Source organism: Ammospiza nelsoni, chromosome 1, assembly GCF_027579445.1.
Source record: "Ammospiza nelsoni isolate bAmmNel1 chromosome 1, bAmmNel1.pri, whole genome shotgun sequence".
NCBI classification, from domain to species: domain Eukaryota; kingdom Metazoa; phylum Chordata; class Aves; order Passeriformes; family Passerellidae; genus Ammospiza; species Ammospiza nelsoni.
The window spans coordinates 106789287-106853941 of record NC_080633.1 but is presented as its reverse complement, the minus strand read 5'-3'; the positions used below and the strand labels follow the sequence as shown (position 1 = coordinate 106853941).

The following is a 64655-nucleotide window of genomic DNA, read 5'->3' as shown; positions in this document are numbered from 1 at the left end:
TGACACTAAGCCACCAACTTGAAGTTGTACAATTCTTGGGTCCACACCAGTGGACTGGAACCCAAGAGGTTTACCTCGATCTGAGTTCAGAAAAACTCAGAAGCCCATTCCAGTTTTCAGCCCATTCCAGGGAGGGCTGTTTTTGCTGTTGTTGAATGGATGAGTTCCTAGGTATTACTGTTTGGGGGTACTTCCTACATGAATGTCATGTCCTCAAGCTCTTCCAGTCATGACCAATACTATATCAGCATTTATTTACATAACTGCAAGATGCACAAATCCTAGCATTGATTACTAAGTTTTCCCTTTTAAAATGAGAAGAGGCAGCATGAATCCTAAGATTTAGTCCCAGCTGAGGACAGGAAACAAGGAGACAGCTGTGGCTATCCTGGCTGTTTTGCCAGGTGGTGGATGCACAACCCAATAGGCACCAGAGATTCCCATTTGGATGCTCATACTTCAATAAACCTGAAGAAATTTCTCCCACTCTCTCAACTTCTGAGTAATGCCTTCAGGTAAGAAGCCATTGAATATTTAGCTCACAAACACTGGTTTTCGCCCCAATCTCCTCCAAACACAGAAACCTCCTTCAGCTCATGGTTTTTATCTGATTTTTTTTTTCCACTGCCAACTGTGGAAAACCTCACAAATCTCAAAGAACACAGTCCACTCCTCTTGACAGCCCAGCTGACTGCAATTACAATGTGCTACCATGCCATAAAGAGGACAAACCCAGTATGTATAAATATAACAATATTTAAAGTGATTTTTTTAGCAGAATTTCCTTACTGGCTCTGATTGGCTCCCTTTTTTTCTTCCATTCCTTCTGGGCAAAAGATACATAATATTCCAAGAGTGTCCTAAAAATGTAAGCAAGTCATAATCATAAATTTCTGCAAATAGAAATATTTAAATAAATTTTTAAAATTTATAAATTCCAATAATCTCTTTGGTATACAAAGGTTGCTTAGACTTCTGGTATTTCTTTATCCTTATTTTTGGAGGAGAAATCAGTCTGTTTCTATTCTTGTTTCTTGATTTTTACAATTGATCTCTTGCTTCTCAAGATGAACTGAAACAGTTTTTCTGGCATTAGAAGAGCTAGACAAGAGATCTACAATTTAAAAGTCAATATAAATCTTATAAAACTGGCCAACTATCAAAGGGTAACAAAGAGTAATTCTTACACTGCTTTAAGCTCAAAAGCAGCTCCTTACTGTCCTCTAGTGGAGCAGTAAATATCCTCATAGACACTGAGCTCCTTTCTTGTAACTAAACCTGTTGCCTTTGGAGAGCAATCCTTGCTCTTTCCTTTCCTCTTCATGACTTCATCAGCATCCATGACATCCCTTTTGTGTGTGAAGGGGTTCTGCTCTTCAATTTCCCCCTCTTCTATATCCCAGTTCCACTTGTTCAGTTAATAATTTATCAGACTTCTCCCTTCACCCTTTCTCAGAACACAAATAGGCTGAATAAAATTCTGCTAAAACGTAGCAGAATCCCACTGTAATGTCTTATATACCTTTAAACAAGCTGTCAGATAAATCATATTTTGACACCTTCAGAGTATCTAAAAAGCCATCAGAATGGCGGCTGTAAAAAGCGACATCTTTTCACACTGTATTTATAAAGGTCTGAAAATCTTGTTCATTACACTCCTATCAATTAGCCCAGCTCCCATGGCTCCATAAAACTCATCAGGCTGCAGCCCCACTGATGTCCTTGGGGTCTTCTTTAGGACCTCAAGGCAGAATTGTTACTTTGTTCTCCTTGACAACCACAGCTGGTTTGAGGCTCCTGTTCCATCCTATAGTGAGGAATTTAGCAGTTTTTTCTCTCACCTTCCAATCCATGGGAGCAGACTCCAATCCTGTCCTCTTGCCAACACCCACATCATTGACCTTCTCTGCCATTTCAGTTCCCAACAGCTCTGCCCACCCACCCTGCAAAGAAAGGTTCCCAGGCACTTCCATAATGAACATTGTGTAAAAATCCCATCTGTCCTTGTCATCTTACCTTTAAATGTTCCCATTATTGTTTGATCTTTCACTTTACCTTTCACTTTCACTGATCAAGTTCTCAAAATAGGATTTATAATTATTTCTTTCAGAAACTGTCTCAAACAGATGCCTTGAGAGGCTACCTAGAACAGAGGCTAGATAGTGTTAAAGGAATAAAGGAGGAAGGAATAAATAATTTATTAAATGGCCTTCAAAGGATACATCTTGGGCAGTACAAGAGCCTGGCTGTGGCTCCAGCCAAGATGGATGGCGGGTCCCAAGTTTTCACACTTTTCTAAGTTTTAGTCTAAATTTACATATTTGGGTTAATTGTCCAATTACAGCTTCAGGTTATGAAGTCCCATCCTCCCAGATTGCTCTCCTCAATTTGCTGTTTATACTTTTTGGGCCTGAAGCTGTAATGGTGCCCATGGTTCTCAGGCTGGAAAAGGATTGTTTTGTCTAACTAAGCCGTGAAGAGAACTTGCTAACACTCCACATAAAAGTTCAGTTATATGCTAATGCAGTACAGAATCTGGAAAATATGAAAGCTAAAATTTAAGGCATCAAAACAGCCTACTTCATAGCAAAATTTACATTTGACTAGTTGCAGAGTGCCTCTACTTTTCTTTTGGTGGATGTAGCTTTTACTGTGTAAAGGCTCTCCCTAGTTAAAAGCAGTCTCCTACCCTACTCTTCTTGCTAAAACTTCTTTTCTAATGGATAAATATTTATGCAGACCATCTCAGAGTTGTTCTAAACAATTTTCAAGATACCTGCAAGAATTCCACTTTTTGGCAGCACCTGTTTTTTTTTTTAATTAAAAAAAAATTCCAGGAAACCAGACTTGCTTTGGAATGGGTTGACTGCCTGTTCCAAGAAATGATTTCACAGTGTTGTAAACATTATTGTCAGCATGAATTAGTATATATGGGAAGGACTAAAGACTTTCATTGTTATTTGGCTCCATGCCTTTGGCAATCCTTAGGATACCTCCCTGTGAAGTGCTGAAGTAAGAAAACCAACTAAGTAGGTAGGATGGGGACAGTGCCTACTGTTATCCCTTCTTCTACTTTTCTGCAAGGCCTGTAACTTCAACATAAAAGGATTTTGTGGCACTCAGTGTTACAGTTAAATTGATCACATTTGTTTTAGTTTTCTTCTTGGACCTATGCTACAACTTCTCCACCAGCAGTACCTGCCACCATTCCTATATAAAAATAGCTGAATTTAAATGGTCCTATATCCACCAAGATTTTAAATATATTTTTATACCCATACATAAAGTATAAGAATAGAAATTACAGATACATTTTTATATATAAATATATATACAGATAACCCCCAGATGTATCTGTACTTTCTATAATTTTACTTCAGGCATTTCAATAGTTGCTTGCTTTATGATCTCTTTTTAAGAGTTCTCAGTGCTTGAACCCAACTCTGTAGCTTCTTTATTCCTAGGGATCTTATGGTGATTTTTGGCTTGCCTACCTATGTAGGTATTACCCTGCCTCTGTGATACTGTATGATCTTACTTTCCCAATGCAAGTATGGAAATATATCCCCTCCTACAAAAGATTAATTTAAAATATCTCTGGATAATAATTTGTAACCTAGGTGATTACTACTGCTGTCCACTAGGAGAACTCTGGGCAGAGCTGTCACCAAATTTAGAAATAATAATGCTTATCCCTACCAATAAATGAGACACATATCTGCAAAGAGATTTCAAGGAAAAAATAAAAGGAATATTGGACATTCTAATTTAAACACTGAGGAAAACATGGTGCTCTACATTTAACACCAGAATTGAAGAAAGACACTTAGACTTCCTGGTTTTCACACTCCCAAAGTATGAACAGTAGACACATTTCATATTTAATGCAGCTTTATTCCAAGTAGATACAACCATTACTGCAACAAGAGAAAAGAAATACAAGAAAATCCAGAGCAAAATAAAAGCACCCTAGAAAATTGTCATTTCTGTTCCCATTAACAGACATTACTCTTGCAAGAACAACTGATTTCAGTGACTTCAAAGCAGTTATTCACTGACACAAAGTTCAGACAGGAATTGCTGGAATTTCAGCTGCTGGCCTTAAAGAAAAAAAAAAGTAGGAGACTTCTCTGACAGGTGCAAAAATGAATACAAAATGTATTAACACAATATGAAACAAACATACATTAAATAGTTTTGTTTCCTGGTACATCAGAGTTGCAAACGAATTTTATAAAATTTACATATTCAATTAAACAATTTATCTATCATTGTGGAAAACACAGTTCTTTATTTCAAGTTTATATTAACTATAAATATCTACGGGCAGGAGAGATCCACTTCAGGCTGGCACTCCTCACTTCCCCATCCTTTATGTCTTCTGCTCTTTGCCTTTGGGAGAAAACATCACAGTGTAAGGCTGCCGCCTCTTTGGACGTTGACAGGGAGCAAGGTCCTCTTTAATGTAGCCTTAAAAAGAATAAACCTGGGGTAAGAAAGACTATACAAAAACAGGAATAACTTTAGCTTTAATGTGTCTTTAGCCTCAAAAAATGACTTGTTTTTTTTTTCATTTTGGGGAAACTGGTTCTGACTTCACATAAAAGTTTTGAGATCCCAGTGTGCAAATATCATTCATTAAAATACACAGCAGCTTTCTAGCAGGTGACTGCACAGTAATGCCATACAGACAGTTAACAGTGAAGAACAGAATGGAAACTATGAATTGTTCATCTATTCAAAACAAAACTGCATTTGTCATTTTCTTTTACCAAGGATTTTACTTAAGAGTAACAAAGTATGCAAGAACTGCTAATTCAGTTGACTAACAAAAATCACTTTTGAAAATGTAAATCCTAGTCATACAGAGGAAACTTCAGGCACATATATAAACAGTACCTCCCTCTGTTTTAAGAGCACCCAGATTTATAAAGACTGGAAAAAGCTGAACATGATCAAACACACTGTGAAAGCTCTCTGATAAGAGAAGTGGATAGAAAATTTCTATAACATACTCAACTTAGCTAACACTGACAGTGAACAGACATTTTATGCAAGTCAGTTTCAGCACCTGGCTTTTGTCAATTCCTTACTGTTGATCAGCAACAATGCCCACCAAAGTGAGAGTAGCAGATTTCTACTTCATAGTTGGAAAATTCTGTCTATGTAACTCAGTTATTTAAAAAAAACCAAAACAACACAAACAGACAGTTCAAGATACCAATAAGGAGTAGAAAATACCTATGTTGTACCCCACTACACCAGAGTGGCAAGAGCAATTGCTCATCGTGGGAACTCCCTCGTGTTTAAATTCTCTTGCTGCACTGCTATAAAATTATTTCCTTTTCCAAGGGAGGGTTGATCTAAAGTCTGATATGCTGTTGAGAACCATCAACAACTGAACAGCTCTTCCTCCAGCCAAGAAGCTAATTTTTAATGAGGCTGCAAGCAGATTCCAAATCGGTAGTAACAAGTTATATGGTCCATAAAAATCAAGGCTCCCTGTTGTGAAAGATTAAGGATGACACTGCAACACTATCACACAACACACATACACAACTCTGGCTACATTTTCCTATGCCTGACCTGACACTGTTACAAGAACAGATAAAAGCAAAGATTAATGTTTCACAGCTAATGCACAAGTAAATATATAAATGGAACTCAGAGAGTTCCTGTAGGCCTGCTCACCCCAGCACTTCACCACTTCTGAAGAATTGTACCTAGAGTACACTACAAACTCACTGTGTTTTAACATAATTTGTAGAACCTCAGTTTTACACCAGGCTCTAAGATTTTGAAAAATTATTTAGAAAGAACAAACTTCTATGTGAAGATCAGTTAAAAAAATCCCCAAAACCAAACACCACATCTTTTCATTGTCACTAGCAAGCAGGGTATATGTATGAAAAACTGTTTAACTACACCTTACCTGCAACATTTCCATTATTACCTGGTATTATGAAGCTCTAAAAACACTGACAATGGACATCAATAGTGCTGCCTGTCTCTCCTGAGTAAGTACAATCTCTTGGCCTTTCACTCTGAAAATCCAATTCTTGCTTATGGTCAAAATATAGAGTTTAAGTTCTATGAAAATCCCAATTATTTCCCAATGCCTTCTCTAAGAAAATCTCCCTATACTCCTTTCTTAGTAGTATAGGAACTGCTAACGCCAGTGGATAATTTCACTGGGAGAAATGGTAGATAATTTCAGGGGAGAGGGAAAAAAAAAAAAGGAAAAAAAAAAAGCAGCAGCAGCAGCTTTAAAAAGTACTTTTCAAGATTTTTTTGGTACAAACCTCTTTCCACACAGGTTTGGGTGGAAGGAAATCCAACCTCCCAGAAATTTTCAGGAGTATTTGGAGGAATGTAGCGAAATCTATGTCTTGAACAGGAAGCGAGTTTCTTCTCTCTCTCTTCTTCTGGAATGTCTGCATAATACTGAATGTAAGCAGGGGAAAAATGAGTTAACAAATTCATACATAATAGAAACTGCTTTACACAATTGACATTATCAATCACTGTGTTTATGAACACAGTTATCTAAAAACAATGGTGAGGACAGCTAGAGTAGAGATTTGTTATCCAAGCGACAAACACCTAGCAATTATCCTAAAAGCTCACTGAATTTACAGACTAAGTATAACACATTTATTGTGGCAAATCTGTTAACCTTCTGTCTTTTAACATACCATAACAAGGTTGAGGTATGTGTACAATTACTTATGTCAACAGTCTACTGACTGATTTTACAAAGCTAAGTAGAACAGGTGTTGAAAGAGATTGGAATTTTAAAATTTATTAAGTGTCAGCTTGCATCTAGAAATAAAATTTTAAAAGGAAAAAAACCCCACTACACACCCCATGCTGCAGAATTGTTTCCAGTATCCAAATTTACAGTAGTAACTGCAAACTTAAGTCAAAATCTTTCCTACTTACTTAGCCTCAAATTAGAAGTAAATAAAGAGTTAGTTTAAATAGCTGACTGACACTGGGACTCCAGAAATTATCTGTCAGCTGAGCATTCTCTACAGTAAATTGGCTACACTCTTTCACCCCTGTCAGCTGTACTGGGGGCTGCAGTGAGAAAAGTATATACTCCCTCCAAACCTTTTTGCTGGGTGTTTCCCTGAGTAGCATCATAGAAAGGTAGAGTATATTTTTTTCCATGCAGTTTTCTCTGTTTTAATTCTAGTTGTAATTTTAGTTGTATTTCCTAAAAATACAAATCTGGACCTTAGAGCAGATAGAGGGTCAAAATATTTTAAAAGTGAATGCACTGCTTGATTCAACTGGTAAGTCAACAGTCAGAGCCACACAAGAAACCTGACCTTTGTGAAAACAGTAAAACAATTCTACTGAAATGTCAGTCTTGCAATTCAAAAAGGCAAACTAAAGTTTATAACTCATTCAATCAGATGGAAAGTGACCTAGACTGGGGAACTCAGGAAGAGAACAGGATACCTCTATCAAAAGAGATTATTTCATGCTCTCAGCTACTGGCATGATTTCAGAAAACCTACTTGGAATTGTAAAGTATGCTCATTCAATTTTTACTGACAAAAGTTAAGAATGAGGTGTTAAGTCAACAAAATTAACCATAAGAATTCTAGAGTGTCTGTATAAGACAAATATTGCTGAGTTTTACTTAGGGATAATTAGCAGTGCTCCTTATTTTGTCCTGTAAATAGCCTGAAATTTTAGAAATTAATCTACTAAAAGTTGTTAGTGTGTTGCATTTTTTAAAATTAAACAATCATGATAAGTAAGGAATAATTACAGATCCAACAATGAAAAGTACAGTACAGTTTAGTAGGAGCAGAAAATAAGAACAATCAAAAATCAAGATAAGCATGTTTAAAAACTAAATTAGAAAGAAACTTCTTCTTTGGTTTCTTTAGGAATCTATTAGGGTTGACAGAGAATGAGAGTTATGTATGTCAGCTAAACAGCAAAAAGAACTCTCAGCTGTTTTCTGGACTGATCTCACTGTCCACAACATTTTTAATCCACACAAAACATTCAAGCTAGGCTTTTCCATGTGTGAAGATACTGCAATCTCATCCTGCCTTCCCTGTAAAAGAATTGTTTATAGAACTCTACAATTTACAGTTTCAGAAAGCGAGCAAACCCTAAAAATGTTCCTCCCATTAGTTTAGCAAAAATTTGCAGAATAATTCCTGTAATCTAAATGCATGTAAAAATGCATCTGAGTGATCCTCCTACTCACCTAAGTGTAGCTACACTTAACAACCACACTAACAAATGTTACTTTTACAAGCTACCTGTAACTTCTGCCTACAATCCTTCTCTGATAGCATCACAAGGTCATAAAAAACCAAAACAAGACTTCTTATCAAAAGTTCTACACTGTAAAGTGTATGAGATGCTTCCACAAAGCTTTAAGATAAAGCTTATAAAGAACTTTATTATCAGCCTGCTGTGGCATGTGCAGAAGTTAAATCCCAGGTCCTCTAGAGTGACAGTAACTGACCCCACTGACATGACTTGCCGTACAGGGCCAGAATCAATTTACTGATCTCTCTCCACTCCCTAAATATTCCCTTAGACTGTGGCAGCTTTTCAAACCCATATGGCTAATCAGCAAGCCAAGACTTTTCTAAAGCATCATTTATACTTTATCCAATACTCCCTTCTCTCACAGGCATTTAATTCAAAGCTAGTTTTATTATTGTGCAATGACACAGCCAAGCATTCCACACATTCCAAGACATTAATCTTGAATGGTGTAGACTTAAAAAAAAAAGCCCCCAAAAGCCAAAACCAACAACAAACCCAAACTTTCCTAGCATTTAATGTAAAAACCTACTGTTACAAAACTGGAGCTGCGAATGTTTCCAGACACTATAGTTATCACTCCAATTTGACAGAAAGTAACAAAATTGGATTTACAGAAGGAAGATCTGTAGCTTACAGAAACAGGAAATTAAAATGCTTAACACATGGCTCTGGAACCATGAAACAGACTGAAGGTTGGGGGCTGTTTTGTTTTCTTTCAAACTCTTTAAATCAAACATATTTTTTTAAATGGTATTTATAGTTGACTGTAAAAATTAGGTATTTGTATTTAGGGAGTTTTACCAATATTTTTCAGAAAATAATTTCTTTAAAAACATACTCTAATAAATTTCTTCAGCTAAGTAAATGGGACTTGACTATAAAGTGAATAGCAAGAGAATCTCTGAAGATGTTGGTTCTAAATAAATGTGGAAATTAAGTGGAAAGATTCCAGAAAATCCATCATTGTTCAGTCATTAATCCACACTTCTACTGAGTCATCATTTATGAGCTCATAACTCTACTAATGGCTAAATATGTTCTTATTACACATATAATTACGTCAATATTTTATCTCTACACCAAGTATCTGAAAGCAGCTTAGACAATAGAAAAGGAGAAAAAATTTGTGTAATGTGAAATCAAAAATTTCATACTTTTTAACAAGTATTTTAAACAAGTAACTTTAAACATTTTTGCATGCATTTGCATAAATATACACATTGTCTCCTATGATGGTGCAATTATCTGAAAAAAATAACCCAGAAAAGAAAGAAAAAATCAACCAAAATGAGATCTGTCTATAGATAGACATATAAAGGTACAATTGGATACAGAACTTTTTCCAGCACCCATAAAGTTCAGTAGAGCTTTTGATCTAAAGTTTGGAAACCTGTAATAGCTCTTTGACCAGCTAATTTATTTTTTATTAACAATAATTGTACTGGAACCATGATGTAAGAAGCTCTTCTGTCATGCAGATACACACAAAAAAATCAAACCCAAGTCTTTCCATGCTATATGTGGTTACTGCAATAAAAACAAACAAACCACCTGCAAATTTGGTTATCCAGCTTTGGTAAACATTTACTTCCCAGCTACTGTAGGTAATGATGATGATGCAACCAGATTAACAATTAAAAACAGCACTTCAGCACTTAAGATACTGTCTGGAGTTAGAAGAATGGAAGACTGACAAATTTTAAAGCACTACTTACTATTTCACATTCCTTACAAGTGTGGCCAAGTAATTTCCTTCTTTCGTCTTTTTTCCGAATAACCTCAATATGAGGAAAATCTAACACAGTATTCTTTCTGAAAAACAAAAATGTTTTCACATAATAGTACTTTTATTTCTTCCACATGACTGGAATTTTCAAACTTTTTACAACACAATGATGGACAGACAAGTTAAAAAATCATTCAGAAAATGTCTACAAAACCCAAATCATACTGCCTTTCATAGTTGAACTGGGCAATTTCTATAAACAAAACAGTTTTCAAACATAATATGAACTTTTACATAACCAGAGATATGTGTCTCATTATTATGGCTTTTCATAGTGTAAAAGTAATTCCTATATAGAAATTACTCAAATAGAGATCTTCTATAGAATATTTTTGTCCAAGACAAAGTTGTGCTTGCAATGATTTCCATGAGAGGAACATATGTCGGGGTTCAAGATCAGTAGTTTCTTTTCAACTTAACTGCTTTCAAAATAGTAAACAAGTTTTCCTCCACAAAGAAAACATGCACTGAGATAAAATATAAGCTAACTGAAGGGCTTGGTGTCATTACAAAAGGAAGACTCAGACTTCTAATTATGATTATACTGGAAGGCAACAGAAGAGGCACTTAAGAGGTGCAGTTGTTGAAAACTATTCATTTATTGCCTAGAGAGCAAGGGGTAAAAAAAACAGAGAAGGAAAAGTTTTCATTTGTACAAGCAGCCCACAGGTCCTTGGCTCATAAATTCAGGCATTACCACACCTGCAAGAAGCCACACAGATTACAAAACACTGCATTCACTAAAATTATAAAAAGCTGAAGAGGCAATCTCTTCTCTTCAGCAAATATAATAGGCATCTCAACATTTTTTTCCTTTACCCCACTTTTTATCTAAAGTCTTTTATCTAATGTAGTAGATCTACTTCTGCATCTTCTGCAACTGCTAGGCTGTTACACACAAACACGTTTATTTTATGGAGGATCAAGTTTCCTATAGGGAAGATACAAAGAGCCTTAAAATGCCCATAGAGAAAAAACTAAATTACCTCTCATCACTTTTGAAATAAGGCTCCACAAAAGCTTTCTGCTTGGCTTTATCTTGTTTATCCTCATGTTCTGTAAATAGACATGCAAAACAAAATAGAAGGTTAACAGACTGCCTGCAGAAACTTCTGTAAAATTATTAACTTTTAAGAAATATAAAAATGCAATGTACAGTCCAGTCTGAGACAACAGATTCAAATAGATACAAAAAATAATACAGAATTGATAGAACCATCAATCAAAAAGCATTACTGGAGCAGAAGGAAAGCAGCAGTGACACAAGCAAAAAAGAGAATAACATCAAAGGAAAGGCTGCTTAAAATACAATATATACTGTAAAATCTTCCACAGAACCTAGAATATTGAGAAGAAAGGAAGTCAATAACTGTAGCCAAAACCTGGTGTTTCTTTTAAGAGTCAATTTAATGTTCTGCTGCTGTGCCAACTTCCACTATACATTCCACATTTGTGTGGTGATAAATGAACTACCAAAAAAAACAAAAAAGAAATTCATATTGCCTTATGTTTTGTCCTTAAAAGTAATCAACTTTACCACAAACTGATGCAAAAAGAACTGGTGGTTAATTTGGCATATTTGTTCCTAAAGAACAGAGTCTGATTTCAAATCAACTCCTGTAGTTTAAGTAAGCTAATAAAGACAAAACCAAATTATATCCCACTCTTTAGTTTCTTGCTTGCTGCTGTTATTCCCTTATCCTGCTCTTCATCATGAAGAGTTTCTCTTTCATCACATGCAGGAGCACTGTCTTCTGGTAGGCAGGATTCATATTCTTCATGGCTTGTCCGATCAAACATATCTGTTATTTCTCCTCCTGTTATTAAAAGCACAAAGAACATCCAAATCAGTGTCTCAATGATTTTAGTCAAGAAATTGCATTTTGACTAAATGTGTATCAAAATAATTAACATTTACTTATTGCTCCAGTACCAATTAACTCAAAACCGGCTACACCTTAATTCTTGCTGCAACTTCTCTGTCAATCTTTCAAATGCGGCCAATGCTCATTTATTTTTCAGATACCTTGGATCCCATTTCTAAAATCTGATAAACTGCTAAAATCATTGTGAGGTACCTTTAACCTTAATACTGGATATGTGAAATTTTTGTTCTTGTAATTATGGACTTATCCAAGCAAAAGGAAATACTTTTTGTGGGTAGGAAATAGTCAGTGCCCTGCAGCCATGATTCACCACATACCATATGGTAAAAGTGATATAAACACATTTGGATTTATTTTAAACATACTAGTTCTACTTATATGTCATTAAAAACAAAATTAGTCTTCTCATACAAAGAATGATGTGATTACATAGAAAACTTTTGAAGCTGTTTACTGCAGGTGAGATCAGAACTGTTATATGGTTAAGTATTTCACCCTTTCACCCTTTAAGCACTGTAAAGGAATAGCTAGCTACTGGCTCTCTCAGCACAAATCCTGTCTTTTTTCTTAACCTATGTTAAAAAAAAACAACCTCAAAACCCACCACCAACTCTCTAGGAAACAGACTGACCCTGTGTAGCCTATAAATTTCATCACCAGTTTTTTACTGCAAACTATTTTCTACTATCTAGCCATACAGGAAAAAAAACTGCCCTTTTACTCTTTCCTCCTCCTCCTTCTCAAAAAACCAACCAAACAAAAAAACTCCAACAAATCCCCAAACTCCCACCATACCACAAAAAAGCAAAGTAAACTGAAGAGAAAAAAAAAAAGTCTTACGTGGACTGCCTTCCTGATTTTGCTGTTGACTTTTCATTTCTAATAGCACACTGTCACTAACATAAGTATAATCCATATCAACAACTTCCCCTCCAACTCTGGTCTGAGAACCACCCTAGGGGAAAAAGAAGCAAACATGACAATTCCACCCAGAAGCAACTGGTCAGTCAGTGTCAATGCTGTGTATCAGAAATACTTTCAAAGCAATAACTGGCTTCTTTTTGGACACTGATTTTTTTTTTCCCCTGCAGGTTACAGCCTCATTAGAATTCTTTCTCACAACCATTTGTCCACTTTCATACTGAGGTTATTCCTGCTGAGTTTATGAAGTACAACTAAACAGTGGACATGTTTTAGGATATCTGTAGCATGAACAATATCAAATGAGCCAAATTCTGAATTTTGTTACAAAGTGGGTTTGGTCTGCCCAGAACAATGTTCACAATACTGCTTTGCAGGCTTTTTCAATATCATAGAACATGCAGACTTATTATAAAAGTTCACCTTTGTATCAATCACAGTAATGTCCATTTTGTACTGTGAAAGATCAGCTCCTGGGTCTATGCTCCACTGGAAGTTTTCTAAAGGTGGTTTATCTTTCAGGTCTGTATGCACAGAATACGAGAAAAAAAGGACAAATAATTAGAATGCAAGTCTGCCAGAAGCATCTGATCTGCTGGCTGTCCTGAGTATGTGCTTTATGATGGCACTCAAGGTGATCTGGGGTCAGCCTGGGTCAGGCTGACAGGCTTGTAGCTCCCTGGATCCTCACTCCAGCCCTTCTTGCGCATGGGTGTCACATTTGCTCACCTCCAGTCAAGTAGGACCTCCCTGGTTATCCAGGACTGCTGATAAATTATGGAAAGTGGCTCACTGAGCACTTCTGCCCACTGCCTCAGTACCCTCATGTGGATCCCATCTGGCCCCACAGACTTGTGTGTGTTTAAGTGGTGCAGGAGGTCACTGACAATTTCCCCTTGGACTATGGGGGCTTCAATCTGCTCCCTATTCCAGTCTTCCAGCTCAGGGGCTGGGTACCCTGAGAATTACTACTAAGGATTTAGGCAAAAATGCACTAAGTATCTCATTCTTTTCCTCATCCTTTGTTTCCCCCAAATCCAATAAAGCTCATTCTCCTTAGCCCTACTTTGTTGTTGATGGATTTTCAGAAATACTTTTTATGGCAGTAGCCAGGTTAAGCTCTAACTAGACTTTGGCCATTCTTATTTTCATACTTTATATTTTATACTTTATATTCTTATTTTATATGTAACTTCACAACATCCTTGTAGTTCCCCCGAAGCTGCCTGCTCCCTCTTCCAAAAGTCAAACTCTTTATATCTGAGTTGTAGCCAATGCTCTCTGTTCACAGGCTGGCCTTCTTTCCCATCAGCTCACCTTGAAGCACACGGACAGCCTGCTCCTAGACCTTTAAGATTTCCTTCTTCAAGAATTCCCACACTTCTTGGACTCCTCTGCCCTTCAGGACCACCTCCCAAGAGAGGACTACCAAGTGATCTCCTAAAGAGGCCAAAACCTGCCCTCCAAAAGTTCAAGACAGCAGTTCTGCTATCTCTCACTAACTTCTCTGAGAATGGAAAACTATCATTTTGTGACTGTCCTGCTCAAGATGGCCCCCAACCATCACTTTACCTACCAGTCCTTCTCTGCTTACAAACAACAGGTCCAGGAGGTGCCTTCCCTAGCAGGGTCACTATTGAAGTTACATCAATGACAATTCAAGTGTCAGGTCTAAGCAAAGAGTACAAGTGTCTGGTCATTGCTCCAAAGATGCCTCTTGATTTAGCTTTAAGGGGAATATTTAGATTTCAAGCCACATGGCCACACCAACTATTGGCAAGTATCTTTTAAATTCATAATGCAGTATTTCTAAATAAAGTATGCAGTGTAACAGCTTGGCTGAGGAGTACAGAAGCTTTGATTCTACAATGCTAGTTCAAGAAGTTTTCCACCTGGGAGAACTTAAGAGGAAAGATACATGCTCTGGAAAGAATATATGACAGCCTGTGTTGATTATCAATGAAGATACAAATTTCCTTACCAGACCATTAGGAATAAAAAAAATGACTTATGCTTACACTTGAGTAGTTTTCAAGTATTTGATATAGACAGTTTAAACTCAAACTTCATGAGATTTTATTATTACACTGCAATAAATAACAATGCTAAACAAACAGCAAAAAAGAAGATTCCTAGCCTGTCGAATGTACACCGGAACACCAATGATATATTTATTATACAGTGGCAAAAGTATGCCAGGAAGACAGAGATTTGTACATGTTGGGGGTGATCTTGAGAAATCCCAAATAGAATGTGACTGAGTTAGAAGCAGAGCAAAGGATTAAAGTGGAAGAAAGGAAGACAGGAAAAATTCTATTCAATCTGAGCACAGGCTGAAGGGGTAGGCAGGAAGTAAAAGGAATATTTTCATCAAGTTACCTTGCTCATTTTGCTGTGCTTTACTTTTTGATAGTCTACAAGGGTTTGGCTGAAGTACAGATGCTGGTTCAGACTCTCCATGTCCTGTCCTTGTTTTCTTTCTACTGGGTACATGGCCACTGGCAACCTAACAACATATTGCAACTTTACTATTACCCAAACTCAAATAAAATACTTCAAAGGAGAAGAAAAAAGAGTCAGAAAAGCATACCTTTACATCATCAAAAAGTTCCTCTGTCTCTGCAGAACTCGGCAGTGGTGCAAATTTGAAGGGGGGAACTTCTTCTTTCGTTGGGATCTGGTTTTTCCTGTCAGGGAATGCTCTTCCCAGCACTGCCTCTTGTACACAGAATTCCTCTTGTACATCTCTGCCAAACAAACAGCTCTCATTGTTGGCATTTGGGACGGATGATGAACCTTCAGGAATGGTCTTCCCTATGTGTGAAAAAATGTCATGCAGAGTCACTTGCTTCAGTCTGTTTTTATATGTCTCCTCACTTCCTTGTTTTTTCTCTTGCCCACGAACTCCAGAGAAGGGATCAGACAGATCCAAGGGCTTATCCCCTGTATGTTCCCCATTAACCTTCTGAACATCAGACCTAAAGGGCACAGAGCTCTCCTTGCTGAATGATGTTTTCTCACAGCTAACTCCATTATCATCTTCAGCTTTCTTTCTCTTAGCACACCTGCCTTCTAGCTGCTTCTGGTATACAAGCAGGACATCGCTCTTGATCACCTCATTTTTAGCTGTGCAGGTGTTTCCAACACAGGTCACAGCCTCATTAGAATTCTTTCTCACAACCATTTGCCTATGGACAGAGGCCTGGCTGATAACAGAGTTGATTTCTGTCCCAAGATTCAGAGGTGCAACAAAAGCAACATCTTCAGATTTTGATCTACTTTTATGAGATCTGGAACTGGATGGATTGATGAAGAGGTTGGTTTTGAGATGAGGCTTCAATCCTGAATCTAAAATACAAGGAGCATGAACTGTACTTGAGTTGTTCTTCATGGTGCTAGAAGCTCCAAAAACAGGGGAAGCTACCCGAGAATCCCAGTCATCACGTGGTGGAGTGTTATGAGATGGATCTGAAATACTGAATACAATGAAACATGAGAGATTTTTCTGGTGTACAGATGGAAGGAGAGAAAGTGATATTAAAAAAATATAACGTTTCCTAGTGCTGATCTGCTTTAAAGCTGTGTGAGCTGCTAGTATTAACTGAAAATGGAAGGAAAAACAAAAATTAACCTATGCTAGGGATAGGTACTGTTGCACTTAGAGCTATAGAAGTCAAACAAAATACAGATCTCATCCTTCACTTTGGTGTATGGTGTGAAATTCTGTTCCACATTCAACTGAGAACCAAGGACAGAGTTAAGTCTGCCTAAGTATCTCTTCTATCCAAGGACTCCCTATTTCTCAGTGCAATGAAAAGGAAGAAAGTGAGAATGGTTGCAACAGAAGTCTATTTAGGTTCTTGCATACATCTTAAAACCACAGCAGATTCTCAAAGCTTCTGCAAGTGAAGGAAAAAACTGCAAGCTCCTTTCAGGTACTGTTTTTTGCCTGTCATCAACAAAACATAGATTCAAGACAACAAATAGGGCCAAAAAAAAAAATCAGTTTAGACTACAATATCTTGAGGAGAGTGGGAAGGGCAGCAGTCAATTGGCTTGACACCTAATCAGAGCAATAGGATCCTTCTTGCATTCCAGCTCTAGGCCCACTGTCCACAGGGTTATGGGCCTTAGAAGATACCTTGCAATAATGAGAAGTTAGGAAAGAAGGGACTATGTATACAAGAAGCCCAAACAAGAAGTTTGTGAATTAAGTAAAAGCCTACAGTTTTGCATTCTATCAGTTTCACTGCTTCTCATGTTATTTACTTGAAAGAAACCCCTCTGATACAAAATATTTGTTTCCATTTCTATACCTTTAAAGCAAAATGCTGCATGATTTGAAATTCTACAAAGACCCAACTTCTATAAGCCTACTTAAAACAATTATAACTATTATAATTGTGTGGAAACACACCCTAAATTGTTGTCATCATTTCTTGATTCAGAAGCTGGCAGTTTTCTTGAGTCTTCAGACTGCATGCTCTCTGAGGCCTGGCTCATAACTGTATTAGTGAGGGGAAGATTCAGTACACTCTGGGACTCCTTGCAAGTGGTGAAGGAAAACAAAGAAAAGAAGTGTGAGAAGATATTGGAATTAAAATTAGAAATATGCTCAGTTGGCACATAAATACTCTGAAGATCAATTAAAATCAAAACATTCAAAACTCTGAAAAATCATGAAAGCTAAGAGATGAAATTTGGACCAGAAGCTTTAAAGAAATCTTATGGAAACTGAAAAAATTCATTCACATGCATGGACACAAAAATATTCTTCATACTATAATTTTCAAGGTAGTTACCAACCAAAACCATCAAATAATCTCACATGAGTCACTGACCAGTCTCATGGCCAAGAAACATTTTTCAATGTCTTAGATTTGATTACTGCACAAAGGGAATTTATCAGACCCAAGGATTTAGATCACTGTACTAACAAAACTTGAAAGGAAGAACCATGTCTCTACCTTCCTCAACCCCCCCAGACAGGTCAGCACAGTAATATCTCTTCATGCTCAAGTCAGCAAAGACTAAGCAAAAGCAAACCAAAGTGAGCTTACTGGAACTCAGAATACTTTTTCAGAATTTTAATGCAAAAGAGAAAAACACTGGTTTTGTAAACAACTGGCCCAAAAAGTTGGCTATGTAAGAGATTTGGTAATACTTACAGATTCCTCTTCAACACTAAGTCCAATTGTTTCTGCAACAACTGCAGCCAAGTTAAAAGATGGCTTTGGAACAGGGTATCCTCCCACCCTTGGTTTATCTTTGTGAGTAGAAAGAAGATCACAATAAGCTACATATGCACTATAGTATCTTGCTTGACTCACAGAGATGGTACAAACACAGAAGAAAAAAGATCACAAATTAAAACTGGCATTTATGAAAATAGTTAGATCTCTGTCAGATAAAAGTCGTATCTGGAAGCTGTAAGTGGCAAAAGAATTTCTGATGAGAGCAAACTGCTGTATCAGTTTGATACAGAGAAATATGTGTCAAATTTGAATAATACTGCTCCCCAGAATTAAAAATCATTGTATAAGTTGCTTTTCACACTGCTGGTACAGGACACAAATAGTCTGATAAAAGCATGTAGAACAGAGATAATGTGTATTTATAATACAATGCTTGTCTTGCATATTTCCATTATTTTTAATTTGTTTTTACTAGGAAAACAAGAGTTTCCCCTCTTTGAGGGGTTTAACATTACTCTGTTCATTAAACTGGGGCAAGACAATAATATTGGAAAGCACAAGAACAGCAACCACCACAACCCTGACTTGCATGAATAATTCCATGCTGATTCTCAGTCATTATTTTAAAAGGTTTGCACTTTATTAGGTTTCTGTGTTAAAAAAGGTTAAAGAGATGAAACCTCAGTTTTACAATATTTTTGCCTTATTTTGAATGGAATTAGAACTAAATCTATTAATACACTTACTTGGCACAGGGGACAGTTGTGGATCACAGGTGTCTGTCACTAGTATCTCTCCTCCATGGTGAGTGCTCACTTGTGTGGAAAAGAATGGAATTTTTCCAAACTCTAGGAAATGTGGAAACATTTTCACATGGTGAAATTATCCTTTTGTGATACTTTTGTACAGATACAAACAATGACCTAGATCTTAAAAGCACTTAAATGCGAGATTTAATATTTCAGTAGATCCAGCAATGTAAGCACATCTGATAATTTGTGACAGAATAAAAAAAATATGATAAATATTATATATTAATTCTTTTTCTCACAAATATTATTTCAGCCAGTCAGGACTAAAACACTACTGACACAAAATGACACCACCATCTAGTCTGACCACATAAAAATAGTTATTCAAGCTGTATTTGGCCTGTTAATAGGGCAATACAATTATTGAACGATGAAACATCCAAGGCAACAAAGTTCTGCATCAGCTAAGGTAATAAAAAGGTGAAAAACCTGAGATCTGAATCATGACAAACATATGCCATGCAGTCCTTTCTACCTTGATGACCAATAGCTATTCAAAGCCATTAACTGTGATAGTTAAGTGTGACACCACTGCTTACATATTAAACCTTGGATTCATTTAGTAGCTCCATTTTTTATACAGAATATGGAGAGAGATAGGTATGCCTAGAAAGGAGAAACTACTCACAGCACTAAAATTTTCAAATGCAAAATAAAGGGCATGAATAACCAGCCCACCCTTTTCATCCCACAGTTATCCTATTTTTATTCTTGGGAAGAGGCTTTTAGTCAAGACTAATACTTGGATGTATTCATACTTAAAATATCTTTTTTTATGCCACAAGATAAATTGATCTGGATGATAATATTTCCTGTGTATCAATAAAATACAAGCACAAAGTGCTTTATTTCACAAAAATACTTTTTGTAGAAAAAATATATTAGAGTTATTTCTATGACACATTTCTATTTCTTGACAGAACAAAGTCTGGAAATTAAAGGCACACAGTACTTTTGAATTTAAGTCACAAAACAAATGCAAACAGTGTGGAATACAGAGAGATCATGTAGATATCTACCAGTTCCAGTTACATTACTTCAGTTGCAGAATACTTTTAGAATGTGGCAAAATATCTATTTCACTCTCCACTAGGTGGTGACATTGCTGCGTGCACAAGTCAAAACCGAACAGATACTTTATCAGCCAATTTGCACGTAGAGAAGAAACATAGGCTGGAAAACTTACATTTGCATATGCACATGGGTGAATAAAGGTAGAAGGTTGAGATAAGTTCTGAGCATATCACTGATATAACAGTTACTGCTATAGAATTTTTTCCCTGGACTCAATGCATTATCATATAAAAAGAGAAAAGGTAGAGCAAGAAAAAGCACAGCGGTTTGTTATTTTTAGTTTTTGCCCTTTGCAATCAAGTTTATACAGCATCCTTTTCTTTAGCCCTTAATTAATTAAAAAAAAAATCCTCTTACCACTGTTGCTTTCCCTAAGCTCCAAATCTGGGGGTGCATGTTCTGCATATCGGACATGCCTATTCTCTTTTTTCCTTCTCATACGATTAACCACAGAAAATGAAGATGTTAGAACTGGAGAATCTGGAATAACTTCTTCTGCCTCCACTGCTTGCTGCTTTTGCACCCTGGAGACCAAATCAAGTGGTCAAATAAAAGTCCAAGTCAGCAAGATGAAGAGTTTTCACTTCAGCAAGCAGGACAATCGCACAGTACGAGAACACAGCAATTCTGGAAATACAGCCACCTCAATAACATTACACTGTAAAAAAAGTTATATTCAACCCAGATTTTAGATACATCTAACAAAAGACTGACAATTGCTCCATCAAGCCCAAGAACAGAATACAACCCTAGCTCTTCACCTTTGAAGTCAACATACAACTGCACTATGGAAGCCCCTTTGCCCAGAAGAAGGTAGGTACTGTAGAGGTTATAGCTTGTCCTCTGAAGCAGGTGCTTCTTTAGCAAAAGGATGCCGAAATGGATGGATCAGCGTCTCCTCCCCTGTATGGAAATCCCTGTACATCTTCACAGTTTATGACGCTGAGCTGGTTAGAGCATGGTGCTGGATAACACCAAGATCCTGGGTTCAATCCCTGCATGGGCCATTTGCTTAAGAGCTGGACTTGATGATCCTTGTTGGGTCCTTTCCAATTCAGAATATATTCAGTGATCAGAAATACTGCCTTAAATACAAAATAAAAGCTTTTGGACAATTTCAAATAGTACTGAATAGCACTGTATTCAAAGCAATCCCTCTCCAAAGCAATCTCCCTCTCCAACTGATGTTACCTCTAACTTAACTCAAAAAGGTCTTCAGGAAATAATGTAAAAAGCACGGAAAACAAGTAATGTAAAATACAAGATAAGTTATGAAGTTTACCTTCTCTCACACTGTCAGCTCTAGCAGCCAGCTGGAGAGTCAGTATATAAAAACTGGTGTAACAAACAATGTCTTTTCTTTCCAAAAATTCTATCTATACATAGCAAGGAAATAGCAACAAAAAAGGACTGATTTTGGATCTTTGAATTTAAAATAGTTTGTTTAGTACTTCACAGGGGGCTAACTGCCCTATGGTGGTAGCAGTGAGATGTGGAAGAGACAGTAAAAGAAAAGCACACAGAAATCTAACTCAGCCTGCTTGGTCATCTTCCTGCAGTTGCATTTTCTCTTAAGATTCTCAAGAGAAAACACAGGCCAAAAGATAACTTCCTAACTATAAAGAGAAGGATATAAGGCTTTGATTTAAGGGAAGAAGAGGAAATACAGATAAATTTTTGCTTGCATTGAAGCTGAACCACAACATCTTATATAAAAAAAGGTAATGGAAAACTTTAAAAAGCTGTCTGGCTTGAGACAAAAAGCATTTTTGCAGTTAGGCTTTTTACCACTACTAACTTTGAACCCTTAATGACAAATACTGATGCACCAATGTTCTCAAGTCTTGATGAATCCCTTGTGTGATTTTGTAATTTCTTTTTTCTAGCACATTTACAAAGAAAGCACTGGAAAACTGTATTATCTACTAGCAATTTCTTAAGACAAAAATCAAAATAAACAACAGAGAAATATACTAATCAATTTACTTTGCAAATTTAAGTTAGCTGTTTGAGTTCTCTTTAAATTTACTGGCCTTGTTTGACAAATGAACCTACTAAAAATATATTTCTCTGCACCTTACTTCTATATAAACCAAGAGGTAGTTTCTACATCCCATCACAGAAAAAAACCAGCAAATGAAGCAGCTGCCATACATACTGTACATCATAACTATGTAATAAATAACTTCTGAATCATAGATTTATCCGAGACCCCAGGAGAGGTTTTGCAGAAATTTCCTTGCTGCTCCCATCCATGCATAATGAAATCTCAATGTCATAAAGGATCAGATAACATAGTTCTTCTACACTTCCACTGATTTCACTTATATGGAGAATTCTCAGGTTTTTATTCCTAATATTATAACTTGGTTACAAAATACAGAAGACTGCAAAAATCTGATTTCATATCATGCAGTAGAAACAATCTGCTACTTTGCACCTACAATGTGATATTATATCAATCTAAGTTGCTAATTCTAAATAAAGTACCGTGACTATAGCTCAACCAAACCAACCAAATGCAGTAGTATTAAAACTGCAGTTCCATCCTTGTAAATTACTGTTCATCCACTCAACTCTGCACTTATTTAAATGATCACCTAACATGCAAAGCAAATAACATATTGTGACATTGGTCATTGTCAGCTTTCCTGCATTGGCCAGAGATTTTTAGTGGAAGCTGGAGTCATGAAGTATGTTACCCCAAGAAAATTAAATACATACATAAAAAAGAAAGGACAATGAAGGTGCAAAGATGGGAGACAAACCAAGAAATACAAAGGAATAGGGCTGTAGTCATTCTGAACTGAACTCTAGTTGTTTCACTCCCTACTGAAGTTGAATTCTGACAGAGACAAGAAATAAGCCACATGCATAAAAACCCTTCTGTATCAAGTCCACACATCCTGTCCCATTTCTCCCAGGCATGTACACAACTTAGTCACAGATGGGGAAAAGTGAGATAAGTTTCAGATGATGTCAGACCACAACAAGAAAGGAACACTACCTCTGCCTTGCACAGTACACCACATTCACATATTAACAGCAACATTAGATGGCACATTCTTACTATAGCAGATTAAAATTTCAGTCAATTTGTAGCTCATTATTTCTATGTCTTTTTTTCAAAATTTACTATAGTATTTTTCTTTTAAAATTGCAAAATTATAGTAAGTTTATTTTAAAAATGTATTGCAAGACCATGGGACTTTTTGACTATTTAAGTAACTACTTTTCTGAAGTCTTAGTCTAGGAGGAAAGAAAAGGTAAAGAGGCAACCAAAGAATAAAAGCATAAGACGTAAGGCTTTGCTATACACTGTGATCAGAAGTCAAGAAAAATTTCTATGATAAATTCACTTCTCCCAGTTTTACTCTCAGTTTAAAGCAAGATGCACACAGATAAAAGAAAATAAAAATCTGCACAACAGAAGGCAGCTGGGCTTATGTTGTTATAAGTAGACTACCTTATTACAGTCTATCTATCAGAAAGAGGAAACAAGATTTTAAGACTTAAAAACTGATATTTATATTCCCAGACATTTCTACTGAGGAACGGGGGAATATCCCAAACAACCCAAAACTTACTCTAGCTCCTTCTGTAATTCCTGGAACTGTTCAGTTAACTTTTTATTCTCATCTTGTAAGTTGTTTTTTTCATTCACTGAAATTTATAGAAAAAAGTATTTAAAAAATCAATATACACATGTTAACAGAACAATCTTGTCCTTGAAGGAAACAGAACCAATTGTAAAATGTAATACCATACACCTTCTCTGTGGTTTACAAAAATTAAGTTTCAGGCCAGTCATTGAAAAAGTAATAAAATGACATGTTAGAAAAGGCAGAGGTGACACAATTACTGTATCACAACATTAGTTCTACACAATCATTAACTACTTTTGTCCACATACACACAAGTGAGACTGTGTTGTAAAGATGAGTGAATTGCTCACTTGCCTCCATGGACAAAACTGCTACCTTAGACTAAGGATAATCTATGAAATACAAAGCAATTAGAATTTGCTTTTAGCCACTAGTGCAACCATTAAGCCTTTCTGCCATGCTGTCTCAAACTAATGTAGTGATAGCTCCAACTCTTCTGTCCACTTTAATTTTTTTTTGTTGTTTTTATTTTGCTGTCGTCTATTTTGCCTCTAGATTCCTCAAATTATCTTTTTCATTGTTCTACAGATCTCAAGTCAAACCCATGGCAGCCTACTGTTGTGTCACAGCTCAAGATTTGTACCTAATAGGTGCCACCTTGATTTTTAAGGTTCAGAGCTATATTTAGAGATTGGCTGTACTCTGTTTGCTGTTCATCATTAAACTCACAACTCAGAATAATTTTATGTAAGTGCTCAATATTAGAAGTCCTTAAAACACTGATGTGTTCTGTAGTAGCATAGTATTTCCATAATTTAATTAAGCACCAAAAAGTTATTTTTTGTCTAGCATTTTCTGTATTTTAAATCTCATTTAATGTCGGACAACTAAATGATACAAAATAATTAATGGTAAATATACCATTAACATTCAAAAATTCTCTCCTTTATTATTGTATGCTTTATACAATCAATCTTTCCAAACTCTCTTTATGAACATATTTCTGTCCTGCTTGTGTATCACCCAAAACAAACAGTGTAATTTGTGTCACATGTTCTATTTCTTGATATCAAAATGAGCTGGCTACAAGCTGCCAGGTATAAAGCTAGTTTTTGTGGCCTCAGTTGGTTATGTGACAGTTATGGGTTTACTGCAGTTAAAGTCCAAGATCAACTACAGGACACAAGCTGGATCCACTTCTGTCTGAACTTGATACTTTGCAATCACCAGTTCCTTTTGAAGTCAGGGTTTTCTTAGGAAAGCTGGCAATCATTCTGGCTGTAGGAATAAACAGAAGCAGTCACATTTTATCTAAAGTAGCTACTTTACAGTGTAAGATTTTCCACGTCAGTTCACTTTCAGTATCAGCACTTCAATCTCAGAAGGTGGGTCAAATGACTAGTCACTGGTATGTCACATATTTTCAGACTGTACAGTTAAGTATCCCCTGACTGAACTTTTTGGACTTACTGAACACACCACATATAAATTATATCAAGTTACAGGAATTACTGGAGAACTAGTTTACAAAATAGCATGTTTTGTCTTCAGGCTTGGGGATAAAACTCACTAAGCTCAGTTATAAGTTTGAGATTCTGCTGCCGGATATTTTCAAACTCTTGCTGCTTCTTTCTCATATGTTCTTCAGTTACAGCACAGCGATCACATAACCCCGCTCTCAATCTACAATAAAATGAACAGAAAAAGGTCCCTCTGTTAAAAAAATATTGCCATGCATGAGGCAGATACCAATGTTTAACAGACCTTTTGAACAATGAAAACCAGAGAACTTCTGAGAGCTACGCAGAGCACCACTAAGTACTGTTGTTTCATATGTTCACATAGCAATGTTTTGAGATTTCTGAACTATCTAATACTATATGCTCTAACATTTGCATAAATGATTGTAGGTACTGGATAATTCCAAAGCAACCTGCATTACTTTATATAACAAAGTGGAGCATGCTACACCTTGCCACTGAAATCCTTTGTAAGGCATCCTACTAAAAATACTGTTGGATGTAAATCACCATTTTATGTAAAGTTCCTTCAAGAAAACACAAATAAGCAAATCACTTCACTAAATAGAATTACTACCTCATTTAAGAAGGATATGTACTGTCATTAAGCAAAATACTAAAATAAAAGGGACAAAAACCAATTTCACTCTTAACAACTGCCAAGTAAATGTGAAACCCTTTATCTAAGCACAAACAATTTGAAGTGGACACAAAAGTTCATGAGAGGCATTGACTCCACTGTCTCTAATAGTTCAGATTAGCTGTTTAAAACACATCCATGATCAGAAAAGGACTGGTTAGAATCACTCCATCTCACCTGACACATTCATTCATGCAATGAAATATGTGCTCATTTTATAGTTGATAAATGGAATGCATTTATTTCTGGTACAGAGCAAAAAGCTAACAATATTACCAAAGTGAAAACCAGACTCTGCCTGCTAAATAAAAAACCAGTTAGTCAAAAGTTCTCCATTGCTGATGCTACTACATCAAGTATTAAATCCCAACTAAACAAACTGTGTAACTTTCCAATTTCACAGCTGAATATTGGAAGCAAAAGCCATACTTATTTATTGGTGTTTTAATATTGTAGAATTATGGCAAGAGTAAAATACTGAAATGCCTTTTCATACTAGCTTATCTGAATGTGTAACAAACATAGAATTACAATTTCCTTGTATTAAGTCAGTTGAAATACTTCTTTTGTTTTTCACAATGTGAGTAATTAATCTGCCAAGGGATTAGAAAGGTCCATCCAGACCATGAATGCCTCTCTACTTACATGGTATGAAAGTTTATTACCTGCATGGCTACAAGCTTATCCCTAATGCCTTTCATGAGAATGGAGTTGAAAGTAAAAGTAGAGTATCACAGCTCAAAATTTGAAGTAGCACAGGAACAGTGGTAAACCATCTCCTGCTCCTAGAAAGCTTCTGAGAGCCTATTAACAGCAAATTTAACATATACTTTCCAAAACAGGTATAGTTTTTAAAGAAGGAAAAATGCACTGTAATTTCATGTCTATTAGTTTTGCTTTGCTGCACCAGATTAAACAGAAACAAATTAAGAAAAGGCAGAATGGATCAAAATTTGAGGAGAACACCTAAGTCCGAAAAAAGGCAACAGATGGAACCTGTGATCAAATTTAGGTAAACCAGGCAATTGGTAAAAAACACCCCCTCAAATTGAAACATTTCCTAGTGAGTTATTTCATTAGTTTCACAACATAGTATATAGCCTTTGGGTTTTGTACTTGTATTACATCTTGATCAATATAAAATTTAACTGTACAAAGATGGATACAAAAGAACAAACCTGAAAGTGTCTGTCTGCTTCCAAGCTGCTCTATTCTAACTTCTATTGAAACAGAACTAAACAAGTTAAGCACTTTGAAAACAGAAATTATTTCTTTTTATCCATTACTGATTTTATGTTTAATTACATAGATGAGATAAATAAATATATATGTTATAGATTTATTGATTGCTCTTCAGAAAAATGTAAATTCTACACCTTTCTCTATAACACACTATTTGCATTGCATTAGAAAAGAATTGGCTCACTAAAAAAAAAATATAACACAATAATCCCACACTAAAACACAACAAACTCAACTTGCAAAGTATCCAGAGCTACTCTGCAAGAGTAAAATTCAGCCAAGTCAAAAGCCAGAAGACAGTACTTCACCTGTCCTCTAAAACCTTGATAGTGTCATGAAGTGCTTTTTGCTGTTCTCTGAGCTGTTGGTTTTTGGTATAGAATTCTTCAAGCCTCTCTGCATCCCTGAAAAGAAAAGGAGGAAAAATTAGTTCTAGCTTTAAATTGCAGTAATTACTTTTTCACTAGAGAATTTTCTCTGTCATGTTTCTTTCATACCCTCGGGAAATGTGATTATCATGAGCACAAACATTATGTTGAACATACAAGAAGTTAGTGTTTCTGATTATTAATAATTTGCAAATTAGAGGAAAGATGCAGCTAGTTTCTAATTCATAATACAGGTGATCTGTTATATACCTTTTGTTCAGGTAAAAATTAGAATTAATGACAGTCGAGACATAAAAGCTAACAATGTTCAAGCAACAATTTCAGAGAATAAACTCAAACACTTCTCTTACACCTTGCTGTGTTGTGGAGCTGTAGGGAATCTAATGGGAGCTTTCACAAACAGGTCATTTTGTTCTTGGCATATCAGTGAGTAAATTCTGCAGTGTGGCCAACCACATTAGTTTGGAAATCTCTGAAAAGTCTTTAGCTCCATTCGAGGTTTACTTCCTCAAGAAGAAATTCTCTGTAGAGCATATATTCCCATAATATGTATAAAGACAAAAGAAGTCTCTTTACAAAATGCTCAGAAGCAGTTCATCTTGTAGAAAACTCCTTCTCTAAAAATCAAAACTAACTAATTGACAAAGAATATTTTCTCCTTAAAAGAGCTAAGGAAAAATAGTCATGTTAACTCCCCAATTTCAGCTCCCTTTCAATGTTATTATTAGATCACAACAACTCTTCAAGACGCAAACATGGTATGAGTGACAAGACATGATTATTTTCTACAGGGATATTAATGTTCAATAAAAGCTAAGTGCCTGAATCTGTGCAACATGACAGTGACTAACTTCTGAGAAATTCCCAGTTCTTCTTTCTATCATGGAATCCTTTGTATATATCCATGAAAGCAGTTGTTTGTTTTCAGTGTGCCTGAGATGGATTATTTGTGGAAGACATGAAATTGGCTCATGAAAGGCTGTTAAGCACACATACACACACCAGGAAATGAAAACATATTTACTAACTTGATACAGTTCTTTTACACAAACAAACTTTTAAATTGGCACTATCCCTTTAACATATGTTTAGCCAACCACATTTTCATATTGCTGGCATTACAGTAGTTCAAGAAACTAGCAATCATAGGTCATAAAGTGAATGGGATAGCTGGAAGCTTCTACAGTGTATGGTCACATTTTATTAATCTTTAAATTTAAATACAGATGCTTTATTTTTTGGTACTATCACACAGACCCACACAGGCCATTCCAATTGCATATTCAACCTATAAAACAGTTACATGTAAACAGCATGAGGGACTACTTAAGGCTTGTACTTCTGCTTGGGAAACACAAAATGTTAAAGGTCTCTTACCTCAGTTCACTAACCAAGTACAGCCAGGCCATGACAAAATTCAAAGTCTGACAAAAGCAGGCTGTATTTGCTGATGTTTAGGACATTAAAAATTCCCTCCAACAAAAAAGTAAATCTACAAAAAATTCCCTCTTTTTTTTTGTTTATGCCACTCACAGGAGGCTTAAAATAGCAAATTTAAAAACTGTTTCTTGTCAATTAGATGTCATCCTATGGCATTAAGTCATTTGCAATAAATAAGTAAGATATTAATGTACACTAATACTACATGCCTTTCACCTAAACCCTGTAAAATGCCCCATGAAGACAGTAAAACAACAGAAGGAACTAGGCTTTTGGTTGGGTTTTCTCTCCTTATAATTCCAGCGCACCTGATAAACAGGACAGACTCTGTGGCTACGAAGGCACTGCATAATGGCCGGTCTCTGACCCAGGGTTTACAAGTCATTAGCTCCAATGCTGGAGAGGGACACAAAATAAGGTGCTCATTGTCAGCTGATTACCAAGTTTGAAATACTAAACCCCAGGTATTCAGATGCAGCAAGGAGAACAAGACCTCCTATGTAACAGTTTTGTAACCACAATGTGGCAGCTGTAGAAAGATTCCAACAAACAATGAGTAACCTATTTGGTACTTGTTCAGTCACATCACTGATAATATTTCTCATCTAGAAAACTGACTGATCAAGCTAAGATTCCAGAACAGGGAAGCAACTTATGATACAGCAAGCTAATATCAAAAGTAAGGGATAATTTCATAATTTCAGATTAAAAATGAGCAACTATTTAATTTAAAAATTATACTTAAGAAATAAGACACCTTGTAAAGAGCTCTGTACATCTTCAGACAACTTTAGCTGAATTATTAAAGTAAGCAGTGTTTTTACACATCTAAAGGAAGAATCCATGAAACCTTAATTGATCTTACAAGAATTGCATCTCATTAATGGGACTCTGACTCTCCTTTAATAAATTATATCATTAAGATGAGTACTTACAAGCATCTTTCCTTTTTCAATTTAGATATTTTCAGCTGTAAACCTGAAAAGTGGAAAGAAGAATTACATGTTATAGAATTTTGATTTTAAAAAATGATTGAGACAATAAATTAACTCCCTGTTTGCCACTGTTATCTGCAAAGAGAGACAAAAAATGTCACTAATCTGGAGAGAAAAAGGTTCCTTCTGGACTTTTTGAAGGTGTTCTACAGGATCTTGAAAACAAATACAGTCATTGTGATCTCCAGGAAACAAGGACTTAAGCAAACACAGATTTCAACTTACACAAGTAAACAAACACCTTTGTGAAATAACCACATATGAATAGCGAGCACTGTCAATATTTCATTGACTATGCCCACAGAAGTAGTATAAAATATGTTCTGTGTGCACATAAATTCATAATACAACACTGGAAATGAAGCATCCAATCACTGAACTGAGAAATGCTTTACAGTGTATATGCAAAAAGGAAACAATAAAAATATGTGATTCAAGGCTTTAAAGCACAGAAGGACAACATCCTTCTTTGGAGATGTGCTACCAAACTCCCTCAGTCAAAGCTTCCTTGGAATATCTGAAAGTGAATTGATGATTGATATTTCACCTGTGGCCTTTCTCCCCCTAAGAATTCTATGCTCCTAACTCTATATTCTGAGCAGAAGGAAAAAGGTTTTCAAATACAACTGATGTTCTCAGCAGGAGTAAGCAGCTGACAGCCCAGGGGACAGAACACTGTCCAGCCAATCTGCTTGCAAGGCCTTGGGTGCATTTGTATGTGCACAGAGACAAGAAGATATTTGTGCACAAAACAATTTAACAAGCAGGACACAGTGTTATGGAAATTTATGTGATATTACCCACACACAAGCTGGCCATTCCTGTTCCAAACAAACAGAAATAATCAGATCCCAATGACAGAACAGTTTCTTAAACAGAAATCCAAGAGAAATTTCCATATCACATCAGAAAATAACATCATCTAGCATGGTTATTTTCTTCTAACTATGAAAGGTTGCTACCAACTTCAGGTTGAACACTAGGTGTTTTGTAAGCTCTCATGGAAAAGCATTACTCATTTAGGATAGCAGGATAAACTTATAAAACCAGAACACTTGTAAGAAAACTTCAGACAATTTTGAATTTTAGCCTAAATACAGAGCTGATACTTCATCTTAATATAGAAAATGTAGGTTAAGGCAGCTAACAGACTATTTTTTCTCCACTACCACACTCAACTAGGAATAGCTCTAAGGGAAAAATTAATTGCTTGAGAAGGTTCACTCCTCAGGCCACTTAAAATGTCAAGCCAGCCACAGACTCAGTGAACCCATACTTGCTACAAGATGCCAGTGAGACAATGAGTTAAAAATGCAGGCACACTACTTTAAAAATTCTTAGGAAATGTAGCAAGATTTCTTTTATCTCCAAGTGTTCAGCACCTGTAAGAAGTTGTGTTCTATCATGCAGATCAGCACAGAAAGAGGGTTTATTTTTTTAAGCAGTTGCTATTCATCAAGTCAATTAGGCATCTGCAATTAGAAGCCCTATAAAGCTTGCTTTAAAGCTGCCCCACACCCATGGGAAGGAATGAAGCTGCACAACAATGCATCTCCTGTACGAACAGGTAGTCTGTTCAGCATTTAGGATTGTAACTTTGGCAACCTGAGCGACCAATTCAAGAGGCAGGGCTCAAAAGGCCCAGTACTGTGCTACAGGTAACACTATCTCCCCTCTCACCTGAATTCAGGAGGAACTAAACTAGGAACTTAAAAGTTGCATTTTTTCCTAGTTCAAATGACTGCAATGAGAAGGCAGGAAACCAGTCTGCTAAATTTACCCAAGAGCCTTGAATTACTCCATCTGCTGTAGTCTCTCCCTTTTGCTTTTCCAGAGCATTGAGAGTTTTCAAGCATGCTCATCTAAGGAGCTTTGCTTTTTCAGGTTTCCTTATTTAACATAGGGAGCACATAAAACTCTGTGGAATTACACTATGTCTCTTCCCAATTCAATTTTATCTTTTGCACAATATTTTTATGGAATAGACAAGTTGTAGACTATATAAATCTACATTAGCTAAAGCTTGTAAGTGCATTAGTAAATGACTCTCTACACGTATTAAAGCAACAGAGACCTTATTTAAACTATCATTAGGCAGATTAATTAAACTATTTTATGAAACTTGTTATTTGATTAGACTATATAGCTGTAATATTTCAATTAATGGCTATGGTGATTTCTGTTCTGATGAATTTTCAAAAGCATTAAATGCACTTCCTTAAAGCTGATAGTGCCTGGGAAGACCACAGAATCTTTATCAGCGAGGATTTCTTGAAACAAGTTGGACAAGCTACTGTCAGCAATGACACAGACATAATCCTACCTCAAGGGTACAGAGATGGACTACATGACCTCCTAAAATCCCTTCCAGCTCTATTTTCTATAATTATTTACTTTTGAGGAACTTCCAGCCATTTCATTTCCTACAGCAATCTATCAATGAGATTGCTTTCCTCATAAGTTTCTCTTCTTCTATGATTACAGTTTTTTGTCCATTGATATCTTCTGCTTTTTAGAGGTAAGCAATAACTAAAAAACCTAGACCATTCTTCTACATAAAATACTGCTCACATCTCCACACTGATAAATATTTTAGAGTTTCAGATTTAAATTAATCCTCAGAAACCATCTTGATTGACATGCAGCAAGCATTTATATAATTATTTCAAGCAAGAGATAAGAATTACCACCTGTAGAAATAAATCAGTTTACAAAAAGTATTAAATTCCTTTGAATCTTCTGGGCACTACAGAAGTATCCCACACGTAGGAAATAAAAGCAAAGAGTTTTAATAACCATTATTCTGAGTTGTTGAGCACTTCTGAACTCCATGAAAAGTCAACTGACACTGACCATAACCAACATTTTGGAAACTGGGATGTAGGTGTCCTACCCATTGTTTCATAATGAATTTAATTTAAATAATAGCTATTTTTGGCTGAAGAAGATCAACATTTGAATCTTTTTGGAAGTGATCAGTTTAAAAGAACAAGAAGCTGGATTCCTTCACATAATGGTGAAAAAACACACCCTTTACAATATAGAAATATCAAAATTCAATAAAATCCCTTTCAAACTGCAGAAGTTTAAAGTATTCCTCAGTCTACATTCTATAGATATAACTTGCATAGCATGTCTGACCATGTCAAGTTCACGTGTCATAATTTCTACTTTTCATGGATTTTAAATAAGAATTCCACCATTTCAGTGTTCAGTACATTGTACATGAAAGAAGCTTTTTCAACAACTACTAACTTTCCCTTAATCCACCTTCTACCACCTTTAAAATAATTTTTGCTGACATTCAGATTGGAAACTCATGAGTCAATTTTAATTCTTATTTATAGACTTCAGAAACAAGCAAAGTCTAGGCAAGTCTGTGTTTGATGTTTCTAAAATATCTTCCAGTACCATTTTCTATAAGAGGATCCCCACCTTCTGAAAAAATTAACTATCCTTCAGGCATGTCTTTGATGTTATCATGGAAGACCTAATTTTACCTAACACAGTGTGGGACATACTGACAAAGGGCTAGGCATGAAAAAGACTGCCTGGTGGCAAAATTACCTGGCCACACCCTGCATGCATTCTAAAGAGTATCTTGCTTGCATAAAGAAAACCCAAACTTGCAAATCACGTGCTGCACACCCCAAGAAACTAGAGAAAGGGTCACTTAACCCAAGTCTCTACATCAGAGCTTTTTGTTTGTTAAGTTTTTGTTGTTCAGACATGCCACAGATTGCCAGATCCCAGTCTGCCAGCACTTCCGCGTTTATCTGTGGTTGACATCACACCCACTCCAAAAAGAACCATCAACAATTTATAAAATAATTATTAAAAAAAGGTTTTTTTTGTAAAACTGTAGGCCATATGTTAATGTAAAGAAATGCTACTGTCTGCTATAGTTTTTTTTCCAGTTGCCATATTGGTATATGCTTTTGGGTTGCTTGTTTGGTCTGTTTTTTTTAATAATCAACAACAGTGTCACAGCCTAGTGCTGCAAATAATTGAATCAAGACTTTCAGTAGGAGGCATGTAACATTTATTAATTATAAAACAATCTCCAAGAGTTTTTGAAACCAAGAAGTGATGGTCTAACTGGGCCAAAATGGAAATACCTGAAACTGTTTTGAAGGTAGTAGAAACAACCAAGGCCACTGAAATGCTCTAGGTAAAGATCCACTTGCATAACTACAGCTCTTAAATTACAAAAACTCAACCACTTTTATTCCAGCCTAATATAAATACTATTTCATAAATAAAGTAAAACTTCTTAGAAGACACAGTCTAATACTGTTTCAATTCCATCCAAAAAGAACGGATCATGTGATTTTAGATTAGCAGAACAAAATGTTAACTTATTTAATGTTTTTAGCAAAAATCCCTTGTGAATAGTCCTTGTAAAACAATATTACAATAGCAATACACATAGTGCAATAATTCATCTTTTCTGAATTACTGAAGAATGAACAGACAGTAACAGCCAATCTGTAGTAAATTGTTACTAAAAGTCACATAATGTAAGAATAATCATATTATAAAAGCATTACAAATTCTGTTAAGAAAATGCAGAACACTAAAATCTGAAGTAATAATTTTCCCTTCAGTAACATTATTCTGCAGTGTGATTTTGCACAATCAATAGGGGAAATAAACAATGCAAATAATTTTAATGTATCTGAAGTAACTAAAGCCAAAAGAAAAAGAAAATAATCCATGGAATAACATGGTTTGGAAATTTGAATCACATTCCATTATGGGGGAAGTAACACATAGATATTTTGTAGGCAAGCAGAGACTCCATGTAACATTGTGTTACTTTTTATTCACTGACCTAGTAAATAATTTATATGTGTTGATAGTTTAATCCTGTTAAACCAGACTTAGGTGGTCAATCTCTAAGGTTCATTTGTAATCATCAGGTCCAACTTTCTGCACAACTGAAAACATTAAAAATCTATTTAGTTCAATGCAGAATATTTTGGTTCAAAGTTTTCCTGTGGTAACTGACAAACACCAACTTTAACCTGAAACCCAACCTTCAATGATTTACCTTGTACTTCTTTATCATGACATTCCTTCAGTTTGGACCACAGTTCTTTGAAGAAATCTCCTGCAGGTTCTGCAGCACTAGGGCTGCCACAGCTTCCTCCAGATGCATTCATCTTGATTTTTCCTGCTCCCAGCTTCTTTGACTTGCAGAACGGGCTCACTCTCAAACTTGATATTTTAAATTACATAGTTATGAAACTGTTTCTGAAGAGGGGTGTACATCTGTAACAACAGAATGAAAACACTTACATTTGAATTTATCAGAGCATAACTTGTAGCCATGGATCAAATGCAAAATTTACTGTCTATCCTTGCTGAGGATATGTATTTAAACACTTTCACACTGACAGTCACCCTGAAAGCTTAGATGATGCTAAGTATTTTGCTGCAGGTAATTACAAACTAACAGAATTTTCCTCTCCTTAAAAAGCTACCAACTTAAAATTAGGTTAAAACACTTAAGAGTCTTTATTTTTTTTAATCTCAATATAGAATTATACCGAATTCCTGTTTTCCAAAAGTAAGTCATAGTGCCAAAATCTGGCTGTCAGCAAAAGCATTTGTCAAAAGTTTTATCAGAGATGGATTTGTCTGTATACATCCTTTATATAAACTTGGATTCAAATGACATCCTTTTACAAAGAAAAACTCACATCCCCTTAAAGTGTTCACGATTTTTTAATAAAATTATTCCCATTCCCTGATGAAAAAAAATTGGAGAGTAAGCACAAAAATCTATACATCTCCAAAACATTAATATTTGAGAAGAACAATCAAAGTCAGCTAGCTCTGTCTTAGAAGCTTGACTGCCTAGAAAATTTAGGATAATCTTACCCATAATTTTCACTTGTTTTGAAGGATTTTTTACAGAGATGATGCTCTCAGGCAAACTGTAGAGGAAGCATGGTCCTGATCTGGCTCTGAGCCAAGGTAAGATTCAATTCTACTGGCACTGGGTGTCCAATACTGAAATACTCCTGTAATCTCTGTCCTTCAGTTTCCCTGTGTGAAACTGGGCATTCTAAGTTTTCCCCATTTTTAAGCAGTCAGTTTATAAAACAAACACTTCTGAACACGGAGTGTCAGTACCAGGTGGACATATCTCTGTGACCTTGTAATACAAAATGCAGTAAGGAAAAAAAAACTAGATATTTTGTACTATTCCTAAATTAGCAACTTGAGCAAGCAAACCACCATGCCTATTCTGCCAAATGGAAGGAACAATTTGCTCTCCAATTTTTGAGGTAAAAGCTATAGTTGAGATGATACAAGGCCTATGATTAGTCAAGAAGCTGCATTTCCTATCTTGAAAGCCTTCAAACAACTCAACAGTATTTGAATGCAGCTGCTGGTTTAGCTGCTCCCCCAGATTCACCGCAATAAAATGTTCAGTCCAGTGGTCAGTAACCAAGTGTAGGGCCTGGAGGCTTTGGTTCCACTCTCCTGTCTCGTCTCTCTGTGCACCGTTTGAAGTCACTTTTTTTCAGTCTGCCTGTCTTTACAATGGAATAAAAATATGGAACAAAACATTATTCTCAACAAAAACACTTGATCTATATGCTTTCTATAGTATAAGGATATTTAAATGTTACACTAATGAAGCCAGCAGCTCCACATTTGCTTTAACCTCCATCCATAGCAAATTCAGCGCCTATTTCAGGATATGGGCTTCATGTTAGCAAACGTTATCTTCAGAGAAATCCTTAATAGAAAATAAAATTACCCTTTGAAATTAGCAATGCCTACAAGTCTTCAACAGAAGTTGAACAGTGATTTGCTTGCATCTTTGCAGCTGAAATGCTCCACTTTGTGTGCAGCCACATTAAGCCATCTTACAACGCTTCTTTGTGGAACCAGTTGCCTAGTAAAATTAGGAATGGCTTTTAAACTCTGGCTTTGCACCTTCAACAGATGTTTCAGGATCAAGCTTTTTCTCTATCAAGCACTAGGGCAGTGAAAACCACACGCTTGCTTTCACTTACTGTTTCAGATTTAAGTCTGTCAGATGACTCATCCCCATGGAAAAGTCACCTGACTCTAGACAATAAATGGTGTCCGTAGGGTTTGTTTTGGGTTTTTTCCCCCAAGATGACTGCAAGAAAAAAAATACACAAAACTCCCTCAAAGTTTTTTGCAAATTATTAGTGCATCAACCGACTACAAATAGGGAAAAAAGAGCAAGGCATTTTCCCAAGCTTCATCTGCTTCAAGATCCCAAAATGATACATTGCTTCCTGCAGATGGTTCAACCTCCCCTAAAACTCAGGGAATGCAAGAAGCGTTCAAGTGGAGCCTTTGACAGGCCTGGGCAGCTGCACAGGTGTAAAATGATGGCTTAGTCTCCAGCCCCAAGGAAGCGCTTTCCAGTCCTTAGGGGGAAAAGCGCCAGAGCTGGATGGCAGGCAGGGTCAGCACTGGGAGCTGTTTGGGGATGGAAGCACAGAGCCAGCCCCTCTCCCGGACGTCCTGCCTTGCTGCTATCCTGCCGACTGCCGCTTTCATAGAACCACCTGAAAGCCTCCATTTATTTCCCTCTTCTTCTACAACCCGACTCCCTCCGGCACCGTCAGGCTTTCCACGGCCTCAGCAGTGACTGCCTCCAGGAATCCATCAGCACTGATAACGCGCCGAGGCCGCTTATCGGTGCGGATACCTTTCCGCCGGGGCCACACCGCCCCTCCGGGATTGCGGGGAGCTGACGGCCCCGATCCCCGCCGGCTGCTCCTACAAACTCAACTCTGCTGCACTTCCCGGCGGTGAACTTCGATCTCCTTTCCCTCCTGCACCAACACCGCACAGAAAACTCACTCGACAGACACGCCGGGATGCTCTGGGAAATCCTGCCATGACCAACACTTGGGAGCTTCCCGCCAGGCTCGGGTCACACCCCGCAGCCGGGACGCCAGCGGAGCGGTATGGCATGTCCCACACGCCGCTTGTCCCGAGCGGCGGGAGCCTCCCAGACGGAGAAAACGGGGCTCCCTCGGGCAGGCGGGGCAGCGCCCGGCGGGGTCCCGGGGCCGGAGGGGCCGTGTTGGGCCCGTCCCCGGGGCGGAGCGGGGGCGGCGCGCTCGCGGTCGCTCCCCGGCGGAGGATGAGGAGAGCGCGCGCCGTTACCTGGTTGGCTCCCGGCGGCTCCGCGCGCCAGCGGCGGGAAAATAGGAAAAACCGCGGCGAGCGCCTTCCCCGCCAGGGGAGGCGGGGCCGAGGGCAGCTCTCGCGAGGCTTCCGCGCTGCTCTCGCGAGAGAGGGGAGCGTGAGGGTCTGAGGCCCCCGCTCGGGCGGTCGCCGGGGGGTTCGGGTGGCGGGGGTGACACAGTGACAGGGTCACAGGATGAGCTGGGTTGGAAAAGACCACTGAGGTCATCGAGTCCAGCCTTTGACTAAGCACCACCGTGTCAACTAGACCACGGCACTGAGTGCAACGTCCAGTCTTTCCTTACCACCTCCAGCGAGGGTGGCTACCACCTCCCTGAGTAGTCCATTCCAATGTCTAATCACCCTTTCTGAGAAGAAACTCTTCCTAAAGTCCAACCTAAGCCTCCTCTGGAACAATCTGAGGCCACTTCTTTTTGTCCTGTCCTTTGTTTCCTGGGAGGAAAGGTTAACCTTCAGCTGGCTGCCCCCTCCATCCTGGTAGACACCCATAAGGTCTCATCTGAGCCTCCTCCAGGCTAAGTAGCTCCTCATGGACATGTGCTCCAGACGCTACACCAGCTTTGCTGCCCTTCTCTGGACATGCTCCAGCACCTCACTGTCCTTCCTGAACTGAGGGGCCCAAGGCTGATGGCCTCACCAGTGCCAAGTACAGGATCCTGCTGGCCGCACTATTTCTGACACAGGCCAGGATGCCATTGTCCTTCTTGGCCACCTGGGCACACTGCTGGCTCATGCTTGTTCATTGACATCACCAGGTGTTGTCTCAGCCCTCTCCTCCTCTGGCCCAGTACTTGGGGTTTCCACAGAGAGCTGCCAGAGGACAGTCAAGGGGACAAGCCAAGCCCTGGCTGGTGCCGCAGTTCAGTGTCACAGCAGGCACAGAACACTCTGGAAAATCAAGGATGTGAGCAGAAGCCTGCATTGAAACAAATGCTGCCCCTGCCTTCCTGAAAGAAGTTCTTGCTGATTTAGATGTAAAAAGGATCATCGGGGTGTACAACTGTGCCAGAAGTGGCCTTGCCTTTAAGGCTGTGCTGTTAAATCTTGTCTGTGCCCCAGTATTTGTATTCTGGTTGCTGGGGCTTACACACAGAAGTTTGTGGGAGGGCTTCCCCCCACCCTCTTGATCTTAACAGTTTCCATGGCTCATCATTTTACTGTACAACAGAGCAGCTTAGGCATGTTCTTGTGTTTTGTGTGAATATGGGAACCAGTAGGCACATATAATTAGTACAATATAAGGCTGCTAAATTTTTTTGTTACTTCTCAATGTTATTTTTTTTTTGCCCAAATTGCAGATCAATGTTCCTTCATTCATTGGGACCAGCCCTGCTGTCTGCAATGAGATAAACCTCTTGATTTTAGGTAGTTCTTAGTGATGAAATAGAAATAAAACAGAGTTTTTCACTATTACTATTCTGTCTTCACGTGATTCCACTGGACCATTTTGATACATATAGGAACTTGTGCAGAGACAGCTTGGTGGCATGACTAGAAGACATAATGGTGATCAGTTTGAAAGGGACAGTGCTGCAAACATATACTTTCTAGATTGTTCATAGCAATATTTAAAAAATTAAGTGTTCAGGTATTTCATAATTGTTAGTAGCTGTTCCATCTAATTCTTTTTACATTACTCAGATCATTTTGGTCTCAAGAAAACATAAATAAGGAGCTACGGCATAAACAAAAGTGTATCTGAAATACTATTTCAACATTTTTGAGGTATTTTGAAATACTGTCCGACAGGAGATGGCTCATGATTCAAGCTTCAAATCTGTTGTTCCCCATTGTTGAAAATATTCTTGGTTTCCCATCAAGTACATACCATGAAGTATTTTGAAAAAAATCATGTACTTAACTTTTCTACTCATTCCTTATCGTTGTTTAACCACTTATTTTTTGACTTAAATAAAATGAACATGTTGTTCAGGACCTCAGCAGCAGATTACTTATTGTAAGATCAAATTGTAAGTTTGATGCATTATCAGATCACTAGACATATGGGAGAACTAAAATTAGCTAGGTTTTTTGGAGGAAGCTGTCATGTCATAATAGGTTGTGATAGACACTCCAGTCTTTCTAAATAATGCTTGTTGGCAGCTTTTCATTCTACTTTTGAAGCTTCTCTAATCGAAAAATTTGTGATGTAGGCAAGCAATCATTACCTCATATTAAGAGAAGCAGATGTCTTAAAGCTACGCACAGATCTGATAAGTAGCAATAAAATAGTCCTCTTGCTGATCGATCAGATATTTTACCATAAACTGTACCTTTCTTACTATTTATAGGAAGCACTCTGGCAAATAATTATGTCATCCCTTTTATTTCCCAATAAACTCTGAGCTGTTTGTTTTCATATTCTCTCATGTTGATCTTTACAGCAGTATAAATCCTCTGACTTCTACAGCGTTATCCTTATCTACTCCACAGTAAGTGGAAACGGATTAACGTTAACGGTTGAACTTTACTTTTATCTCCCTTCCAGATTTATTTGATTTTATGTACTCCATAATCACATAGCTGGCCACTGAATAGATTCCTGGCTCATTGAATGTGCCAGAAAATTACTGGAGAGTCTGATATTCCACATTCACACACTGGGTGTCTTGAGATGACTAGTCTAACTGGAACTACATCTCATTCACCTCATAAGAGTAAACACACACACCTAGACAATAAAACTGTGGGAAAAATGCTTCACCGTTGCTGTGCTTGAACAGATATGAAATTTCCTGTGGTGTCGTGGCTTGTGTCCAGATTTCAAAATAACCCTTACTGTGGCACATTGAACTAGGTGACAGAACCCTTATCCATGAGCAATTCTGCACAGCAGGAATCTTATTTTGTCCTAGCCCATTTTAGACCTGGATGGTCTGAACTGTTTCATCTTATAATAGTAGGTGGAGCTGTCAATTTTCAGTTACATTTTAGTGGCAATGCCTTTCTTCTTGATGGCTGGACTATTTACCAGCAATTCAGCTAATAACTGAAGTTCTATTGTAAGAGTACTGCAATGTTGCAGCACAGATAAAATTCAAAATAGCCTTTAATTCACACACACCCCCCTCCCTTTCTGAGGGGTAGTACAGAGGCTTCATCAGTGTTTCTAACCACTCGGGTAGCAGCAGATGACGTAGTTCACTGCATATGCATACAGAGTAGGGCTAAAAGATATTAGCAGAAAGCTTACTTTTTTTTTGTTTCCATTACTTTAAATTTAGATGTAAAGATTAAAACCAGATTTTAATTACAATGGCATATCCTGTTTAAATATTTTATTTGCTTTATGCACAAAGGTAACTATTTCATTCTTTGCATATATATATGTATGTGTGTATAAAATAAAAATATATATATATGTGTGTGCATAAAATAAAATAGTGAGGTCTTTATATATTTGCATCACCTTTAATATATCACACATATATATACATGGCTAGGGTGTTCACAACCTCCTCAACTTGCAGATCTGCAACTGAAGGATAAATATATTGTTTAATTCTCTGGTCATGTTAATTTAATGCATTTTATGTTGCAATTGCCAATAAGGACACCAAAGGAGCCCAACTTCAGATGCAGTAAATAAGAGTATGTGGCACAGTTCAGCTGCTACCTAAATGGGATTTGAACTGGAAGTGTTGGAACTGGAAGTGCTCTGAGTAGCATGATTTCTTACAGCTGGGAAGGCACACAGGCAGCAGACCCCACCACTGCTGTCTGGCAAAGGTGGTTGCTTTCTCTGGAAAAATAGGGAGGAGCCACTCCATCACCCCACTAGGTGAATTTGATTCTTCTCAAGCTGCTTGCGTAGCCACATTTGAAACTGAGCCAAGATCAAATTTCCTGATGCCAGTAGCACTGTTCATTTTAAGGAGCCCTCTTCTTTGAAGTGCTTTCACTGCTCCTCATCTATAGTCAGAAACTGCCCGGGCTTACTCAACCCAGACTCTCAGGTCTCTTAGGAAGACCTGATGGAGGGGGAAAAAACCAAAAAAGTAACCTGAGGGATGCTGTTGCAGAACCCCATGTGGTGTTCCTGGTCTTCAGGCTCTAAGCAGCAGCACCTATTTGTGTTAACTGCATGTGGAAATGTTTTGCTCAGACTGATGTTACTCAGGGTAACATGACCAGTTTGAGTAGTTCTGCATATTTATCTCAGCTTTGGAAGGCTGAAGTAAAAGTTAACAGATGTGTGCAAAAAATCATGCCACCTACCTTTTACTGTAGTAAACAACATGAATTCAGGGACAGAAAAGAAACAACATATAGGAAGTAATATTTGTAATATTTTACTTACCATTTAGGAAAAAGAAATCTCCAAACAATAGCCCCTGCACTTCCAGCACCCTGAAAAAAAAAGGCAGCTGAAGAAAACCCAAATGAAACAGAACACGTAAAACTGGAGAGGGGATGGCAAGCAGCATTTTGAAAAAGTGGTTTATTTAGTTTGAATTTTAAATATATTCAACATGTTCTGTGTTAAAATCTTATAGCTTTAGAAATCAATGCTCTCTTGTAGCATTTTAGAGGCTCTACACAGAGTTCTTATGTAAACCATATATCTCAGCCAGCTATAATTTTTCTTTGGAGAATGGTTTATCCCGTAGCAAGTTTTCATTATGTATTTGATAGCAGAATCAACTGAGAATATAAGGAAATGGAACTTTTTTTCCTGATGAGTATTATCAGCCTCTGTGAGGCTATAAAATTTTCCTATGTTCTTTTCTGTTTATCTACACTTTGAAGAAAAAATTTTACACACACTTACAGTGCAGCTAATGAGAAAGTGATTTCAATTCATTGATTTTTTTAAGAGGCTCAAGGGGCCTTTTTCTTGGCACTCTACAAAAGAATGATATTAATTTTAGCATCAGCCTGGAAATAGCTGGCAATAAACATAATTGAAGCTTCCTGTTGTGTGACTACCATAAAATCTTACATAATCCAATATAGATATTTTGTATCTAGTGGTTTGTATCCACTGATTCTGATATGGGTTTTTCTCACATCGCAAAAGAGAATGGTAATTGTTTTGCTTAAAGTTAGGCAAAATTGAGAATTCCCAGGAGACGGAAGTAGCTATGTGAGGGTTTTTAAAAATGTAGCTACACAGATGTTGAGAAGATTCACTTTTACTTAAGTTAAAGAGTTATTTTGTCCTAACAGGCATGACAAAACCTGTCTTCATTCCTTTCTATTCAGCTCAGCAAGTAGTTCTGTGCCCCAGTAGTTAATCAGTTACCAGATTCCACAGCTTTTGTTTTCACACTGTTTAATTTTTCTTATTTGACACAGAACCTGTGAATGGATTCAGCTGCAGATACAGGTACAACTTTCAGGTCAGCCTATCCTTTATGACTAGCACTGCTTTTTATTGCCATTACCACCACCGTTACTCATTCTAAACAGATAAATTTCTAATAAGTATGTAGAAAGAAAGCAGTAAGAATGACAAGTAGTTTTCCTATCTTACCATGAAATAGGTAAATCTAGGCTTAAGTAGCTCACTCTATAAAATTGAACTGTTAAAAAAATTAGTCTGACAGGAATTAGTAACCACACACCTTACTGTAATGGCACTGTGCCTTATCACAACACTGCTGTTATATGACAGGTATTACAAAAATGCTGTATAAAAGAAAAGCAATATAAGCAATACTTAAGTGAACTGCTCAAAATACTAAGTCATTGGCTGTGGAGTTTCTGTCTCTCACTGCTGTGCTAGGTCCATTGAACTGTCTCTGCAGTAAATACCCTGCAGACAGCACATGTTGTTGAGCTGCACACAGAAAGCTCAAACAGCTGCAATTACCAAAATTCTGTCAACCAGTGCTGTAGAGACTGGCAGTACTCAGACACATTAAGGAAATAGACACTACACCACTTCAAGCATCAGAGAAATTTTTTGCTTAAGGTTATCTTAAATTAATTTTAAAGAAAGATTTTCAAAACTCACCCTTCTGTTTGAATTGTGAAAAGTTCTGTTCTTGGTCGGGGTGATAAATATTTACTATTGACTTCCCCTCCAGCTATAAACCTCAAGTGTAAGTGAGATGAGGAAGCCACTGTGGACCACACTAGAGAGTGCCGAGAGGAGATCTGCTGCACCTAAGATATATACAATGTGCAATGGATAACCTAATATGCCTTTCATTTAACTGGCTGGGCAGGTTTCTGCATTCTGCAGAGCATGGAATCATACCAGAATTTGTTGGCATAACAGGCCCGTCAGACCGGTTCCTGGGGCACCCAGGAACCTGCCCAACCAGTCTGCATCAAAGGCCAGCCCAACGTGCTGCAGCTCAGCTCGGCTGCGGAGGCTGCTCCGCCGCGAATTATTCACGCCTCCGTCAACTCCCAACATACTACTCCGAGAGAATGATGTAGCCTGCAGCAAAATAATTTACCGAGGGGTGGGGGAGTGATACATCCTTGTTAAGTGTAGCAAGATCTTATTGTTATAAATTTTGTTTCATTTTATATGCAGATGAACTGGGCTAGAGGTCTGCCCAGCATAAGTGCAAAGAGAAACAGAGAAGAAAATGCCCTTTTTTTATAACACTAACAGTACAGACTTATTATAATGTAACACCAAATCTTTAGTGTGACCAGCTAAAACACCCAAAATTATGCACTAATTCAGATTTCTTTCCAATGAAAAGTGTATTAATGGTGTTCATAGAGTTCAATGTATCTTTGTTACCACATGAAAAACAGCATACTGGGAGCTTGCATGTGGAATATCCACCTTGTGACTTTGGTGGAGCCCAAGTCTGTGCAAGCTGACCCTGAGTTACTGCACAGCCTATTTCAAGGTGAAACAGGTCAGAGAACATGGCATGTTTGGGCCATAACTGCGAGGAACTACAGCAGTTGCCCAGCTACAATAGCACATGGGCTGCAATAGCAGCTGTGCTGCTTCTTGTTCATGGCTGTGGGGCAAGAATACTTGCACAGCAGTCCTGCAGATTGCGTAGTTATTCAGGCTGTAGGCAGTCATCAACATATGCCCTGACAGAAGCTGAAGCCTGCATCTGTGTAAACTTAGTACTCTTTTTTTTTTTTCAAATACAAATATAGACCCTAATTTTTAGATCTCCTGCTGTGATTGTCATAGGTGTTGAGTTAAATCAGTAAGAACTGTAATTAACATTTCTGGAAGTGTAATCATGGGTACATATACAATCAGTTGGCTAAACGTATGCTTCTTTTTTGTTTAGGCACCCGGAATTGAAACACTCAGGCTTGAAAAGGTTTGCTGTATTGAATGTTGTCAAAGGCTATGTGTAACACTGGAAAGCTGTGTTTGGTCATAAAATGATTCCACAATTATATTTATCATTTTTTAGATCATCTTTTCTTACTTACTGATTTTAGTAATAGTTACTAGACAACCTGTGATTAGAACAGGAAGTTACCACCAAATTCAAATGGTGCTGTGTAGGATAGGCAATGGTGTTTTCACCATTGACCTGAATATGAAGAACAAGCTGACATTTGAATATACTCAGATGATTTTCCTACAGAAAAGTAACCTTTCCTATAAAACTGCCTTGAAAGGAAGGCTCTTTTCTAAAGAAGGCAGCTAACTGAGCTGAAATGCCAGATGTATGCTGTTTGTGCTTGCACTCACACCACCTTAGGCTATGATTGCATACAGCTAAGCAGGGTTGGGCTGGGTCAGTACTTGGATAAGGGATTTACAGGGAGTCCGCTGCAGGAAGTGGTTTTGGTGATTCAGGAGGCTGTACTGAATAATCGGGCATCACTGCCAAATGTGACGGGGACATTGGGTTCTGGGTATGTCCCAGTCTTGGTGCCATATTAAATGGAAGTTTTAAAAACTCCAAAGCTCTTTCCACAAGCTCTTAATCTTGAACTGTAAATCCCTATCCAATGTGAATGTACTGTTGTCTACCTACGATTTGGTTTTATGAGTGTCACATAATTGGACAAACCGTGTAACTGATTAACACAAGTAAATTACCACCCAAAATAGCTGTAAGAATGTACAATGTAGCTAAGGTTCTGCCTGTGTACTAGACTTAAGGAGGGATGGTGTGCTTGCTTCAAAGCTGGTCTGCTTCCAACTATGTCAGCTGGTCTCATAAAAGATAGGGTCTGAAATGTTCCTTTCTGCATCCTGAGCTCACCATTAAACTTGGAGTCTTATAGTGAACCTGATGGTGGATCTTTAAAGGCATTGTACTTGCCATTGAACTCTTTACAGGACTCTGAAAAGCCTAGGGAAAAGGGGATGTTTACTACCTCTTCCTTTGACTTGAGAGCTTTTAAGGAGCTTGTTGTTTCCAGACTTGTTCCCCCCAAACAAAACCCACCATGTACACACCTCAGAGATTCAGCAGGGGCTTTTCCTTAGTTAGGGCTTCTCATGCAGTGTCACTGTCAGGACTGAGATTTTAAGTTGTGCTTTTATATTAATTTCCACAGGTTATAGAAATATAATTTTTTGTAAGTGAAAGGCAAAAGTATAAGACAAGGAAGTTATTGTATGTATCAACACATATTTTGGCATCAGTTGACTGTTGTTCTCAGCCTCATAACTCATAGCAGTTCTAAATGTAAACTTACCACAGACATAAATATTGTAGTATCAGGCTTCCTCGGAGTTCTCTGTGAGAGAGATCATTTTTTCTCCTGAAGAAGGCAGTATAATTATCTGAAGGACCTATTTCTCTCTTATTTCAAATATAATTCGCATTAAATGGACTTCACAGATTAATTCTTTTCAAAATCAAACCTAATATTACATGCTTTTCCAGTTGAGAGTAAAGTATAAGTTGTTTGCCATCTCCAGCTTCCATCAAGAAAAGTCTTGTAATGCTTATCTGTGAACTCTACCAATTTATACAGTGATCACATAAAATCTTCCTCAGGAGAGGAGTCTCAGAGAGGTGCAATTCTGAAAAGTAAGACAATATAAATGGTGCAGGCTTCAACTTGTTCTTATAGTGAAGGTATGCACAAACATTCATGTCTACAAGTATTCATTACAGAGAGTTTACAACATACCTCCCTGTAGCTATCAAGAGCTGTTCAGTACATTCACAAGCAAATTCAGATAACACACATGCCCCCACCCCTTATCACAGTTAGATAATATTTCTTTCCTCTTGACTAGTTGTGTAGCAGTGTAAGGGCAGGAGACTGTTGGTTCATAAAGGGCATAATGAAAAGTAGGCCAAGTCCAACCTTGGAAAAGGAAGAGAGGGAACAGCAGTTAATTCCTGACCTAGAGGCTAACTAGAGAAAAATGCCTTCAAGTGAGCCAAGGGACGCAACCTAAAGCATTTTTGATGCTTTCCTGAGCAAAAACAGGTTTAGAACTTGTTGTAACTAATTTGTTGATAACAACAGTTTCTCCTTTACCTTGTCTGAGACAGCAGGATATAAAAATTAATTACAAGAGATCTATCACTATTCTCGCTATAAAAGTAAGCCTGATACAAAATCTTGCAATTTTTCTCTGAGAGGAAAAAGTCTTGAAATGTTATTATTTTTTGATGTCTTACAGACATTTAGGACTGCTTTGCCTTTTTTTTCATGGAGATTAATCATTACAGAAGTGTGAGTATTTGCTGTAAAGAAAGAGTTATAAAGGAGGAGCCAGAAGAGGCATTGCTGTCATTGTTTGTGTCTGAATAATAAACATTTTTTGTTATTAATCTTCTTTTTCAAATGATACTCTATTAAGGAAAAGGCTTTCTATATGAAGACATGGAAGCATGGGATATCATGCACCTCACAGCTATCTTTTCTGGTTTGTCATCTAGGCCTTCAGTTATTTTAAATATGAGAACTACTTTCCCATCCCTTAATCTGTACTTATGGTATCCTCTAGGTCTTGGTCAAAGACCTTTAGAAAATCTGAGTAGATTGTCTACTACTCATTTGTCTGCTGTTTTACTAATACACCAGATAGTTTTGTTTAGGAGCTACAATTTTCTATTGTAGGAGTTCTCCTGAATTATTCTTAGCACATTAGATCTCTCTTTGTGTCTCCTATGCAAAACAAAAAAGTAGTTTAAATAAAGCTATTACTGAAGAAAGACTCACTAAAATTTTCAATAGGTCTGTATTTAAAAAAAGAATATGTTATTTGTTGCTTTCTGGTTCATTGAGCGAGAAAATATGTTTTTTGTTCTGAAACCTAATGTTGCTGAGACAATATATTTTGTTAGAAACTTTAGATGCCTCGTTGGTATTAGGCGTCTTCAGAATTCAGAACATTGAGGAAACCCAACCACTCTTACATTCTGCTACTTCGTTCAGTCCTGCTGCAGAATTTTTTCTTCCAATACCTAAGGCTTTGTTGGTCTCTCCTGGTTCTTGTACTTAAAAACAGCAGGAGGAAGAGAGTATTAGGAAAACATTAGTTGAATGTGAATATATGTTCCAACTTTTCAAAAGCAAAGCTTTTGACTTTTGCAGTTAATGTCTTTCACAGAAAATTCCAAGCTTTCAAAGTTAGAAGGACCTTTGCTGATGATCTTACTGAAGCCAGATTTTTAATCCTCTTTTGTTATCTTATATGATAAAACAATTTTGAAAAAAATTACTGTTCCAGTATATGTTTTCTGGCTTGAGTGGTTAAGGGAGCCACTCACTTTTTGAAGCAAGGGGGAAGTACAAACTTAGGCAGCCATTTCTCTGTGCTGCTGGTCCATACACAGTATACAGAACCATGCTTTATTGTGACTCAAGATTCCCTTCCTGACCATGGATGATAAAAACACAAAATCAAGACAGACCCTTCAAGCCTCCACCTTTGACCTTCAGCCTGTGACTTAAACCATAAATGTGCTTGCATCAGTTCAGGACATCACCCAGCAGATCACTAGCTCTACATCTTCTCCCTCTCTCACTTCTTCAACTTCTGTCATGTTGCTCAACTTCTGATCAGTTGTTTATACTCAGCGGCTACAACAGTCACACTGTTTAACCTGTTCCCAGCTCTCTTAGGGCTTTAAAAGGGAAGAGCTCACAGCAGTCTTGCAGCATTATTGAAACTGCATGAACAGAGTGTCTTGTTTTTATGCCTCATTCAGTACCTCTTCTTTATCCTGTTTCAGATTAGCTACCTCTGGGAAATTCCAGAAGGAGATATCTTGTGGCAGAAGGAGGGGAAGAGCAGTGGGAAAGGTGTGGCAGTGCCTTTCCCCAGCACAGGTCTCTGCAGAGCTTCTGTCCACCTTCCTCTGAGACATACATCTGAAGCCCTGACATTCACGAATGGCAGAGAGGCTGTCACTCACCTTTTTGATTTATCCAGAAGCCAACTTTGCCATTGTCTCCAAAATATTCCAATGAAAGTGTTGATGGGTTTTCTTGGTGGAGGGTATCAGTGGAATAGTCTGGTTTAAAAATTTTATACTTAAACAAAAGGATATTTAAAACCACAATTACTAAATAAATATAATAGCACAACCACACAAAATCTCTATCAGGATAGCCGAAGTACCATCAAACCTTGGCAGGGCAGACAAAAGCGGTGGGCTCACAGGATTATTTTTTAAAGCAAAACGTTTCATTTTGAAATAAAGGACTGGTAGCATATCTGAAGAGCACATGCTCCAAACTTTTCAATATATGAAAGAGATCAAACTTTTGGGAAACTAGCACATGCACAGTGACCAAAAACTTTACTTAGTATGATATGAATGCTGTTAAATGCCTTAAAATTTAATGAAGAAACTGTATAATGAGCTGACAGCTACGGTATGAGTACATTACTGGACTGAGTCGATAAATGAAACTATACATTTTTCTCATTTCCAACTGCTTTATCACTAAAGAGGTGGGATCAACTGAAAAAAACCCACAAAAGACAAACACAGAAAAGTCAATGGTGATTTAACACTATCTTTTATATTAGAGTTATTTTCCTCCCTCAGAAAAACTGCCTGGCTAAAACATAAACTCTTCACCTGCACAGGAAAGATATGAACTTTGAAGTGATTCTTCATTACATGATGCCAGTCAAATTTTGTTTTGCACTGTGTTTACTGTGCTGAGCATAACACCATGGCTTTTTCAATGCTCTAGTGATCAAAAAAAAAAAAACGCAAAAAAACCCAGTACAATGCAGACACAATGTAAGTATTGTTGTTTCCTAAAGTAGTAATGAGCTTCTGAAAATTCCAAGGGAAGTGGTAATTTGCCTTAAGGAAAGTGTATTTTTTTTCTGGTGCTTCCATAAGCTCCTGACAGAAGGCAGGATTGTCAGGACTGATGGCTCAGGTTGCCTTTGTCCAAGCCTCCACCTAAGGCAAGGTCAGAATCCAGCTGATAGCTAAGGATTGAGTCATGTTTTCTGAGAAAACAGATACTACAGGATTTTAGTGTAGAAGAGCTTTTTGGATGATTCACTTAAGCTAGACCAAATTCATCTGCAGCCACTTAGTTTGACTTCCATTCTGAATCAGCTAAGCTAAGACAGGAAGTCTGGTTTTGAAAGTGAACTTCAGTGATCAGACTTTGGATTTGCTCAGTGTAATCAGTTTTAAATCTCTTCTTTCATTACTGTGTCTAACATAGGCAGATTAGAGAGAAGTAAGATAAGGTGAAAATTTACAGCACAAATTCTTGTAGGAAGTGTCAATGTATTCTACTGTCAAACTGGACTAACCAGTGAATTCTGATGGTGGTCCCTAGTCCTTTTGGCAGGGGTTTCCTTTTATAGCTGGGACTTAATCCACTGAAGCTTGCTCATATCCCACTCATGAGATTAATTTGTATTCCTCCATGATAAGCAAAAAGTGGGCAACAAAGTCAGTAAAGCTGACCTGGAGTTTGTCCTCTAAATTGGTGCTTATGCAGGTAAAATATGTCATTTAATTTGGTGCTATGTAATACAATTATCTAAAAGGAATTGTCCTAATCATCCTTTGTGAAGGTTCTTGCAGTATGGTCTTCTTTAGGAAATAAATGTTTTGACAGATACTTTTTTGAAAGTAAAATAATTGGAATTTGTTTTAGAGTTTAAAAAAGGGACTTACTCATACAGTGTGGAGGCCTTGAGTGTTTCTATTTGCAAATCAGCAGGGTGTTTTTCTTATGTAAGCATCTAGAAATGCAAAATCAGAACACAGTGTTGAAACCATTCTTTCCTGGGCACAACACCTAGAAAAATCACTCTGATGCACCCTCTAGAATTAACACAACTGCATTTCTGCAGGCACCCACCCCATGCTCCCCAATAAACTACTTCTAGTCAAAACTAACTGGGAAACAAATATCACTCTCCTTACTTGGCCCAAACACTAATTCTCCACCTACCTTCTTAAAACTGGGCTGACTCATATGCAGTCAGGACCAGACAATATGCTCTGTAAAATGGCAGCAACTAGGAACCTAAAAGAAAGCAAAGAATACTGACCAACAAATGTTTTTTTAGTTCGATAAATGAAAATGTGTGAGCTAAATGGGAGAACATTTTTACCCACCCCAGCAATTTAAAGAATATATGGAATAGTGAATAGTGTATTTGTACCTTTGATCATATATTTTTTTTAACACTCAGGTCTGTAGTTCATTACTTTCTGGCTTGTATTCAAGCAAACACAGGAATATAATTAATTCTAAGAACAAATATCAGGGACTCATACTTGAGTTATGCTTTAAAAGGCAGTGAAACAAAAGCATAAAGTGTTAAACCACATCCAGGGTATTGATCTAGGTTCTGCTACTGTTAAAATAAGCTTCCGTGTTAGAAATTAAGGGATTGTTATTTCATTAAGGAAGTGCATAAAATAATTTTTCATCCTGAAATGGGTGAATCGGTGTAGGTGTGTGAGGAAATTGTCCAGTTGTTCTTTCTCCTTTCACTAATTTGCTGCTCTGTAGGTTTTGTGATTTAGGACTCTTCAAAGACTTGTCCCTGTTTAGTCTGTGGGGGCACATAGAACCAAGGAATGAAATGGGTCCCCCTGTTTCATAAAGTGGGCTGGCAAGGATTCTGCTGCCTGTATGCCTGTGCTGGAAGGGACACCTGCATCCCCTGTGCAGCCAGCTATCCAGCTGCTCCTCAGTAAAAGGCCAGCAAAGTGGATGAATGGGATCAGAGCAGAGGGGTGATTGCTTTTTGCAGGGGCAATCTGTTGCTTCTTCACTGCAGCAGCAGGGGTTAAACCCTCAGTTCCTGAGTTTTGTCAGCACATGTGAATTATGTTAACCTGTTCTTAGGGTGTCAAGTTCTCATCTTCCCTACATGTTGATAAGACCAGGGACAGTCAGGTGTCAGCAATACTGTTTTCTAAGAATTCTGCACCCTTATAATACTTATTTCACAGATGATATCTTTATTGTTTTTCCAATCATGCTACTTATACTTTAAACACAGAGCAGTACAAGGATTAATGGAACTGGAATGTGCAGACTGGAACATGGCCTGTTTGTCACAGGAAGCCTGTGTCACGCGTTACTGACAACCTGACATAGGCTCGATTGTCTGCACGGCAGCATAGAACGGGAAAGTTCCCTTTGGGGAAGTAGAAACCATTTATCAATGGCTAATCTCCATGTTGTTTTCCTAATGTCAGTGAGAAACAATAATTCAGTGACAGAGAGAAGTTGTTTTTTTTGTCATAGGTACTCTACCTGGGTCAGCAGCAACATCAGTTTATTTAGAAATTTTTTTTTACTGTTTTACATTTTTGCAGTGCTAAACCAGAAGAATAGCACATGCACACACACACACACACACACACACACACACACACGCACACACACAAAAATATGTTCTGGTCTCAGCAAATTTCAAGGCACATGGGGCTGATTTTGACTAGTACTGGAACTGGTTTAAAACTGATCACAGTTGCTTTGGTTGACCCCTCTCACCTTATTTAAAGTTTCTAGATCATGTTTTGCCCATTTCTGTGCTGTGTAAAAACCTGAAAGTTGAAGTGTGTCCTGGCCCTCTACCACTTTGTTGGATTGAAAACAAAGCAGGGTTCAGCCCAGCCTCTGTCATTCAGATCAAAATACCCTTTTCAACAGAAAAAGGATTTTATTTGTAGGACAAAGATCAAGTAATTGAAATGCCTTGCTAAGTTTTTTTAAAGGACACCTGAAGGACTGAAAATTCAAATAATATTCAGCTTCAGGGAAACGATAGGAGTTTCTGTCTGCCACAGGCATGACATAAAGGTTAGACTGAGCCCCTGTGGGTGAGTAATATCAGGAGTGATCAAGGGCAGGAAGGCTGGACAGAGTGCTGAGATTTGTTTTGCTTCAGGCTTATGACAGCCCTATTGCCCTGGAGATTTGGCATCTTTTTTTTTTTTTTTTTTTTTTTTTTTTTTTTTTTTTTTTTTTCCTAGCTGGCATAATGAAAGTCTACCTCTTCTTCTGGATGCATATGTGCAGGTTGTAGGAACAGGGGAAACGTACTGAAAATGAATGTGGGATCACAGAGCATACTCCAAAGCACATGGCTGGTGACCTGCAGCCTGTACAGCAGCCCTGTGTGCTGTAATTGTTAAGTGTTGTTGGAGAAGGCAGCAGCTGACAGCAGTTGTTGAGAATAAGAGACGGAGGGCATGGGAACAGCAAGGATGATAGCTGACACAGCAATGGAAGTATGGACCAGAATACAGGTGGGGGAAGGAATTTGGACAAGAACACAAGGTGTATTTGCATTTTAAAGGTTTCTTGATGTGAAAGTGAATTTACTGTTACCCAACTGCTTATGAAGCACTTCACCAGTCCTGGTTACATGCACCTGCATATTAATTTTCAAGAGAGAAATTAATCTTATTTATGTGGAGGAAGCAATTAGCACCTTTGATAAGCATATTGCTGTCCAGAAACCAGACAATTCCAACATCTGAGAAACAACATCATGAATGTTTCCGATCATCTGGTGTTTTCAGTGGTATCAGTCAAGCAAAAGAAATCAAGAAAACATCTTTGTCCAAGCCACTTTCTCCCATTTCTATTCTGGTTCAGATTTTCCTCTGATTCGACTCCAGAATAAGCACATTATGGCAATTGTTAGCAAGGCTGGAAGAGTTAAACCAGGGTGAATATGGTCCTTTTGTTTGTGCTATCTGTACTTTTTGTACTCTAAAGCCCAGGGTGACACTTGATATTGTACTTAGTCAAAGCCTTTCAAATGGTGCTCTCTGTATCAGATTAATGATGCTCTGAGTTACACAGGGCAGCAAATCAACCAAATCAATACACATACAATAGTTCAGGTGGCTTTTCTTTTTTCTTTTTTTTTTTTTTTCCCAAAAGAATGAAGGACTTGCTGTGACAACAACACCGGAAAGATAGAAATATGTGGGCAGATGGCAGGAGGGCCTCATTTGGGCAAGTGAACAGCCTGAACTAGTGTCATGTCACCTGGTATGTGACCTGAGAGAATTTGGCTCCGAGTTCTTTCCTCCCTTTTGCATGCCCTTTGTTCATTGTCTTTCAGCAGTGGCTGATGTTTGAAAAACATATGCTACTGCTGCTTACAGAGCTCTGGCACCTGAGGAAAGCCCTGGTGCCTAAACCTGAGCTTTAGGGACAAAGCAAAAGAACATAACTTGGCACAGCTGTTTAGTCTGGTTTCTTTATAAAGTTTTGCCACTGAGAACATGGCAGTTGCCTAATTTTGAGCTGCCATTACCCTACTTTTACTTTGAGGGGACACTCAGCTCAGCTGGGATCTCTGCACTTCCATCAGGGCTGTCTCAATACCTAAGTGAAAGCTGTTGTGTGAAATGTGAAATATTCTTTTTTAAAAATCTAGATCCTATGAGAAAAAAAGAGATAAAACTGCCCATTTTATGCAAATGTTTGGGTCAGAACAAGAAAAAGGACTCAATCTGAGGTGGTTGTCTCTACAAGATCAGACTACAAGCCTTCCAGAGAAATTCCAATGAGATTGTTGTTAGACATGCTAAAATAGCTTTTCTGTTCCTTTCCTTTTTTTTTTTTTTTTGTTAGGTTACCTTGTTTTATCATTCAGATAGATCAAAAGACACACAAACATCATGAAAGAAAATTAGGAGAAGCTGCAAGTGGAAAGAACCTGGCAAAAGGCTGCCAAGTGAGTGGTGTTGAGGAGACTGAGCTGGCTTCTGGCTGGGACTGAGATTCCAGAATTAAATTGAGCAAGGTGTATTCACTGGCCACTTAGGAAAGGCAGATGTAATACAAGTGGAATTTTATTTCTCTACTTCATATTTCTTTGTAATTGGAAGACAGCTAATAGCAGGAATGCTGTTGCCTCAGATCTGTACTGGAAGAGATGATTTCTTAAGGCTGAGTGTACGTAAGGAAATATGTTGGCTTCTTATCCAGTAGTATTTTCATGCTGTGTAACAAACACAGCATGACACATAGAACAACAGTTCCATGACGTTTATATGTTTTATAATATGTCCTAGCAGTAGAATCAAGAACAAGTGCCAAGATAGTTAATTAATTCCACTTTCCCTGAATTACCCATAAGGTTTAAGTTATGTATGGCAATTACCTCCTTTAAATGATTAAGTGTGCAGAGGGTGGTTATTGCCTGCTGTCTTTCTGTCTGTGCTGTGGCAGGGACAGTGAACCTTGCTGTGTGTGCTCTTGTGGTGACACAGGAGTGCCTCATGCCCTGCTGCTGCTGCTGGAGCCATGAGGATCTGCACCAGTGGTCCTGCTGTGCCAGGCTGTGCTCCTGCAAGCAGCTGCCAACGCCTTGCTTCCCGTGGAGCTCCTGTTCCAGGAGGTGAGGCAGGAAAGGGTAAGGCAGCAATGCATCATCATTGTGGCTGTAATGTGAAGGAGGAGAAAAGACACAGAGAGTTGAAGTGACAAGTCCAAGGTTTCCCTGAGGAGCTGGGGTTACTGTAAGGAAGCAAATTCCCTTTGTAACCTGTGTCTCCAGCCCAGGACCTAGCCACAGAACTCTGTGTTAAATCACACAAGCCTTAGAGATTTCTTTACAGTTTAGTTTCATCATGCTGCCAAAACAATGCCAGTACCTGGCCATGCTTGCTCCATGTAACTTCAAGGACTCAGGTAACTTGAGCAAACAAGGAAAACCACAACCAATGGGCAAAAACATGCTGCTCCTTGCTTGGACTTCTAGTCTTGTTTTTTCAGCTGAAGGTGCCTGGTTGCTTTTTAATTATCTTAATCTGATTAGCTTTCACTGGACCTGTTTTAGAATAATGAACCTAAACTTGAACCTAGCAGTCTGAGACTGCTGTGTGTTTCTGTAGAGTGATATAGTACCTCCCCATCTCCTTGCAGGACATATTACAGGGCCTCTGCACAGAAGCTGCTGAAGTTAAGTGGTTCTGGTGCATTTGGTGTTTTGTACCAACAAATTACCAGATGTCTGCAGTGGGTCCCATGGCCCTGCCAGACCTCCCTAAGCCATATGTGAGGCTTCACTGCATAGAACCAATGTACTTGAGTCTACTTTGGACCGCACTGTTTCCTTCAGTGGTTCTTTCCTGGGCTTTCTGGCATGCTTTGACGTACAGCCCTGTGTCAGTTGAAAGGAAAAAGATGATGTAGTTGATTCATATTTAAAAGCTAGACCACCATCCATCCCAGCAATCCATAGTGAGAAGGCAAAACCAGAGGACAGTGTACTAGCAGATGATGAATTTCAGCTCCTTCCCAGAGAGCTGTGCACAAAGAAAGGGGTGTTCTCCAGATCTCACCTTTCCCTGCATGTCTAGGGACCCACAGCAAAGGGTTATGATGCTCAAATCATGTAAAGCTGGGGTCCCTGGAGAGGGAGAGAGGGACATTGCTATAAAAATGCCTGTTCTTACCTTACTAAGAAAAAAAAAAGTTAATGATGAAAAATTAGAGTGTTTTTATGGTTGTATTTAAAACCCGAGGGGAGCCTGTAATAGGCTAAATAGACTACTTAGAGAGAAGCCCTCATGTTTTCCTCTTTTTTGTGTGTGCTTTAATTTACTGTGTGTAGCTGCCATTATCCATAAACCAAAACTTACGACTCTGTTACAACAGGAGAAAAGAACACTTTATTGTCTGCTGCTGGCAGATCACCCAAGGTCCCCTCCCAACTTAACAAGCGTTAAGCTTCAGTAAGACACAAGACACTTCAGAAAAAAACATCGCCACAAGGCTAATGATGACAACAGCTGCCAGCAAACTTTCCATTGCAAGCAAGTAAAGACTTGAAACAAATTTTAGCTCAAGTTTTGTTTTAGTAGCATCAGTGACATGTCTGTACCGGCAGCGGCTCAAATCGCATTCCTTAACACTAGGACTGAAGACCTATCTCCTGGAGTCATTACATTGCAATAGCCTGGCAGTCATCAGTAGAGTGAAGTCTTTAACGAATCTGACCTTTTTCTTCTTTTTAGAAGAGGTATTTATGCCCTAAAAGGCCAGTGAGACAAGTCACTAGAGTCTCACACAACTGAGAATTTTTGCATGACAAAGAATGTTAAGGTGCCTTTTATGTTTGGAGGAAGGCATGAGAAAGAGGTTGTGGGTCTCAGCAAAGCTGAAGAGTCAAGAAATTTGTAATTTTGTTTTCTTTTCTGGTACTAATATTCTTCTTAATAAGTTATTTAAAGCCCACTCTACATCTGTGACCATACCTACATGAATAAGAGCTTTGTATAAGGATGGGTAGATGAGGTGTGACCTCCCTTCATTCTTCCAGTCTACAGTGCAGTGAAAATTTTATTTGTATACTTCTCTCTCAGCTGGGTGAAGTTGCTCTATGTGAAATTGTTCTATACAGAAAGATAATTAGATGAAAACAACACAAATCCCCTGGTAAGAGTAAAATGTCTAAACAATGTAAGTACAAGATGGTAGAACACAGGTAGTGAGAACAGGCTGCTATGAAGAGAAGATCACAAGGTCTGTTTTTGATGCACTTTCCCTTCTCACAACAGCTGTTGCCACTTTGCTCGGCACCTTCAAGAGCTGAAAAGATATAATGAACAAAGGCAGGCTGAAAAGCCCTTCTGACAGCCTGACTGTCTTTTCTGTCCTGTGAAAAGAATCTCCACGTGGGGACTGTCTTGCAGAGGTGGAAGTGGCCATTAGGTTAAATTGTGTTTTTTCTAAGAAGAATCAGGAAATGTTGGGCCACATGGGCTGCATCTCCCCTACCCTTGTGGATAAAGCACAAGACAGAAAGCTGTGTGAAACAAATATGCTTTCTCATCTGTGTGTCTGCAGTTCTGGCCCTGGAGGACAGCTCAGCAGCCTACCTATCCTTGCTGCAGGTACCAGCCTTTTTAGAAGGCACCTACACTGCCTTGTCTGCCTTGTGTGATTTTGCTGCACACTAACATGTTTGAATCTGGACAAAAGAATAGTATGACCCAAATCTCTGTTTGAAGCTCTGTTTTGGGTGTTAATATTGAAATTATTTGGACATGAAACCAGTTTGAGCTTAAACACGTGCTGGGACACAAGCTTGAAATGCAGTCTAAAAGTGACCATTGTGCTGCCCACAGCTGTGCAGACTGTAGCCAAAAGTCCTGGAGCCACACAGGGGCACAATGATGTGACCTCCTGCTTTTGTTTATTTGTGGTGCAGATACACCAAGTAAAGCACATACTTAACAAAAGTACAGACCTCCTAAGCTTCTTCTAAGAAATTGTTTTATTTTTGTGGTCTAGTATGAGCAGAATAGTACAAAATAGGCAAAAGGAGTGTGTTGTTAAGGAGTTACACTGACTAAAGTAAAAAAAAACAAAAAAAGCTAATTATAAAAAGTGAAGAGGAATATTGGATTTGAGAGTTTATGTTGAGTATTTTGTATGGAAAACCTTATATTAAAACTGCAAAGAAACCTGATTGTATTTCAGGGATGTAATCCTGGTTACTTATATACAAAATGCTTGCCTGTCTTGATTATTTAGGATATGTTTCTCAAATTAATTTCTTTTAGAACAGAAGAAGACCAAATTTCTATGTTCTTACTTCAAAGCAAAACTCCCACGTTTAGCCTAAATGAAACTAACTTGGCTTGATTTATCTTTTAGTCATTTTCTGCGGGACATGTTGTGTTATTAATTTAGGCAGAAGGCAGAACACTCATTGTTTTCACTGGAGAGTCCTGCTTAAACCATGGATCCACATTACACTATCCTAATGATGAACTTGGAGTAAGTAATCAGATCTGAAGAAGGAGACAATCAGATTTTGGTAATGTATTACTTTTTATGCAACTTGACTTTAAAAAAGGAACAAAGAGACATCATTCAGTTTGAATCATGCCACACAGAATTAATTTTTCCAAATGAATCTCTCTTCTCTGAGAAGGAAGCTTCATTTGAGGGGAGGGGAAAAAAAAAGAAAGAAAAAAGGAAAAAAAACCCTGAATTGCATCCTCCCACGAGGACATTTAATTTAATAAAGCAGCCTCCTCAGGATTGCTCCACTGTTGCTTAGGTGCCTCGGGGGCAGGATTCTTCCTCATGAGGGGGAGGACCTTGGCCAGGCATGAGGGAGACGCCAAGGCTGGGTGTTAGGGAGTGGATTTGTCCCTGAGGGCAACATTCCCCTTTCCAAACAGCTGTATGAATTTCTAATGAAAATTCTGTCTTCATTATGTCTGTGAGAGGATTCAATTTTAGGTAGGTCAACTCCTTTCTGAATTCCCCTGGCTAACCTGCTTGGTCTGGCAGTTTGCAGAAGTGCCCACCCTGTGCCCTGGTGTTTACCTGCCACCCCCCTCCATCCTTGCCCCCAGGTGATGGGATGTTGGATAACAACAGGGTAAATGAATTGTTGGCAAGTTGTACAAAGGAAATCTGAGTTTTGGCTTTAGTGTGCCAGTGTTGGTAATGCCAGGAAGAAGAAGTTGGCCCTTCTGCCTTTCAAGGTGGAGTCAGTGGAGTCCCCTGCCCTGTCTGCAGCTGGGGTCTGGGTGGTTCAGTCAGCTGCTGCCCCACCATCAGTCACCCACCAGCTCCTAGAGACAGAGCTGTGTTTCCTTGTCGTACTGTGTCAGCAATTCCTTCTTACAGCATCAGTTTACAAGGTAGTAGCAAAAGACAAAATCCACTGTATGCTCCAAAAGAAACTGAAAGAAACTTTCTCTGTTAGACTCAACATGAGCAAGACTGAGAAGAAGCCTGCCCCTGCCCTCCCAGCTTTTACAATAGTGCAAGAGTCTTTCAAAATGTGGAACAGATGCCTGCTTTTGGGAAGCTTGGTGTGTACCTGTTGTACACTGCCTTCAACACGGGTTGTATGTTGTCCAGGAAATGGCAAAACAACATCTAGAGTTTTGCATACACAAATAATACACTCTTCTATCCAGAAGGAATATTCTAGGGGAATAAAATAAGTTGTCATTTGTTACTAAAGCATTTCAGGCCAAACAAGCAAAGAATGGAGACAGGAATGAGAAGATTTGCAATAAACTTGCATAGAAAAAAATCCTTACTAGGTGGTTGTCATTTGTGTGCAGCATCTTGACTGATGAGATCCATTCCAGGCTTTGGGGTGTTTGTGAAGGACTAGATCGTTGTTATTGTTTTTGTTTGGTGTTTCTTTTTGTAAGGGGGGGCAGGGTGGACGGGAGCTGGAAGAATGGATGTGTGATTTTGTTTGTTTGATCTTGGTGCTCTTGCCTCCCATGGCAGTCTCTCTGATTTGTCTAACTTGTTTGAGTTTTCAAGAGGAAGCCTAAAGGAGGGGAAGCCAAGGAACTGTGAAGGAAAGGGCATTGAAACGCTCTTGCATCCAGAAGCAGGAGTGCATCTGGCAGCACATTCATGCCTTTAAGCCAAAACTTCTCTGATTAAATGTTTTTGGCTAAAAATCAGAATTGATAAGTGCATTGCATATTGAGCTCCTTTCCAAAAGCACTACAAGAAAGGAGGGGAAATACTAATTTGTTCAGCAAAACTCGATGGTACTGTATTTTAATATCTAGCTATGCACTTTTTTTGTAAAACATGAAAAGTGGAGGTGGCCGGTGTCAGGGTGTCGTAACCAGACTTTTTAAGAAAAAGCCGACAGTAACGCCAGATGGCGCTTAAAGCCCAAAATAGCACTAAAATTGCCTTAACCGCAGGGCCTCCAGTGCCACCTAGTGCCGCCACCCACCCTCCTGCTCCGGGCAGGTGACATCTCCGGCGAGGGGAGCTCCCAGCACGGCTGGCTTCTGAAGGAGCAGGTTATGCTCGCCGTGTTCATAATGTGCAACCCAGGCGATGGTTTGCGATGGGGAGTCTGTCTGGAGGAGATATTACCACCTTCCAACATTCTAACTCTGTTCTTGCACTCCTCCCAAAACATCATGGACAGTGCACTGCTTTAGGTACACTTTTCACTGTCCTTGTGGTATTTTTTATGGCATGGAAATTTGCTATCAAAAATCAGTGATGTTATCAAAACCAAAAATGTATTAGTAATAGGAGGCAGCCTGTGAGGAAATAAATGTGCTTTCTTCAGTATCCCTTTCAGAGTGATACTTTGAACACTTACATGCCTCCAACAGAGATTTTTCAAACAGTAATGAGTTGTTATTGTTATTTCAGCTATTACCACGATACTTTCTTTGTTTCCCTTCATCCTATAACTCACTAAGTGAGGCAAACAGAAGAGAATGATTGTAGAGTCATTTTCAAGGATTCATTTGGAGCAGCAAGTCTTCAACTCCTTCTGCTTTGCTGCTGAGCTTGCAAATACTTGCTGGCAATCTCTGTTGTTCATCATGGGGAAAAATTTTAAAGCAAATGAACATCAAAGAAGTAGTGAGAGGAAAGGATTGGCAGTCTCCACACTAGACTAGCCTATGTAAAAAAAAAGAAAAAAGAAAGAAAAAAAAAAGTTGTTTTATCTCTGAATGGATGGGACTTACTCATCTCTCACAGCTGCCTGTTTTACACAGTCCTCCAGCCTGCCTGAGCATGCATGTTTTCTGAGTGGAAAATATCCTGTCCTGTTGTATCAGCTGCTTTTTTCCTTGGGGGGGGGGGAAATAAAAAACTGCTGGCAACAATGTTCTTTTCTTGCAGAGTTATGATTTTCTGAGCAATGATTTTCTACATTTAGTGGCTTCATTGCATGCTGCACATTAGTATTTCTGACTGAATGAAAATCTTCCTAGTAGCTGAAACAGGTTAATTGCAATTCTTTAATAACAAATGCTTACAGGCATTGCTTATTAATTCATTATTTTGCATAGCAACCTGTTTGCCTTATGGTATTGTTTCCCTATCCATGCCAGTTCTCTATTTCCTCCCATGGATCACAATCATTTACCCACAAGCAATAGGCAAATAAGGGTGTTGTTGTGGTTTTGGGCATATTTCCCCCCTTCATCCAAGTGTTCATGGTCTGCTTTGTCCGTAAAGGACCCCTGAGCCACCTAGAGGGCTGAGGGGAAGGAGACTTCCCTGGGAGAAAGTCAGAGAAGGAGTGAGAAGGAGACCCCCAAGGGCCCACTGGTTCTTCCTGGGAGATACACAAGGGACACAAAAGAATTCACAGCAGTGTCACAAGCCAGACAAGTAAAGTCTTGCTCTGAGTTTTTGAGTGTGTAACAAAATAAGGGAGAAAATTATTAACTCATCTGGAGAAAGTGTGGGGGAAATAGCAGCCAACTTTCTTGCCAGCTTACATATTTTTAAAAACAAAAACGTTACATTTGTGATATAATTAATGTGCATTTTGGCTGTCAGTGTCACAAAGTGCAATATGCAAGCCTCAAGCCCCAGTTTAGGAGAAGACAGTGACAAACACTGCACTTCTGCCAGCTTCAGTGGAATGAATTCTCAAAATGAAATGTGTGCTGGACATTTGGGGGGTGAAGCACATCTGTACTGTGAGATTCCTGCATAAGTATTTTGCTGAGTCGAAGCCTGGGACACATGTGGACCCAGACTTGCATGTAAAGTAAGGACACCCAGTAGAGCAGAGGCATGACTAAGAATGTATTCCCTCGAAGACACTTGGAATGGATATTTGTGCCTGCAGTAAAGATTGTCTGAGGCTTCCCAGTGAGAAAATGGGCACAGGGTAAGTGGGAACAGATGTGGGGATGGAGAGACAAGCCAGGGAGAATAAGAACAGCACAGTTTTCCAAAAAGAAAATACATTTTTCTTCTGTGATTGAACTGTGCTTTCCCAACTTTCATCTTTCATTTGCTGTCTAATAAATAGCTTTGAAATATACTCATTAAAGTTCTGTCTCATCTGCCTCCCGTGGCTGAGCATAGACAATAGTCTTCTACTGTGTCACCAAATGCTCAAGCAGATTAGGACAATCGTAGGCTGTGCTGTGGATCTAAGCATTTGGGACCTGATGACTACTCATGAAGTTTTCCAGTTCTCTGTCCCTCATTCTTTTTTCCTTTAATGGAATTGCATGTAAAACCTACATTATTCAGCTTGCAAGTCAAGCACTACAAAGTAACAAAATATCAGAAATAAGTTGTCTCTGTTACATTGTCTCCTCCATGTCCATGACATTTACATGCTTTTTCCCCATAGAGCCCTTAATTACATAATCTGGGCTATATTCTCAGAAAAAAATATCCAGATTCTATTAGTCTTATCTCTGGTAAAATGCAGAGGATGGACCCAAAGTTACAGTCTGGACCACTGGAAATTTTCAGTTTCCTATAGTAGTTCTGTTAAAATCAAACTGCAAGAGAAATTTTCTGGAAAAAGAGATTTTCTGGAAGAAAAGCAATCAAATGCTTACTATTTTTCATCCTCCTTCTATTTTTGAAGCCTATATAAAACAATGTGGTTTTGTGTGTGCTTTTTGAACCAGGCAGGTGGTGAATTCCCAAGTGGATTATGTGTTTCCTGAACCCTCTGCTGTTTGGTTTGGCTGGTAATTAAAATCTAAGGTAAATTACATGGAAAATCTGTGCTGGCTGACTCCTCTCATGGTTTAGGTAGTCCAGGTGGATTAAGAGGTGGCTTCCACAGACAGCATATGAAAATCACAGTCCTTCAGGTGCTCATTTCCAACAACTGGTTTCAAAACCTCAGCAAAAAGTATTTGAAGTTTTTAAATTTTATCCATGACCTTTCAGGGCCACTGTGGCCAAGTAGCTTTAAGTAGATGGTATTTAGAATATCCCATTTGGTCTTCCCTACTGAAGGTACCAGATGTAGTTGCCTCAGGAAGGATCAAATAACAGATGTGTTTTAGAGGTTCCTAAATGGAGACCCAAGTGCCACCAGAGATTCATCAGAGAGGAGACTTGTATGCCTAATGTATATTCCTGTGCATGCTTCTCATACTCACAAACAGAGTACAAATTTGGGACCGTGGGTCTCAAACTTGTGGCAGACTCATCCCAAACATGTGCCTTAACTCATCAGATTCCTTCTTCTCAAAGTAAGCTGGACGGAAAAATGTTGTCAACAGAGTTGAGCTGATGACTAAAGCTTTTTGTATCTGGTGGGTTACTTCTGCATCCCTGTGTAAGCTAATTCTGACCTAAGGATTCATATAAAGGACATTCAAATATATCCCTAGATCCCAGCCAGATGTCATGAGTCAACAGTCCCAGAAGGAATTATCTCCCTATGAAAAAGTGAAGAGAAGGATGCAAAGAACAATTTGCTTTACTGGCTGAGGTAAACCATAGCTGCAATGTGCATGACCTCTGGTTCTTTTTCTGGGGGAACATAGCTGAAATCTGTTAG

At 38.2% G+C, this 64655-nt stretch overlaps 1 protein-coding gene across 3 annotated transcripts; it reads right to left on the bottom strand.

Annotated features, from left to right (window-relative positions):
• Positions 1–4138: 4138 nt before the first annotated feature.
• On the bottom strand, positions 4139–44096 carry RBBP8 (RB binding protein 8, endonuclease). Of its 3 annotated transcripts, XM_059486282.1 has the most exons (20): positions 43980–44096; positions 42321–42370; positions 34863–35083; positions 29750–29792; positions 27294–27389; positions 25154–25266; positions 23566–23641; positions 20336–20502; positions 18839–18940; positions 18066–18163; positions 17315–17442; positions 15488–16373; positions 15277–15403; positions 13321–13421; positions 12817–12931; positions 11755–11907; positions 11077–11146; positions 10020–10116; positions 6303–6444; positions 4139–4470 (listed from the first exon to the last, which is right to left on the bottom strand). In XM_059486282.1, the coding sequence occupies exons 3-20, from the start codon at positions 34972–34974 to the stop codon at positions 4373–4375; spliced, it is 2724 nt and encodes a 907-aa protein (XP_059342265.1). In that variant the 5' UTR covers positions 34975–35083; positions 42321–42370; positions 43980–44096; the 3' UTR covers positions 4139–4372. The 3 variants fall into 3 exon arrangements, with proteins under 3 accessions (XP_059342265.1, XP_059342275.1, XP_059342283.1); XM_059486292.1 differs by lacking the exons at positions 42321–42370; positions 43980–44096 and adding an exon at positions 37670–37894; XM_059486300.1 differs by lacking the exons at positions 42321–42370; positions 43980–44096 and adding an exon at positions 37515–37695.
• Positions 44097–64655: the final 20559 nt, after the last annotated feature.

Excerpts from the sequence above, each read along its gene's own strand:
- RBBP8 (XM_059486282.1), bottom strand. The coding sequence starts at position 34,974 with ATGAATGCATCTGGAGGAAGCTGTGGCAGCCCTAGTGCTGCAGAACCT. Across the intron at positions 27,390-29,749 it reads TTGAAAAAGGAAAGATGCTT|GGATGCAGAGAGGCTTGAAG; the intron begins GTAAGTACTCAT and ends TTTTCTTTTCAG. Across the intron at positions 10,117-11,076 it reads TATTTCAAAAGTGATGAGAG|AAAGAATACTGTGTTAGATT; the intron begins GTAATTTAGTTT and ends TTTGTTTTTCAG.